General features: G+C 33.9%; 6 protein-coding genes, 1 long non-coding RNA gene and 2 pseudogenes across 7 annotated transcripts; 5 read left to right on the plus strand and 4 right to left on the minus strand.

The window, feature by feature from the left end:
• Window positions 1-10145: 10145 nt before the first annotated feature.
• Window positions 10146-12244, minus strand: LOC132060418 (uncharacterized). The gene is made up of 2 exons (XM_059453464.1): window positions 12017-12244; window positions 10146-10891 (listed from the first exon to the last, which is right to left on the minus strand). The coding sequence occupies exons 1-2, from the start codon at window positions 12164-12166 to the stop codon at window positions 10247-10249; spliced, it is 795 nt and encodes a 264-aa protein (XP_059309447.1). The 5' UTR covers window positions 12167-12244; the 3' UTR covers window positions 10146-10246.
• A 1070-nt stretch (window positions 12245-13314) lies between these two features.
• Window positions 13315-13761, minus strand: LOC132061034 (DNA-directed RNA polymerase subunit 10-like protein). The gene has a single exon (XM_059453917.1). It carries the CDS (start codon window positions 13570-13572, stop codon window positions 13357-13359), a length of 216 nt encoding a protein of 71 aa, XP_059309900.1. The 5' UTR covers window positions 13573-13761; the 3' UTR covers window positions 13315-13356.
• A 2299-nt stretch (window positions 13762-16060) lies between these two features.
• LOC132060420 (putative late blight resistance protein homolog R1A-10) lies at window positions 16061-19652 on the plus strand (annotated as a pseudogene).
• A 694-nt stretch (window positions 19653-20346) lies between these two features.
• Window positions 20347-23252, plus strand: LOC132061035 (glucan endo-1,3-beta-glucosidase 8-like). Its single transcript, XM_059453918.1, has 2 exons — window positions 20347-20794; window positions 21609-23252. The coding sequence occupies exons 1-2, from the start codon at window positions 20451-20453 to the stop codon at window positions 22795-22797; spliced, it is 1533 nt and encodes a 510-aa protein (XP_059309901.1). The 5' UTR covers window positions 20347-20450; the 3' UTR covers window positions 22798-23252.
• A 4147-nt stretch (window positions 23253-27399) lies between these two features.
• On the minus strand, window positions 27400-35412 carry LOC132061650 (acylsugar acyltransferase 3-like; annotated as a pseudogene).
• An 11344-nt stretch (window positions 35413-46756) lies between these two features.
• On the plus strand, window positions 46757-52359 carry LOC132061037 (uncharacterized). Its single transcript, XR_009416086.1, has 2 exons — window positions 46757-47173; window positions 52043-52359. It is a non-coding gene; the product is annotated as an uncharacterized LOC132061037 (long non-coding RNA).
• Window positions 52360-57114: 4755 nt separating this feature from the next.
• On the plus strand, window positions 57115-60415 carry LOC132060421 (protein S-acyltransferase 8-like). Its single transcript, XM_059453465.1, has 5 exons — window positions 57115-57375; window positions 58359-58544; window positions 58772-59059; window positions 59316-59546; window positions 59683-60415. Exons 1-5 carry the CDS (start codon window positions 57331-57333, stop codon window positions 60091-60093), a joined length of 1161 nt encoding a protein of 386 aa, XP_059309448.1. The 5' UTR covers window positions 57115-57330; the 3' UTR covers window positions 60094-60415.
• A 1046-nt stretch (window positions 60416-61461) lies between these two features.
• Window positions 61462-67498, plus strand: LOC132060422 (26S proteasome non-ATPase regulatory subunit 12 homolog A-like). The gene is made up of 11 exons (XM_059453466.1): window positions 61462-61630; window positions 62173-62367; window positions 63377-63484; window positions 63591-63695; window positions 63842-63898; window positions 63975-64171; window positions 64611-64710; window positions 64979-65091; window positions 66029-66182; window positions 66266-66343; window positions 66982-67498. Exons 1-11 carry the CDS (start codon window positions 61628-61630, stop codon window positions 67198-67200), a joined length of 1329 nt encoding a protein of 442 aa, XP_059309449.1. The 5' UTR covers window positions 61462-61627; the 3' UTR covers window positions 67201-67498.
• A 1527-nt stretch (window positions 67499-69025) lies between these two features.
• Window positions 69026-71884, minus strand: LOC132060423 (ethylene-responsive transcription factor ERF114-like). The gene is made up of 2 exons (XM_059453467.1): window positions 71365-71884; window positions 69026-70105 (listed from the first exon to the last, which is right to left on the minus strand). Exons 1-2 carry the CDS (start codon window positions 71681-71683, stop codon window positions 69282-69284), a joined length of 1143 nt encoding a protein of 380 aa, XP_059309450.1. The 5' UTR covers window positions 71684-71884; the 3' UTR covers window positions 69026-69281.
• Between the last annotated feature and the right edge of the window lie 205 nt (window positions 71885-72089).

Consider the following 72089-nt stretch of genomic DNA (forward strand, 5'->3'; position numbering starts at 1 on the left):
TAATGCCAAAGTTAGATGATGAATCTTGCACTTGGTATACATGAAGGAAACCGAGACAGTAATAATTTTCTTTGAGAGTGGAATTGTCCTAGTTCAACAGGAAGACAAATACAACTCAAAAAATACAAGAAAAGAAAGTGACAAAAATCGGGTTCTACTTTCTTAGAACTCCACTCCTATTTATTATAAATCTACTCTTGTGTTTCTTACGAAATATTAGTGATATAAATGTTAGGGTAGATGATTCATGTTGTGATGATCTTTAAATGTGTAACATATGTGATATGCTTATGGTGATTTGCAATTTCATTATTTCTTAACGTGAATTTGTTGCATAAAAGATCATGTGGAGTTTAACTATAAGTTATGGAATGATGTGATATATTTAAATTGTAAGGATACTTGATCGGTGTTCTTGACAGTGTAAATAGATGGTATTTACATTTAAATTTTATCTTAAGATTGGTGAACCTTTATGATAATTTTAATGTTTCTTGTGAAGTATGTCTGACTATGTGAATTTGTCTAGATGTTGTCTCTTCCAAAAGAAAAGGTTTGAGTATATATAGATGAGAATAACCATCTGATCTGATGGGTAGCTTAAGATGCCCCAAAGTATGCCTTCAAGAGACTATAGAATAATGAGAAAATACAGAGGCTGATGACTATCTGTTACAAACCATATTCTCTGCATTCTGTAACTGTCATTTAAGGCTATTCATCAATGGATAGTGGCCATTTAAGTACAAGCATTCAAATGCTATTAATGGCTAGTTAAAGGTGGTTTGTTACAAATGTTAATAAAGGGTCTATTATAATATTACAATAATGGCTATTAACCATGGCTGTTAAAGGCAGAGGCAGATCTAGCTTGCTAGGTGGGGGTTCCATTGAACCCCCAACTTTCGACGCGGAACATAAATTTATGTGTAAAAATTTATTAAAACTGTAATAAATAGTAGACATGAACCCATAACTTTTAAAATACAACGGGTTTACACTAAGAATCTTAAGGTTGAACCCATAGAGTTTAAATCCTGAATCCGCCTCTGGTTAAAGGATAAAGAATGTGTTAGTAAACAATGAGTTTGTTGTTAATACATCTGACACCTATGTTTATTCTAGGATAGAAGGATCATATTGTGTGATTATATGTCTATATGTGGATGGCATGTCAATATCTGGCCCTAAATGTGAATGTTGTTAATGAAACAATGAACCTTTTATCTTCTCAATTTGAAATGAAAGACTTATGAGAAGTAGATGTGATAATAGAGATTAAAAAAAACTGCTAATGAGTTCTCGTTATGTCAGTCTCATTATATTGAGAAAATGTAGAAAAAAGTTTGATGTAGCTCATGTGAGGACGCCCTATGATTCTAGCATGTACTTGAGAAAAAAAAAAGTTCTAGTGTTTCTCGAATTGAATATATTAACGTAATTTGAAGTGTAATATTTCTCATGAGTTATACTCGGTTTGATAAAGCTTACATTGTTAGCAGATTGAACAGGCATATTCATAACCTTATTGGAATGATCTTCATCATTTGTTAACGTACTTGAGAGGTACTATTGGTCGGTGTTTGCATTTAAATAAATAATTTTCTGTTGTTTTAGAAGGATGTTGTGATGCAAACTGGGTAACTGACAACAATGAGGCTAAGAAGCTGAGTAGCTGAGAAATTTATTGGCAGATGTATCATTGTGGGGGAACAAGCTATAACAGACTCTTTAAATTGTTACTCACAGGCGGCAATGGTGTTATTTTCTTGGAAGATGTAAGGTCCAAAAGAATGTTGACGAATCCTTTAACTAAGAGTTTGGTAAGGAAAATAATACTTAAAACGTCGAGGGGGATGGGGCTAAAGCCTATGGATTGAGGTAATATGGTGGATACCCATTTGTGGTCAAACAAAGCCACATAGGCCATCAATATGCACTATATATCCTATCCCTATGGCGTGTGGTAGTGCTTTGTGAGGTTGAGCTAAATCTAAAATATTCCATAGCCCATTGTGGTAGTGCTTTTGAGACGCACTTGATGGATTTACTTGAGTTGTACTTTTAATGTTTCCATAACCCGGTGTGGTGGTGCTTTGAGAAGCATTGAATGGATTCACCGCTTGATATGAGAAAGGTTGAGCTTAAAATGCTCTTAACGATTCCATAGCCATATGGTAATCCATAATGAAGATAGACTTGATGGAATCACCTACGTGAGTGTAAAGGTTTGGCCGTCTTTTATGGAAAACTTGGGCTGTTTTTTCTAGAGCATTCATGAGACCCAAGGTTTGGTGCATGGCCATAAAAGCACTTTGTTAGTATCGCGGAGGTTGCACAAAATTAAGGATATCGTATGTATTATGAGGGTATGTCCATTCAGTTCAAGAATACTTCACTTTGTGGATATTAGTTGTTGCCTCATTTCACTATGTGTTAATTCAAATCGAAAGATATGACACTTAAGTACATGTTCCTTTCTTTCGCCTAGAAAATTGTTCCTATTTTTCACCTTTTCATTAGAGGGGGATTGTGGAGTTAATGCAAGGTCTTTAAATTGTTGGAGTAATGTAACTTCTTTGAATGAATGAATTCTATTCATTCATGACAAACTCTTGATCTTTCAATGCGTTTTTTTTTTTTTTTTTTGAATGAATGAATGAATAAACTCATTCATGATAACTTATGTTGTTAAACATCAATAACGAACGTATCGATTTTTGTAATAATGTATTGTCCGTAAATGCTACACAATAGAATTTCCCTATAAATTGATGACCTTTGAGAACATATCAATACACCAACAAAGAACACCAAAAATATCTTATTCCTCACTTCTTCTCAAGTTAGTTTCTGGGCAATTATTTTGGGCAACCTCCAACTTCCAGCCACGAGGGCACGTGTTTGGAAGAGCTGTGGAACCTTGGGGAGAGACCGACTGTGAACGATATGCACCGGAGTCGGGCCGAAAATCGCTTTCAAGGCAGTGGCTTGCCACGACACAGCGATTCAAACTGATAAGTTGATTCTATCATTTTGTTCAAATTTTCTGATTGATATTGTTAATATTTCCAACAACCAACTCATGGAAATTATACCTCCTAGTAAAAAGATATGTTGAAATGTAGTGTACGAATCGGACAAATCTTGAGATATGGAGTAATAGTGACAATATATTATATCTCACGGCGAAAGTTGAAAGTAGCGAAATGCATCAATAATTGGTGATTTTAAGTGGAGAAGATTTGGCATGAGATATCAAGATTTTATGATTATAATAGTTCCAATAAGGCCAATGCAAGGGGCATTAATACACGCTGAGTCAAAAGTTTCACTAAGGAGATTAAAAAAATATAAAAAAGTAAATATATGAAAAAGTTAATTAAGGGGATTCAACATCTTATATATATATATATATATATATATACACGCTTAAAAGGTAATTTTAACCTTATATACACATGTGATCTCTCTATTATAGAAATGAGAGTTTTGAGGGACTAACATGGACGAACAAGGGCATATCAGTAATTGCAGAGCCAATGTTATGGCATTTCCTATAAGTTGTATGCTTTCCTGACCGATTTTACCTCATCATCATTTTGGCCACGTGATTATCATAGACAAAACTATTTGGTTATTATTTTATTTTATTTTATTTTATTTCTATTATATATAAGTGTGAAAGAGGGACCAATACAATATTGACTGTTTGTACCAAAAGCTTTATAAATTATACACGCAATGAATGTTTATACCAAAAGCTATATAATTTGTACACTTTAACAAACAACTTTTTATCCCACGTGAACATATGTCATAGTAGTACTTAATATTTATTCTCTTCTCATGTATAAATGTATGCACTTCAATTTTAATTCTCTGATACATTTATTTTCTCCGTGCACTTTTACATGTTCACTTTTAACTTTTCACGTTCTTGCTAAATATTTGTTCTCTTCTCATGTATAGACATATGCAGTTCAATTTTAATTCTCTAATACAAATTTATTTTCTCTGTGCACTTTTACTTTTTCACTTCATATTGCTTGGCCACATTAATTACTATACTTGACTTTTCACATTCTTTAAGAATTAATAAATGAAATACTCCCTTCGTCCCATATTACTTGACCACATTACTAAAAATATATGTCTATTTTTCTATTCTATATTTCTTATATTAGTATACATAAACGCCCAAAGTGGACGAACACAGCAACAATAAGTTATACAAAAAGCAACTGAAATTGTACTCTAAGTAGCGACTAACATGTGTACATTTCAGAAATTGAATATTAATTCCATCTCTTGTGTGTTTACTTTTTAAGTCCCTACGGGTCCGCAGTGTCTTAATTATCCTTTTATTTTCTTTCATTTGATATATACTCCCTCTGTCTTAATTTAAGTGTATACGTTTGACTAGACACGGAGTTTAAGAAATAAAGATAGACTTTCAAATCTTGTGGTTCTAAACTAAAAAAGTGTACAATATAATAAAATATCTTCGAATCTTGTAATTATAAACTTGACATGTAGGACATATGAATTGTCAACGTACTAAATATAAAAATAGGCGGACATAACTAAAATAAGATTTTTTTTTTATTTAGTTCTTTAACAATTAATAAATGAAGTACTCCTTTCATCTTACTTGGCCACATTACTAAAAACATATGTCTAATTTTCTATTCTACATTTCTTATATTATTATATATAAACGCCCAAGGTGGACGAACACAACAACAATAAATTACACAAAAAACAACTGAAATTGTACTCTAAGCAGGGACTAACATATGTACATTTCAGAAGTTGAATATTAATTCTACCTCTTGTGTGTTTACTTTTTAAGTCCCCACGGTTCCGTAGCGTCTTAATTGTCCTTTCATTTTCCTTCATTTGACATATACTCCCTCTATCTTAATTTAAGTATATACGTTTGACTAGACACGGAGTTTAAGAAATAAAGATAGACTTTCAAATGTTGTGGTTCTAAATTAAAAATGTGTATAATATAATAAAATATCCTTTGAATCTTGTGATTGTAAACTTGACATGTAGGATATTTGAATTGTCAACTTACTAAATATAAAAATAGGCGGACATAACTAAAAAAAGACAAATTTTTTTAACAACAAAAGCCCAAGGTGGACGAACACAACAACAATAAGTTGTACAAAAAGCAACTGAAATTGTATTCTAAGCCGGGACTAACATGTGTACATTTTAGTAGTTTAACATTAATACTACCTTTTGTGTGTTTATTTTTTAAGTCCCCACATGTCCGCAATGTCTCAATTGTCATTTCCTTTCCTTTATTTGGCATATACTCTCTCTGTCTCAATTTAAGGGTCTACGTTTGAATAGACCCGGAGTTTAAGAAATAAAGATTGAATTTTGAATCTCGTGGTTCTAAATTAAAAATGTGTATAATATAATAAAATATCCTTTGAATCTTGTGATTATAAACTTAACATGTAGGATATTTGAATTGTCAACTTACTAAATATAAAAAGAGGCGGACATAATCAAAATAAGACAAATTTTAACAACAATTGAGAAATTAAGGGGAAAAATAAGAGAAAAGAAAAAAAATATGGAGACTCACTAAGGAAAATCACAGTATCTTTGCAAAATATACAAACCATAAAGATTAACTGAATCGAATAACCAAATTAATCACGTTGGGTCCCGTGCATCGCACACGTATAGTTTGCTTATTTTTTGACAAATGGGAGTTCGGATGAACCCCTTCCGGCACCCTAGCTCCACCCGTGGCCATTAAGTGAACACTAGCCTATTAATTAGTTATGTATTTTTTTTTTCCAATTTTTACAATGGTTATGTATCTTGGTTTCTCTAATTGGTTTGTTATGAAACTTCCTTGTGATCGATCGTGCTAATATATATATAGAGGCAAAAATAATGCATTTTCATGCGAATGATGTTTGTACAATATACTTCAATTCCAAATAAGTTTAAGTCGATTATATATATATGAGGCTTGTAAAAAGGGCTATTTTCTTAATTCCTAATGAGCTATTTTGCGTTAATAATGGTCAGTAAAGGATGCTTCCCAGATATCATGGCGTACACTGATGATAAATCAAGGCTGGATTAGTAGATAATTCGTGAAATTTTTTCCTACTGATTTTTTACATGCTTCCCAGATATCATGGCGTACACTGATGATAAATCAAGGCTGGATTAGTAGATAATTCGTGAAATTTTTTCCTACTGATTTTTTACTTAGGAAATCCTTTAATATCCTTAAGAAACGTAACTACTAATTGTATAAAAAAAAAGGGCAGCCCAGGCATACGCTAAGCTCAAAGCTATCTTGTGGTCGGAAGAAGCTAGGACCACAAGGGTCTATTGTCGCACCTTACCTTACATTTCTACAAGAGGTTGTTTCGAGAAATCGGACCCGTGACCTCGATCACATGGCGGCAATTTTACCGATTCGCCGATAACTACTAATTGTATATATGATCCAAATTAAACAAGTTTCCAAATCCTACTAACTTTGAGAAACATTGAATGTCATACATCAATATTAAACCCTAATCAAAGAAGGATAAGAAATTAAATCATCTACCTTCTAGGTGTGTTATTATTCATGGCGGACGAAAAATACGGATACAGTACTGATATGTTATACACATGAAGCATGTAACAGTTCAACAAACTCTTTTCCTTATTTTAGGTGTGTTATTATTCATGGCGGACGAAAAATACGGACTGCTGATTGTAGAAGTAAAATCGGCTCAATTTGATGACAAAAATATCAATGGGAGATGGTACGTGAAAGTTTCCACACATAATCACAACGAGCTCAAAACAACTACGATATGATTAACATGCGCGCTACCATGCAATGGACACAACAAAAGTTTGTTTTCGTTGTTCCATTCAATGAAAGCTCTACTCTTCGTTTCGAAATTTTTAAGGCAAATAATAAGTTTTTACCAACCTATTACTCCTTAATAGATGTTGCCGAATTCCAAGTGGATTGCAATCTATTTGAAAGATCTTATTTGTATCGTTCCAATTTTATTAAAGGATATGATGAAGAGGGTAAGGTTTGGACAAATCCTAAGATATGGAGTAATAGGGATAATAATATCTCAAAGGGGAAGTTGGATGTAGAGATGGTGTTGAGGAAAAATGCATCAATAGTTGGTGACGATTTTAATTGGAGAAGATTTGGCATGAGATATCAAGATTTTATGATGGAAGAAATTAGTTCCAACAAGGCCAGTGCATGGGGGCCATTCATGTGCTTTACTCCTACAGATTAGTAGATTAATTTAACTCTAGCCTATTAATTATGTACAAATTTGCTTCTTTTTTTTTTTTCCCAATGTTTACAATTGGATATGTCTTAATTAGTTGGTTCCTCTAATTGGTGTAATTTAATTAGTTGGTTCCTCTAATTGGTGTAATTCTGATGAAACTTCCCTGTGATCCATGTTGCTTATATAGAGGTATGCATAATGCGAATAATATTTATACAATACGCTTCAATCCTAAATAAGTTGGGGCCATGAACTTTCACTGACCAAGCATTACCCTTTTAAATTCATCTAAGGCAAGAGGACATCGAGATATCTGATGAGAAAAAAGATTCAAATGCTCAAATTTAATATATATGTATAACAAGTACTAATATTTGATCCAACATATACAATATGAATTTTCAGAAAAGGATGTTCAGTTGACCACTCTTGCCGGCTATCACTAAATCATCCCTCTTGAGCTAAGACAATATAGAAAAGTTTGTTGGATTAGCAATTTTGCTGCAACTGCATCATCCATATCCTGAGCCAAGATAATACTGTAGTTTAATGATGGATGCAAGGGGAATAGTTGTCACGCCCCGAACCATGGCCTGGGCGAAACACGGCACTCGGTGCCTTACTGCATGTGACCGAGCGAACCACATGGCTTCTTTGAATCATCATGAGGCATAACATGAGCGGAATATAACGTGAATGCATGATGAGCCTTTATAAAACATGAGATGTCATAATAATTTAATGAAACACTTGTTTAAGTCATGAATGCGGGAATAACATGAATAAGCCAAAATGGCTATACAACTCCGAATGTCTGACATAACATAAGCGACTTGTCTAGTCTATGAAACCTCTATCATGAGTCACATTGGAAAACATACTTACGGGACAAGGCCCCCGGTATACCTTAGATGCATAACTAATAATAAAATAAAGAGTTGACTAAACCCCGAATGAGATGGGGCTCGCGATAAGGCGATACGGCTAACGTCCCTGCGAGCGATGCGGCGTCACTGTAAATACGTACACACGCATCGTGAAATGCGAGCCCCAGGCGATAAAAAGGGACGCCTTGACACATTGAATGTCTTGGTATGTAAAGCAACTGAAAGAAATAACATGGGACATGGAATAACATGATAAGAACTGAAACTGAAAACCTGGACATGAACATGAGCATGAGTATAAGCATGGATACATATATAGATATAACATACGTAAAACATGATAAGTAGGGAGAGCATTTCATAACCGACCATGTGATATCACCACGTGGGTACGTGGAGTCTGGTACCTCGCCGGACCAGCAGAGCCCTCATACCTTGCCAGAGTATAAGGTAGTAAATCACCACGTGGGTACGTGGAGTCTGGTACCTCGCCGGACCGGCGAGCCCCCATACCTTGCCGGGGTATGAGGTGGTATCGTGCACGATGGATCCATTCGGTGTAAAATTAAGGTATCGTCTTATCCCACGCGGAGCGATCCTTGTCCTACGGTGGCTACGTAGTTTCGGGCTATACGAGCCTTCTCGGTAATTTGTGCAACTCCCAAAAACATTAACATAATATAGTTGGCTAAGAAGCCCATGATTTTCGTGAATTAACTTGTACTTGTCTTGTAATCATGATTTCACGAAATAACTTGTAAACATGGTTTCATGAAATAACTTGTAAATATGGTTTCATAAAATAACTTGTATTTAGCATGTATGTATCTTGAGTCATGGTATGGACATAGTTATAAAGTACAATTGCATGAAAACTTGTAGACATATAGGATATTCATGAAATAAGCATTTTTATTCAAAAACATGCATGCAAGAACCCATGGAATACAAGATATGGGTTTTCATAGATTATGGACGGATTCTCAATAATCATAAAGAGATATTAAGAACACAATGATGGAATTATAACAATTCATACATAATATAATCATGGACATGGATCTAGGGTTATCATGAGCATGGTATTGAAACCCTAGTTTTGTATTGAAATCATAATTTTATGGATTTTGAGGCGTGGGGAAGAACAATGATGTTCCCACACGTAGATAGTAACTCTACATACCTTAGTCGCTCCAAAAACTTGAATTAAAGACTTGAGCTTTGAAGAGGATTTCCAAAATCTTGAATTCTTGAACCTTGAGATGGGTTTTCTTGAAAACCCTAGTTTTAGGAATGATGATTTCCTTGTTTAGATTACAAGGATATGTATTAGAATTGACTTGGAATAATTAGAGTAGGCTTACCTTGGTGTTCTTGATGATGGGAGAGGGTAGGAGGTCATTCTAGGGCTTGAAGGAAATGAAAAATAATGATTAGAACTGATATGGACGAATATATACTGTTCTGAAAAAATAAATTTTTCGGCCCGTTAAATTGACGCCGTATTTCAAAATACGGGCCGTATTTTGAAATCTTTTGGCCGTATTTTGAAATATGGACAGCACTGCCTCTGTTCAGTAAAATGGCCATAACTTCTTGCACGGATGTCCGTTTGACCCCCGTAAGATACCGTTGGAAAGGTATTTCAATGCTCTACAACTTTCATCAAGGAAGTTTTCTCAAATTCCAAACACGTTTTGAAATACGGGCCGTAAAGTGAAATACGGTCCGTATTTAACCATATGACCTCAAAATGTCAAATTCGAATGTTCGAAATTCTTGGTTTCGGTTTACGGGCACTTGTTCATGGGCGTAAATTGGAATACGACCACTGTTCATGGGCGTAAACCACCATATCACGACTGAACGGAAAAATATCAATTCCCACGTTCTTTATCTGATTTTTCGAGTCTAGGATCATGGTTAAAGCTTAGGTCAAAGATACGGGGTGTTACAATAGTAGTACTTATTAAAATGCCTTATTAAAAGATAACAACCAGCAGACAATTCAAAATGGATGATCAAATTGTAGATATAACTGAAGTACTGATTTCATTTTCAATTCAAATTTCCAACTTTGCCAATCCTCAAGTAAATTGGGAAAATCACAGTTTTCTGGCTTTCACCATCTTCATTCCAAGCACTTGTGAATTTGTCAACAACATCATCAGTCAATAGCTCAACACCCTTTTCTTTTGCAATTTGATAAGCTGACCATGACCCCAGGTATGTGAAGTAAGAATCCAAGTCCATCACTTTCTCAATCTTGAACTCAAATGGTCCATTATGATCACAACCATCTACAGCCTCAAATGGGAAATCAATAGTTTTGTACTTTTCATCCACCAATTTTCTTGGCGATTCCCAATAAGGTCCAGCATCAATAGTGTAAAATTTATCAAAAATTGCATCCACTGAGCTGTTTACTTCTGGCACTGTGTAACACCATGCTGCTATTACTCCATTTGCTTTCTTGAGTATCCATTTGACTTGTTGATAAAAAGTTGGGAGATCAAACCAATGCATTGCTTGTGCAATTGTCACCAAATCTACACTTGACTCTGCTCCTATTTTTGTTTTGATTTCGGATATTGACATCATGGAAGAGGTACATATGTATCGAACATTCGGAACCTTTGCTGCAAATTCAAGCTGCTTTGGACTTGTGTCTGTGGCTACTACATTCTTGTAGAGCTTAGCTAACTGAGGACAACAATAGTTTGGGAGCAATTTAGGACAAAAAACAGTTTATGAGAAAAAAGAAAAGTATGGTGGAACACTAGGGGATGAATGTTATTGAACTCATTCTTAAGTAATCCCTCTGTTCTAATTTATGTAGCGGAGTTTGACTCGTCACGAAAATTAAAGAAGAAAGAAAGACTTGATGGAACTTTTGGTGTTAAGCCGGCCATACCATTTCTGCCGCTATAATGCCATGAAGTGTGCGTAAAATGAAAAATATAAAGTTAAAAGTATTTCCCAACATAGAAAGGTGACGTTCTATTTTAGAACTAACTGATGAGGAAATAATGCCACATAAAAAGGAATAGACGGAGTAAATATTATGACGTTTAACCATTTCCGAACAGAACAGAATTTAGATTAGCAAATGAGAAAAAGTTGAACCAAGTGTGCAATTCTTGGTAATGTATTTGCATCTCTTAACATAGCAGAGGATATCAGAACAGGGGAAATCAGTTGCCATGGATACTGAGATTAACAAGTTCTCTTCTTATTGTAGTATATTCTGAGCCTATAACTCTAGATATGTAAAAGAGCTGCTAGTGCAAGATTAAAAATGCAAGATTTCTTGTTGTCCCTTATGGACTAATTGATTGGAAAAAGAGAAAACTTTGTGCCATTCTCTAGAAAAATAGGTCTCTAATCTTTGCTATGCTGCTATATATCATATGATTCTAGACAAAAGTCTACTTTTTTTGGTCAATTCTCTTACATAAGTAGAGGTGAAGCTACAACCATCGAAGGTGGTCTGTTTAAAACCCTTTGCCTGAAAATTATATTGCATATATATATATAGTAGCGGAACCAGGATTTTCACTAAGGGGGGGTCGAAATATAAAGAAGTAAACACATAAACAAGTCAAAGGAATTCAACATGTAGCATAATGCATATATACATTGACGAATTTCTTTTTACTTATCTCTACCGTGTAATTTTTCAATGGAAATAAACGCTCCGCCATTATATATATATATAGATAGATGGGTCAAATACTAGTTTTCATACATATAATTAAATCTTGAACAGACTGCGCCACACGAAGAAGTCAAGGGGATCAAGTCGCGAGAGGAGAAAGAGAGACTTACAGATTTAGCAGCCTGGCCGCTACCAGTGCCAACATCCCAAACAAGATCATGACAAGGTGTTTTTGAAGCTATGAAATTGAACAATTCCTCAGGATAACTTGGCCTACCCTCTGAATACTGTTGTGCTTGCTTAATGAAAAATTCTGCCATTCTTTTTTAGTCTTCTCTTATTTCACTATCTGATATGATTGAAAACTTGAAATCATTGTTCCCTTTATATATGCTCACGGGGCAAGTAGAAGAAGACGTTATTGGTGCAGTAGTAAGTGTAGTTTTCATGGTGTTTGCGTATTGCTTTTTGCCTTTGATTTTATTGGTGGAGTACTATGTGTTTGACCGAAACACGTGGAGATTAACTAGTTAGATGGAATTTTCCCATAGTTAATGTATCCCTTAAAATATTTAAAAATACTTTGCAATTGATTATTTGGTATTCATAGTTCATTTTAACTAATTCAATTTAATTTCGAAAAACTATTCATACCAAAAAAATCCAATCTCATGTTTGATAAGCCTATTAAAGGAGAAAAACGCTCCATACCAAAAATATTGATATGATTTCTTATTTAATAAGCCTCTTAAAAGAGAGAAAAAGGCTTCATACCAAAAAGATCTGACTTTGCATTTGATAAGCCTATCAAGGGAGAAAAACAAGTTTTCCATTCCCGCAATAAAAATTTAACAAAGAAGACAAATGAATAAATGTCTTGGGACACAAGGTAAATAGAATAAGGGAGGTAGTAATATAGTAGAATAAAGGTCCATTGACTGTAGACTGAACCAATAATTTGTGTAATGCGTCATGAATGAAATATTTGTTAATGGTGGGCCAAAAGACACTGCATAAAAAAATTCGCTTGTTTTTTTGTGTCTGTGCTTGATTTATATGCGGTAAACTCCTAAAAGTAATAAACTTTTTAGAAGTTCAATCAATTAGAGAAGAATTTATAATTTATATTCTTCGTTAATTAAATAATTCCATAAAAATTGTAGGTTCTTAATTTAATATCTGCGTAATCTTGTTTTTTCCCGTAGTCCTAAGATTACATCCATTGCTGATTTCATGATTGGTCGATCTCCTTTCAGTTGAGTGACAAAGGGTGAACATTAAAAGACATTGTATAATCCCATATTTTCGACTTCAATTAACTTTATAGATTGGCTCTCCCCTGCTCCCTACGCCCTACAATAACCACCGAGTCCTACCAGACCAAAGACGGTAAAAAAAATCTATTTTATCTACAAGAGTAAATTCGTAACTAAAGAATTAATTTATAAAATTGCGTACGGTCTTCTAATAAAAATTAGTTTTGCATCATCAGCTTTATTGAGTCGCCCCATCAATTGTCGTCGGATTTCTCCAATGTGTTATAGTTGAGAAGTTTCTCGATGAGGTCAACATGTGTCATCAACATTCTTCGACAGCAATATCGAACCAAACCCAATTCATCAAGTGCTTGTTTTTCTTCGTAGCCTGCTATGAGAAGTGCAAGATATTCGTCCCATTTATTTCCGATTACCTTCCCACAAGTGAAGCAACGAACTGGGATGATCATCTTGCTAGTTATGGATATACTATAAAACAGACAATATATATCAGCTAATGATATAAGCAATCAGATCTTTAGGTATGATTGTTTTGACTGAAATAATTGATATTTTGTTATGTATAATGTTGCGTACCTTGATTTCAATAATTTGAAGGAATTGTTGAAAATATTAGGGGTTCCCTCGATATGTTCCAATCCCCAATATATTTGTCATAATGAGGAGCCAAGTTATTATGTATATATAGGACTACAAAAGGGCAAATAACTAACCAAAACCTTGACATAATAGGAAAACACAATTCAAACCAAAATACAATAGGTCTGCCGCTTAAGGTTACAATAAAGAATTGCTTCACTTTTCCACCTCGTATATATTTTTGGTAACTATGCATTTTATTAAGGGAAAAGGGTCAAATATACCCCTCTACTTTAGTTTAATGGTTAAATGTACCCTCTGTTAGTCAAAGTAGATAAATATACCCCTTTCGTTAAGAAAGGAAACAAATATACCCCTCAGTTGACAAAATCTCCAATTCGACCATTAATTACCCAATTTAACTTTAAAAAACCCCATGCCCGACCCGCCCCGACCTGCAAATTAAATTATTTCCACTCAAATATACCCACCACCGCTACAACCGACCCAACACAACCACCACCACCACTTCCACCACCACCGCCACCATTGTTTAGCACTCCCCCTTCCCCCTTACCCCCAAAACAGTTCCGGCAACAATCCGAGAAATGTAAACCAGAGTTGTACCTAACCTTTTTCCTTTTGTTTGAGAGTTGAATTAAAATACATTCAATAGAGATATTCTCCTTTAAAATCTAAAAAGAATGTATAGAAAACCAGTCACGGTAAAGAAGAATGAATCTATCAACCCCAAATTGGCGAAATCGAATTGCATGAAATTCTTCTGTAATATTCTCCTTTCTCTTTCTTTTACCTTTTTCTGTTTTTTCTTTAATCTTTTTATTTCTTTTTTTATTTTGTACTTTGTTTCCAGGAAAAACGTCAGGACTTCTTTTCATTTTTTCTTTAACTTTTCAATAACTAAGGTCTAAGGTGGATAAAAAAAGAGAATTAAGGAAAAATAGCGGTAGAGAAACTTACCATTGTTGCCGGAACTGTTTAGGGGGTAAGGGGGAAGGGGGAGTGCTAAACAGTGGTGGCGGTGGTGGTGGTTGTTCCGTTGGGTCGGTTGTAGTGGTGGTGGGTATATTTGGGTGGAAAGAATTTAATTTGTCGGGTCGGGGGGGGGGGGGGGGGGGGGGGGCATGGGTTTTTTTTAAGTTAAATCGGGTAATTAATGATGGAATTGAATTTTGTCAACGGAGGAAGATATTTGTTTACTTTCTTAACTAAGGTGATATTTATCTACTTTGACTAACTAAGTAGGTATATTTATCTACTTTGACTAACGAAGGGTATATTTAACCATTAAACTAAAGTAGATGGGTATATTTGACCCTTTTCCCTTTTATCAATTATTATTAAGTAGAAACATTACAAAACTGAGCAAGTGGGCAAAAATAAAAGAAAAAGGTTAAAGCAAAGAGAAGGAGGAATATTGTCACTTATATATTGCTCACCCAATTTTCCAGTAGCCGCAATATATCATCTACATTAATTGTCAACTGTAAATATGCTTGTTTACTCCAATGATAGCAAATAAAATAGTTTAAAAAATCTTTAATCAAATGAAAATAGATGGAATATTAGTATCCTACTCTTCAACATAACCTGAAAGATCTGATTCCACGCACCCAACTGGCAATGACATAGGTTTTTTTTTTTTTTTCCCATGTAAGTCAAACAATTTTGATAAACACCAACACGGTCTTAGAAATTAATTAAAGGGTGTTCTACGACCAGTTGTGGAATTAAAAATTTACACACATAATGCAGTCCACGTTACAGCTTGTTTGGATGGTTGTTACCTATTGTATTGTACTGTGTTGTTAATTTAAATACAATGTTTGTTTCAATTGTTACTTAAATTTTCATGTATCATATCGTTAAATCCATCGTTACATAACGACGAAAATTCTCATTTTATGTAACGACCGATTTGGTGTTATTGCGTCGTTACCCTATCTTTTTTTCACACTTTTATTATCTAATAATTTTATTTTATCATTTAACCTACCTTTTTATGGTAGCTCTATCCCGTACCCTACTTTTTTTTTTTTTTTTTTGTGTAGATTTTCCCTTCAAGTCACTAATGTGTGAGATTATGTAACGATGGGAAACGATACAATCTATCCAAACATGTGTTATTCAAAATAATACAATACGATACAATGCAACACATTAAAATACAGTACGATACATTATAAACAATATATAACAACCATTCCAAAAAGTGTTAGTTAATCTGTTAAACAAAAAGAGTATTTGGCCTATTTAATATATTGAATTAATCCTCTCCATACATTCAAAATATCTTTTGTTCCTTCCTCTCTACAAAACATATCCAGCAAAAGATACTAGAAGTCACAACAATTAGACCGATGGGGGTCGTCAGTGGTTGAGTCAATTCCAGGTATTGATGGAGTACTTGTATAGTTGTATTGGTATTTGTTCTCTACTCTATACTCTTAATAAAATAATACTCCAGTATTTAATATATTAATTAATCCTCTCCACACATTCAAAATATCTTTTGTTCCTTCCTCTCTACAGAACATATCCAGCAATATTCCAATTCTTAATATCTCTTTCTTGTTCATCTTCAGACCTTTCATTATTCACATTTTTGAATACGTGATGGCAGCTTATAGTGCTGTAATTTCTCTTCTTCGTACTCTTGAGCAGCGAAACACAGAACTCATTCATCGTCACGCTGCTGAAGCGCTCGAATCTATTCATGCTACTGCTGAATATTTTCATAATGTTCTTGAAGAAACTAGCAGTAAGACCATGTTTGACCCTGAAAAGATCAGATCTTTGGAGAAAAAGATAAGAGTTGCTGCCAATGATGCAGAAGATGTTGTTGAGCTGAAGATTGGTTAAACAATGAAAGGCGCAAGTTGGAAGTTTAGAAGAGCACGTAAATTTTTACACAAGAAACTGCTAACAGTTGTTGAAAACATCGATATAACAAAGAAAGAAGTAATGGAGATTGTTTCTGATATAAGAACAAGTACTCATGATGCTGATGATGATCAAATTGTTAAATTATCTCGGGAAACGTTGATTGGCACTTCTTCTAGAAGTAATCCAATGCTGCCAAATTTGGAAGATGTAATCGTGCAGGGACGTGATGATGACTTGGAGATCATAGTGGAAAGATTGAGAGGACCACAGTCGGATCTAGACATTGTCACAATCTCAGGCATGGGTGGCATTGGCAAAACAACACTCGCCAGAAAAGCTTATGATCTTCTCCCAATCAGGTATCATTTTGACATTCTTGCTTGGCTTACAATATCTCAAGATTTTCAAAGTAGGGATGTGTTGTTAGAAGCTTTACGTTGCATTTCAAAGCAAACAAATATTGTGAGCGAAGAAGATTACAATAAGAAGGATGTCAGTGAGTTAGCTGACCTGGTGCAGAAAAAACTAAAGGGCCGAAGATACCTTGTTGTTGTTGATGATATTTGGAGTACGGATGTTTGGGATTGCATAAGAGGAATATTTCCCGAGTACAACAATAGGAGATGAATCTTAATGACTACTAGGTAAACTGAGGTAGCGATGTATGCAAATCCTAGTAGCCCTCATGAGATGAACCTCTTGGATTTAGATAACAGTTGGAAGTTACTTCGTGATAAGGTGTTTGGACTAGAACACGATCATCCTCCTGAGTTAGAAGAAATTGGGAAGGAAATAGTAGAAAAATGTCAAGGACTACCCTTAACAATCTCAGTGATTGCGGGACATCTCTCTAAAGTGGCCAGGACATTAGGAAGTTGGAAGGATGCTGCCGGAACCTTAGGTGAAATCGTTTCAAGTCATCCAGATAAATGCTTAGCAGTGCTCGGTTTGAGTTACCACTACTTGCCTAATCACCTCAAACCTTGTTTTCTTTCTGTGGGTAGTTTCCCAGAGGATTTTCTGATTGAGACTCGGACATTAATCCAATTATGGATCACGGAAGGTTTTGTGAGGGCGTCTGGATATGGAAAAACCTTGGAGGAAATGGCAGTAGATTATTTGGAGGATCTTATTAGCAGAAACTTGATAATGGTTAGAAAAAGGAGGTTCAATGGTGAGGTAAAAGCATGTGCAATGCATGATCTACTGCGTGAGTTCTGTTTGAAAGAAGCTGAAATGCCAAAGTTTGTGCACGTTCAGAGAGCTGACCCAGCACAAAAGCATAATGTCCGTCGCTTCAGTTTCCAATACAGTTTCCCGGACATCGAAATCAGTTTCCAAGGTTTAAGATGGTATCCAAATGATGATCGGTGCAAGTTTTTTCCCCCAATAGCCAGATCCATGTACTTATTTTCTGGATTATACTTACCTTTTTCAATCCGTGTTAAGCTTCTCGGAATATTGCCTATCTACCGTTATCCTATAATACATGAATTTTTCTCCCGTTTCAACCTCCTCAGGGTATTGGCCATCTTCTATAAAAAAAATAGCTTTCGAACCATTTCCACCCATTATTACAAAATTATTTCATTTAAGATATCTCCAATTTCAATTTCGCGGCCGTATTCCCGAGTCAATCTCAGAGCTTCAGAATTTGCAAACTCTAATATTTGGGAAGCTTTCACAAATAACTTTACCAGGGAATATATGGACGATGAAGAACTTGAGGCATATAGATCTGGGGGGACACGGTTATCTACCCAGTCCTAGAAGAGAAAGTAAGCATCTTGTGACAGAGAAATTGCCAAATCTAGGGGAAATTTCTGCTCTCTGTTCCAGCAGTTATACAAATGAAGTCCTTTCAGGCATTCCCAATCTAAAGAGATTGATCGTTCATGTAAATCTTGTACGAGCAGACCATTTGCACAATGGCCTCTTGGATATGTCTAGCCTGACAAAACTCGAATCATTGAAGTGTTTAGAAAAGGAATGTTATTGGCCAAACTCTCTCAAGAGTTTTGTTTTCCCGACATCACTTAAGAGGTTGACTTTGCCTGGCTTGTTTCAGTTTCCTTGGGAAGACATCAACTCTTGTCATGGAGATTGAGTGATGACGACAAGTTCCAAAGCCTGAAGTTGCTGTTGTTAAGCGATATATATCTTGTGCGTTGGAAAGCTAGCAGTGAAAGCCTCCCGAATCTAAAACGCCTTGTTCTAAAGAAATGTGGATTCCTGGAAGAAATTCCAAGGGATTTTGGGGAAATTTGTACTTTGGAGTCAATTGAGTTACATAATTGTAGCAGAGCTGAGTATTCTACAAGAGAGATTGAACAAGAACAAGAGGACATTGGAAATAATTCCCTTAAGTTCTACATCCATGCAGTCACAGTAAGTTTTACATCTCTTTAAAAAAGTTCGTCTTCGATTCTTCACATTATTTATTACCTCATCTTTGTTACTCCCTCCATTTCAATTCGTTTGTCTGATTTTGTCTTAACACGGAGTTTCTTAAAGTGAAAAAAGATTTTTTAATCTTGTGGTCTTAAATTAAAGATATGTAGAATGTATCAAAATGCCCTTTAATCTTGTGGTCTTAAACATGTCATATGAAAAGTTGGAACTAAAGAGTTGCCAAAAAAGAAAAGATACATTTTTTTTTTTTGTAAACGGACTAAAAAGGAAAGTATGACAAACAAATTGAAACAGAGCGAGTAATACATTTACCCTCCTTGTAATTAATATGATGAATGACTTCTTTTTTTATCTTGCATATATGCAGGGTATTGAAGCTTATTTTGAGGGACAATCAAGCGCTATCTATTCCAAATGCAGAACCTTTTCATTTAGATTTTGAAAATTAAAATCTTTCTTTTATGTTCTTATCTGTTGTTAAATTTTTGTTTTAGAAATAACCATGTTTAATGTATGTCTCGCCCATTTGTAATTAAGTATTTTGTAAACCATAACTATTGATGAACTGTAATTAATATTTATTCTGTTTTATGTGTGTTGTTCGAAATGAATAAGGTTTCTAGTATAAGAATTGACAGTTTCACACTTGAATCTGTTTTCCTCTGTTCAATATTCTTACATGGTCACCCATTTCAGAAAAGAAAAGTGAAAAGAACAACTGTAGCTGACCTTTCGGCTTTTAGAGAAAAAAAAAAATTATATGTAGGCTTTTAGAGAACAAATGTAATAGGATTTTATTTGTACTGGTTTAATTAAACAACATGAACCTCTAATTGGAGGTCACGCGTCATATCTGGTATTGTAAAATCAGGGTTAATGAAAATGACATTGATGAACCATTTTGGTAACGGCGATGACATAAATGAGCCAAACTATTGACGAGTGACATAAATGAGTCATTTCCGATAGTTCGATGACATATTTGAGCCTTCCGTTTCTTTTATTTACTAGATTTTTTATACCTAATTTCTTAAGTATTGTAATGTGCTTCTCTATGGGTATATGATAATCATGTGTGTAGGGTAATAATGGGCGATTTGACAGCAAAAGCAATAAAAAACAACACAGAATTGGCTGCAGTTTAACAATAAGAAAATATACCAATTAAGGAATCTACCATCTTAAAATCCTATGCAAATCCGAATCCCTCGCCTTTTTTCTCTCAAATTCTCATCCACCTCTCATTTCATTCTCTTAACATGCAACAACAATTCACAATTCCCAAATCGTAAATTCTAAATATGTAAAACTTCAAATGCATTTATCATTTATAAATCAGGACAAAAACCCCCATTACTCAAAACCATTACACCAGGAGAGGAAAAAAAAAACAAGAATTAAGAACAATTTTTTTGCTCCAAGAATCATCATGAATAGAAACAAAATCTTATTATTTTTTTGGTATAGTTTGGGAACATTATTCTCGTTCAATTATGTTTGTGTTGATAGCTTTGTTGGCCTTAACTGGGGTAGAATGGCTACACAAAAATTGGTACCATCAATGGTGGTAGATTTGCTTTTACAAAATGGGATACCTGAATTGAAATTATTTAGCCCTAGTCAATACGTTCTTCCGGCCTTCGCTAACAGCAGTATTGGTGTCTCAGTTGCGTTCCAAGAAAACCAACTACGATGGATGAATAACTCCAAGGATATTCACGATTGGATCGAAAAATACGTCAAAAGACATGTTGATCATGGAGTTGATATCAGGTACTTCATTTTTCTAATGTTGATCCTTTCTTATGTTCAATTTTTCTTTTCATGGAAAATGATACATAAGTGAAGTTCGTTCGTTTACGAAAATAAAACAGTTACCTCCGTTTCAATTTATGATACTCTTGACATTCTGTCATTTTTTATACAACTTCAAGATCCTAGAAACATTAAACTATTCAACTCCCAGACTTTGATTTGATGTTTTCTTTGTCAAATTAACTTTTCAACAATTACCTTAAAAGAAATTCATCATCACTAATGTAACATAATAGTCAGATCAATATCTCTAACTTAATTCCCCATATATAAAATGAAAGGCAGCAGTATTGGATCTAGAGCACCAAAATCAACGAGTTCACGAGAACCCATTAGCTTTTGTCAAAATCCTAATCCAATTACTATTATAAATTAACTTGAGGTCTTTGTATAAACGCATAAACTTCAAAACATAGATTTGCCTATAAGTTTGCAAGACTGCCTATAAATTTGAAAAGAGTGCCAATACATTGACATGAATGTCTATAACTTTTGCAATAAATTGATGAAGTAACTCGCTCTTCTGTATGGATAGAAGACCTTGAATCATTTCATATTTAATTTGTAAAAAAAAAAAAAAAAATCAGTACATTCGAAAATGGCACAAGGTTCTGCATCAATAATCTTCTTGGTTCTCCATATGTATATTTTTGGGAAGTTACACAGTTGGCCGTCAGCCATACGTTCAGCCTCTAGCCAATATACATAATATGTAGACATATATTATGCATCTCCCGGCTATTATTTATGAACTTTTTCTATATTTTTTCAGGTATCTTTACGTAGGAAATGAACCATTCAGCAGAAAATACAAGCAACGAACCTTTGGTGATGTCCTATACTTTTTGGGAGAAGCTCGAAAATCCCTCGATCGTCACAATCTCACCCATATCAAAACTACAACAGCACACTTCACTGACATATTAACAAATGTGACAAAACCATCAGAAGGTGATTTCAGAGAAGATATAAAGGAATTAATGATTAATCTCTTAAAATTCCTCAAAGAAACAAAGGCCCCTTTGGTTATCAACATCTTCCCAATTTACTTAGTCGGCTCTAAGCAAATGCCGATAGATTTTGCATTTTTTGACGAACGCTCTAATTACACTATCAAAGACGGTCCACATATTTACAAAAATATTTTCACTCTCACATATGATACCTTGGTTTCAGCACTAAGAAAAGCAGGGTATCCGGATATGCAAATTATCATAGGACAAATTGGCTGGCCAACGGACGGTTACCCAAATGCAAATCCAAAAAATGCAGAAAGATTTCATCGTGGCCTACTTCGATATCTTAAAAGAAACGAAGGTACCCCTTTACATCCAAACAAGACAATGGACGTATACATCACAGGGTTATCCGATGAGAACAAGATTATAACAGAATGGGGCGAATATCAACGCCATTGGGGTATTTATAGACACGACGGATCACCTAAATACAAGATCGATTTCTCCATGCAAGATCGCAACAGTGAACCAACTACGGCTAAAGGGACAGTGAAAATGCCAAATAGATGGTGTATGTATAACGAGAATATCTTTAATGGTAGCAAGGAGAAAGTGATGGAACACGTTAATTACGCGTGCAGCAAATCTGATTGCACCTTATTGTCACCCGGAGCTACATGCGATAACCTTAACTTCACTTGGAACGCGTCGTTCGCGTTCAATATGTATTTCCAGATGAATGGTCAAAAGATCAACTATTGTGATTTCAATGGCTATGGTTATATTACCACAAATGATCCTTCTACAGCAACTTGTAGATTCCCCATTGAGATATTATCCGTCGAGCTTATTGATAATGGTGTGATACACCAATTGGTGGCTAGTTCTGGAGAGATATCCAAAGTAGTTTCAAACCCTACCATTTTACCAATTGGGTTGGCTTTGTCTGCATTAGTATGTATGATTTTATTGCTTTGCGTACTTATGTGGTTGCCCGGATAGGGGTTCGGCCGAACCTAGTAGTTTTTGCTCAAACAGTGTATTTGTGTTAAGAAATTCATTAAATATGTGCAAATATAATAGTATTAGATTTAGTTTATTATCACTTGAAGTCATCATTCTACAATTCAGAACCCATAAAGTTGAAATTCTAGTTCCGCCTCTGCCTTCTTTTGAAAAGGTTTTCTTCCAAATGATTGAAAGAAGTTTCTTTTTGAATGATCTTGGTAAAAAAAAAATGTGCAGAGTGAATGTGTTCATCTTAATTACCTTATTGTATGTTTACAAGCCTTGGAGTGTCACTGATTTAATTTTGGGATTTAATTCACAAAAAACAGTGTCACTGACTTAATTTGGGATTTAAATCACAAAAAAACAAAGATTCTTTCTTCATCTTCTTGTTATTATTAAATTAAAGATTAAAAAAGCAAAATTTTCAACCCTATTTCTCAAACTAAAGTTCCAAATAGACTATTCCAGCTGAGCAATTACACATTTCAGAGTTTGCAGCATATAGATAATGTGAACATGCATGCTTTAAGTCGAGTAAACATTAGCGGAAAAGAAACTCAAATCAATTAGGGCTTTAAAGACATATAACTTTGAAATTAAGCACACGAAACACGGAGGCCTGTAAAATTAGTAATGCCAATACCTTAAAGAAGTTATATTGCTTTTGTTTTTTATTAAGTAAACGTAAATACCTCAGAGGAGTTATGTCAAATCAAAAAAAGTTAAAAGGCCTTAATTTCTCTTCAAATTTATAAGCTTGTTGATCGTGTACCTGAAAGCAAATTCTAAATTCTAAAGGTTATTTATCGATAGGAATTATTACTTTTGATGGTTGTGTACCTGTAAGCATTTGTCATCCAAGTGTAGAAGGCAGCAGGGACATTGATAAATATAACTAGTTCATTCATCTGTTATGTATGCTGCAAGCTTGATGAGCTTGTGCTCTAAGAATTTTTTTCAAAATACTAGTCATCCCTGCTAAGATATATGCTAAGCTTGTTATATTTAGTCTAATACAAAATGCAAAAACAGTTTGCAAAGCAAACTAATAGCTTATTTGGCCAAGCTTTCAAAATCTGCTCATTTTGAAAAGTATCTTTGGTCAGAATTGCTTTTCGACAAAGTACTTTTATAGAGTAGCCGTTTGTGTTTGGCTAGTTAATTTGACAAGCACTTTTGTCAATATTAAAGCAGTAATTTGTTGTTGATTAAGGTTTCAAAAGTGCTTCTAGGGAAAGTTACTTTTTTTTAGGTTCTGAAAAATAGCTTATGCTACCACTCAAAACTCACAAGCATTTATTTTTTTCCTAAAAGCTAGGTTAAACACCTTACCTAAAATAAGTCACTTTTTTCTGGAAGATAAAGATTTTTGGCTTTCCAAAAGCTGGCCAAACAGCCTGTAAGATAGAAATATGAAAACAAAATTAAATCTGTTGTATATCAATAAATTTGAATATTAAGCCCATGCAACATGGAGGCTTCCGTAAAAGTAGTGTCAATACATCAAAAGAGTTAATCTCAAATCAAAAACAGGGAAAGGCCTTAATTTCATTTCAAAGTAAGACTCAATGGCTTACGATTTACTTGAAGATAAGACATGCGGGCCAAGTTAGCATTTGATCATAGATTTTGGATTAGATTTTAAAAATTTATTTTCAATTATCTGTTTTGAACAGATTTTGAAAATTTATCTTCAAAATATTTTCAAGTTCCAAACACTGGCTCAAAATAGTTTTTGGGAGAAATTTCGATTCTACTCACAAAACTTCAAAAACATTTCAAGTAAAATGTATGTCCAAACACAACTTCAAATTCCACAAATCACAATTTCAAAAACTTGAAGTTTCAAGTTTCAAATTTCAACTTCAAAATCTACCAAACAGGAGCTACGTATGCACGAAACAATCGCTACCTTTAGCTTCAACCAGCATAATCTCACCTGTAGGAAGGCTGCCAAAAGGGGTCAAGTTCTTCCACTGTGGGATCAATTCAGTAGGTAATTCGAATGTGTGCTTAGTCCAACTGTACTTTTTCCAATTTCGGCTCAATATGTTAAATTGGCTGTCATTCTTATATGCAAAGTGATGGAATACAGGCATAAACAGCGGAAGTAAATAACCAGAATCGAACTTGCATGTAATATAGACAACACATTAGCAAGATCTTAATCAAACATAAAATTGATACTTATCTCTTAAAGCGTGAATGCGACCACGTATAGCCTTCAGCAAAAGCTATCCACGCATTCGTCCTTCAGTTCCACAGTCTTCTACTGTGTAACCCGAATAATATCAGAATTTGCGAAATTTATGTAAGCGAATTTCCATGAAAAAGGTGTAGAAACTTATAATGGCCGTCATATCTTTATGAAATAAGAGTCATTTTATAACTACAGGTTTTAGGGTTTACACCCTTTTTCCAAACCTGCTATGTCTTACTTTTCCATCAAGAAATAGAATTCCATTTAATTCTTTATTATTCGGGCACAGCAAGGACCACATAATTTAATTACGAGACTTCCTATTATGAAATTAATTCGAAATGTCTAAATTAATTCTACCATAATAAATTACGAATTATTCCACTAAAAATTTGTAATTGCACTCCTCAGTTCAATTTCGAAATCTTTCATTAAATCTTATTTAACTCCTCATGTTAAGATTACAGATCCCAATCAATTCAATTAAATTACTGACAATTTAATTCATTAACTAATTAAATCCTTTGTACTTCCGCTTAATTTATTTCATGTGACGGATACAAAATCCAGTGGCAGGGTTTTCATATGAAATCTTATAAACATCCATAAAAGGGTATCATCAATCTCAAAGTCGAGACATGAATTCTATGAACTAATTATTATTTCTCAGATGTCTTTTGCCATTATCCAATTGACCAGGAATATATAGACCCGCAATTGAGTCGTACCTTTTAATAAATCAAAATAATGAACAAATCACATTGATCATAATAATCATATCAAGATTAAGAGTATAAGTACATTTAATGAGCTAGAGAGATTGTTTATATATTCAGTACAAAAACACTTTGGTTCGTTCAATACATACAAAATGTACTTGCACAAGAAGTCGGAACTATACCATTCTCATAATGAAGATAATTATATTTAATCTTGTGCTACAATCATACCGATAGCTTTGTCCAATTTCCATCTTAGATTGTGAATATAACTTTATACTTTTAAGAGCCGATTCTTTAATCTTTCGTGTATAAGCTAAACTCTATATACTAAATCATCTACTATATAAGTAAAGGACACACATACTAGTACATGATCTATTTAACTCTTTATTAAAATTGAATAAATAATTATTCTATAATGAATACTATATCCGAACACATGGTTAATAGTATATATCCCAACACAAAGACCAGCTATATATCCCCTTAATTGCATGGCAGGACCATATAAAACACTTGAATTTAGCTTAGGGAGAGTTGTTGTTGTAAAATAGTGTTTAAAATAGTGTTTATTGAGATCAAAACATATCAACACTTTATCTTGACACTCTGCCACGACACTGCTAGAAACAGAGGTTCCCACCGACCTTCAGTGGGAAATTTGTGTAATAAAACATGATTTTCCCACCTCATTTTCACCGAATCAGATCACTGGGACAATGCATGCTGGGAAACAGGTTCTCATTAAACATTGGAAAACTTGTTATTTTTGTCGCGTGAAAACACTATTACCTAGATTTTTCCCACCGACATTCAGTGGGAAATTTCAGTGGGAAAATAGTGATTTTTTAGTAGTGAGAATACTGGCACATGTCTTCTCCTAGCGTAATAATCTCGAACTCACAACCTGTAATCTACTTTGAGAAGCTTATAAATAGGGGCGGAGCTAAAGCTTATCTACGGGTTCGACAGAATCATTATTTTCGGCTCAAATTCTTTATTTGTGTTTTAAAATCTACCTAAAATGTATAAATAATAAGCTGCGTTTATAGAATTTTGAACCTATAAACTCAAAATCCTTGAGGCGCAACTATTATATATATCCTTTTGGTATCTACAGTTTTTTACATTGCATTTTAAAGATTTAATAGAACTTTCATGCTGTTTAAAGTTTTTTTTTTAAAAAAAAATCGCACTATTTCTGTCAAATTTAACGAATACAAATAGTTAAAAAATTTGATGGAGAATAAAAGTTTTGAACTTTTAACAAACTTAAAGGACCAAAATTATTCAATACATACTTAAATGATAAATTTGAACCTACCTTCAAACATAAGGGGGACATTCTTGTCACTTTCTCGTATCTAAATTATCAAAACCAATGGTAGACAAATTTAGAAGTATATTAACATTCAGACATTTTAATCTTAAAATTAACAAACGGGTCCCTGAAAAGAGAAACAAGAACAGTTGTTTTTTTAAAGAGAAACAACAACAATTGTTAGAATAAATGGAACATGAGCAAGTTTTAAAGTAGGAAGGATATTTCTTATTATTATGTAAATTGAGACCAATGCAACAAAAAGATTGATTGCATCAAAATGTTAAAAGCAAAGAGGATATTTTTATTATGTAAACTGAGATCAATGGAAGAAAAGATAGATTAGCAAACTTAACTGCTAGAAGGGACGTGAGTACAACATACAGTAAAAAAAAAAAAAAATTAAATATAAAAAAATTAACTGTTTCGAGTAGCAAATTGTAGGAGCTCTTCATCTTTCTCAAGTGCTAACATGTCTTGTTCCTTCATCCAGGTTAACACTTCCACTCCATCCCTATTTTTATTGTCCATCAAGACCAACATGTTTTTAACTGGTCCACTACTTCCCAAAATTACTTTTTCAGGCTTTCCCCATCCAAAGTCTACATCATAAAAGGGGATGTTTTTGAGGTTGCTAAATCTATAGAGATCATGACTTGAATTTTTTAAAAACATATCATTTGCTTCTTCATATAGTTCAAGCGTTATAGGTAGAAATTCATTTGTTTTAGCATGTTTATATTTTCGTCGAAATTCTTCTTTCGCCTTTTGTAATTTACTAACCACTTGTGGTAGATCCATTTCATTTTCTTCTGATGTTAATATAGAAAAGAGAGAACCTATGTTTCCCATAGTGTTTTTTGGCAATGGAGGGGCGTAAACTCGCAGCCTGGTGTAGTACGGACGGACGAATCGAACCAGACGTCACCTTTTTTGTAGTCATGGCCAGGAGCGAATTTGTGAGTAAATTTTGGGTCATGTAAACACATGGTCACTCGACTAATCTCGATATATTATGCGTATAGTTAGGATATACTATTAACCATGCGGTTTGATTATAGTATTATTTTTTATTTCTTTTGGAACAATTGTTTATTTATTTATTCAATTCAATAAAGTCTTAATTTAAATAGATCATTTGTTCATATGTATGCCCTTTACTTATATAGTAGACGATTTAGTGTATGGAGATTTAGCTCATGCGCGGAAGATTAAATTGTCGGTTCTTATAAGTTATAAAGTTAATGTTCACAATCAAAGATGAAACTGGGCAAAGTATCTTGATGATTGTAGCATAAGATTAAAATATAATCTATCTTGATTATGGGAATGGTTATGTTCCAACTTCTTATGCTAGTACATTTTTGTGTGTATTGGACTGACCAAGTAGAGATAAGTGTTTTTGTGCTGAATATATAAAACTACCTCTCTAGCTCGTTAAATGTTCTTATACTCTTAATCTTGATATGATTGTTATGATTAATGTGCTTCGTTCATTATTTTGATTTATTAAAAGGTACGACTCAACTGCGAGTTAATGTATTCCTGGTAAATTGGATAATGGCAAAGTGCATTTGTGAAATAACAATTAGTTGATAGAATCCGTGTCTCGACCTTAAGATTGATGATACCCCTTTATGAATGCTTATAAATTTTCATATGAAAACCCTGTAGGTGGATTTTGTATCCGTCACATGAAATAAGTTAAGCGGAAGTATAAAGGATTAAATTAGTTGATGAATTAAATTGTCAGTAATTTAATTTATTTGATTGGTGTCTGTAATCTTAACATGGAGAGTTAAATAAGTTTTTAATGAATGATTTCGAAATCAAACAGAGGAATGCAATTATAGTTTTCTAGTGGAATAAATTGTAATTTATTGTGGTAGGATTAATTCATTCATATTCCGAACTAATACCACAATAGGAAGCCTCGTTATTAAATCTGTGGTCCCTACTGTGCCTGAATATTCTAGAACAAGGAAAATAAAAGGAAAAATAATATCCTTGGTGGGTTAGGAAAGGGCTACACATTTTTTTGCTAGGGTTTACCCTAAAAACGTGTGTATATAAAGAAAGCCATTCAACCCTAAGTGATGATTGTTCTTTAGCCGAATACTTGCCACTCAAGTATTACGTTCATAGAAGTTCAGGATACACAGTAGAAGATCGTAGACCTGGAGAGCACGGACGCTATTGAAGACTTGTGCAACAGCTTCAAAAGGTTAGTATTACAATCTCGTATTTGATTATGTTTTTCTAGTTTACATGTAAGAATATGATCTTGGATGTTTGCTTCCGCTGCGCATATATGCCTATTTTCTATCATATAATTCTAAAAATATATCTAATATTAACTAAGTGAACACATGATCATAATAGGTTGAGTGGAGCACTGGTCAAAGGTTATCTTTGTATTCTAAAGGTCATGGGTTCAATCCTCAGCTTATGCAGTTTTTTTAATTTTTGCCATTATTTTCTAAAGCAGTGGTGAGGATTCGCCTCTGATCATGGCCGTTGGTAAATGAATGCTGACACAACTTCTGTGTTAGTGGGATTTTGTACTTGTGATTGATCTATAACCCTAGCTTTTAGTGCAGCTAATTTACACTACAAGAAAAATGGCCTTTAGGGAAGGGAAATCTAGTCCCTAAAAGTTCAAATCGTCCCAAAAGGTCAATTACGACGGGAAAATTCTGGTCGCCACCCGTCGTAATAGCCTCCGCCGCTAAAGGCCAATAGCGATCGGTTTAAAAATCTGTCGTTAAAAGTTTTTGGGACGGTGTTTATATCTCGTCGTTATTGCATTTTAGAGACTACATATCTCGTCCCTAATGGATGATTAATATCATGGAAAATAAATATTTTTTGGTCGTGAAACCTTTTTAGCGACCAACCGTTACTGGTCCTAGATTATCTTTAGAGACGAGCATTTAAGTCTTTATTTGAAATTATTGTACTAATTTTAACAAGCATATTTCTGGTATTTTATTCATCACGAGTGGTCCCTAAAGCTCGATATCCAAAAAAGTTATTTTTATCAATAAATATCAAATGGATATTGAAAAAAGTACATATAAAAAGCTTATATATAGAGAGAGAGAGGAAAAGAGCTAGTTATTAATTACAATAAAATGGTTAACATCGCATGATGTTAGTTTCAATATTTGCTTGACACCTTAACAAAAAGACATTGCTAACACCCCGAGCTAGACTATTATATTGAGTTGTACATAATATTTCTAGCAAAATAATGCATCTTGACTTGTAACTTTGATCTTCAAAACCTGTAAGTACAAAATTTGAAAAGAATGAATAACTCTTAGTAAGATAATTAATATATGTAAATGTTACACTAGTAGTGGTTATACCGCTTACCCCAAAGCAATCTAAATTCATTAGGTGTTATCCAGCAAAATCATCGAGCCTGCAAGAGTATAAAAAAAATTTAATTAGAAAAACTTCGGACGCATTAACCAAAACGCAACTAAAATAGTAATCGTGTCAAGCATAATGGAAGTGTTTGAACTTAAGGAGTCATTTCCCATTTAAAGAGAAACATGCTACTGCTAGAATATGTTCCCAACTAAATTTTTTACATAAACTATTGATGTTAAGTCTCTTGTACAACAAGACACTCTTCTTGCAGCAGCAATATATGTTTCTTTTAAACTTCCAGTAAACTCTCTTATACAACAAGGAGAATACCAAATCAAGAATTTGCAGAGAATAGGCTGCAGTTGGAAACCAAAGAATTCAGATATATATTCAACAAGTTCAGCATGGAATTTATGCAGGAAACTAGGAAATTGGAAACATGACTGTACTATTGGCTTGGTGCGTGATTGCTTTAATTTTGAATATACAACTACTACCGTTGATTCTATTTATCTAGAAAATGATGTGGTGTAGGTGTGCTCCATATTTGAAGCTGGTTCTCTTCCCATTAATCCTACAGTTAGAGCAAGTGATATGGGAATTTATGGTTTTTCATCAAAAAGAGAAACACAGGCTGAAAGGGTGCAGACTAGCAGCTGGGCTTTATGGGGCATACTTTTAGTTATGTTTTATGGGACACACTTTTAGCTAAGGCATTACTAAAAGTTTCCCTTAAAAAGTTAAAAAAAAATATATATGCTTGAGGGAAAGTCCGCCCTCCGACGACTTTTAGTTATGTTGAACTAAAAGTCTCTTTAGTTAGTGTTAAGTAAAAGTCGCACGACGACTTTTAGTTGTGTTTAAGTAAAAGTCTGCCGGAGGGGGCAGACTTTTAGTTGTGTTTAAGTAAAAGTCTGCCGAAGGGGGCAGACTTTGCTAATCCTTATGCAGCGTTGGTAGAGGATGGGGATGATGTGGTGGTGTTAAATGATGAGAATATAGGTGCAGTAGTCTTTCATGAAGATCCTAAGGTGATTACGGATGTTAGGATTGAGAATAAGGGAGGAACTTGCATGGATTTACGGCTTGCCATTTACACAAGATAAAATTTCGATGGAAATAATGTGGATAATGGTGATTGATGCGACGATGAAGAGAGAATTTTGCAAGTTAATGCGGCTTGATCTTGCTATTTACAAAGATAATGATAATTTAGCGATGGAAAAAAGACAGTGATCGTAATGTGGATAAGATTGAAAATGAGAACTATTGATGCGCAAAAATCAAAAAGAGAAACACAGGCTGAAAGGGTGCAGACTAGCAATTAGGCTTTATGTACTTTTAGTTATGTTTTATGGGACACACTTTTAGCTAAGATTACTAAAAGAAAAGAAAAAAATATATATAGCGGGAAAGTTCCGCAAGTTATGTTCAACTAAAAGTACCAGGGGGGCGTACTTTAATAAAAGTACGCCGGAGGGTACTTTGGGTTACTTTTAGAAATTATAAAAGTCTGGAGGGGGCGGACTTTTTAGAAAGAAAAAGTCTGAGAATTTTGTTCCTTACGCATCTTGGTAGGGATGGGGATGATGTGGTGGTGTTAAATGATGAGATATATAGGTGGATGGATTACGGATGTTAGGATTGAGAATAAGTGAGGAAACTTGCGTGAATGATAATTTACACAAGATAAAATTTCGGGAAATTCTTTGATGCGAGCAGTCCGGGGAAAAAGAGGGAATTTTGCAAGTTAATGCGGGTGGGGAATACGAAATTTGCGGGTTGAAGAATCGGAGAATGTTAATGCACCACCGGTGGTGGAGGACGATGGAGAAGATTGAAAAATTTAGCCAAAAAGGGAGAACACTTAGTGCACTCGAGAAGATTGAAAAACGAAAAAATCAAAAAAGAGAAACACAAAGCCGAAAGGGTGCGGACTAGCAAATGGCTTTATGGGGCATACTTTTAGTTATGTTTTATGGGACACACTTTTAGCTAAGGCATTACTAAAAGTTTCCCTTAAAAAGTTAAAAAAAATATATATATATGCTTCAAGGGAAAGTCTGCCCCCTCCGGCAGACTTTTAGTTATGTTCAACTAAAAGTCTGCCGGAGGGGGCAGACTTTTAGTTGTGTTAAGTAAAAGTCTGCCGGAGGGGGCAGACTTTTAGTTGTGTTTAAGTAAAAGTCCGCTGAGGGGGCGACTTTTAGTTGTGTTTAAGTAAAAGTCCCGCCGGGCGCGGACTTTGCTAATCCTTATGCAGCGTTGGTAGAGGATGGGGATGATGTGGTGGTGTTAAATGATGAGAATATAGGTGCAGTAGTCTTTATGAAGATCCTAAGGTGATTACGGATGTTAGGATTGAGAATAAGGGAGGAAACTTGCATGCAGTAACTGGTGATTTACAGCAGCAGTTGCCATTTACACAAGATAAAATTTCGATGGAAATAATGTGATAATGGGAAAAATGTTATTGATGCAGACATACGGTCGGCGGAGTTTTCCCGATGAAGAGGGAATTTTGCAAGTTAATGCGGTGGGGGAATACGAAATTTGCGGGTTGAAGAATCGAGAGAATGTTGATGTCGCAAAGGGTGCCGGTGGTGGAGGACGATCTTGGGAAGCGCTTGAATGATAATTTAGCCGGTTCTTTCTCTCCGAAAAAAGACAGTGTTAAGCATAATCGGTTAGTGCACCAAATTTAGAAGATTGAAAAACCGCTGGAGAACACTACGGCCAAGTGCGGAAAAATCAAAAAGAGGCATCGGCGATAGAGGGAAATATGCGGTGTTGCTGATCACCATGTCGATGGTAATCATATGGAGGTTGTGGAAAGTACTGTTGCTTTGCAACTTGTTGCAGATGCAATTCATGTAACTGAAAATTCTTCAATAACATATAAAATGCAAGAAAGGAAAAAAAAACTTTTTTAACTTTGGTGTTCTACCGATTAGAGCTATTAGTAGCATAGTTGACTTCCTACCCTTGAATTCCTTCAAATAGTTGTGATTATTCAACTGTTCCAAAGTTATAAATTGTACCTTTCACTTTAAGAACTAATGGTTTTGTAATTTATGTTAGAGCTAACTTATTTGAGATCTTCACTTTTACGGATACTCATTATGGAGGTAGACATTTATAAAAGTTTGTCCATAAAAGTTAAATTCACATATATTTGGTTAGACCTTGCTTCAAAACATGGGTTCCATAACTTTTTCAAATTTTTCCTATTGAGAGTGGAAGAGTTAAACACAAAAAAGAGTATTGCAATCTTCTCGCATGCTATTATTTTCCAGAGTGCTAAATACAAATGACAATAGAGACTAGATGGGCTATGAGGTATAAATGTATTTAGCCGAAAGTAACAAGAGTAGTCCCTATTTGCCTTGGCAAATCTCAACATGGCCTTTCTAATCCTAAACACATACCCACAACACATACAACACAAATTACCGGAAACTAAACAAAAAGACATTCATACAACCAAAATAAGACCACAAATCCAACTCAACTTATACTAAAATGAAATAAAAATTGAGTTTTTAAAGAGAAATAGAAGGTTTTTCAGATCATAAATACAAACCCAAAAGAATAAGCTCAAAAGTTCAACTTGGTGCATATACAAAACATTGAAACAGAATCAAAAGAGTGAGTTCTTAGATAGAAATAGAAGGTTTTTCAGATCATAAACACAGATCCAAAAGAATAAGCTAAAAAATTTGACTTGGTGCATATACAGAACATTGAAACGTAATCACAAGATTGAGTTCTTAAATAGAAATAAAAGGTCTTTCATATCATAAACACATACCCAAAAGAATAAGCTCAAAAATCCAACTTGGTGCATATACAAAACACTAAAATAGAATCAAAAGATTTGAGTTTTTATCTTTTTGATTCTAAACGTGTAAATAACGAAGAGATATCAAAAATTATAGAAAAAAACAAAGATTGAGAAGCAAAGAATAGTACCTTGAGAGGTTTTTGATGAATAAGAGAAGAATCTGAGGAATTAAGAAATCTATTGGTAGATCTATGGCTGAGCAGATGATGGATACGATGTGTAGAGACTATGGTACGAGAATTGTGACCACCGTGTTTTGAGAAGACAGAGAGTTTAATTTAACTTTTAGAATGTTTTATTTCAAAGTGTATACTACGTTTTCTCTTACTTTTGGCGCCTTATTTTTCTTGAAAAAACTTAAGTTTTTATTTTAGTACACTGTTTTTTAGCGCCAGCTTTTTTGGAAAATAGTAGCCTTTTAATATTTTAATATTATATTTGGTGGCATCTTCCTACTCAAAGCTCATCAATTATAATTTGGGACCGGTTATTAAATTCTTTTGGGACTAGATTTAGTACCTTCGCAATAAAATATAGAATTAAGGACCGAAATAAAATCTCGTCCCAATAAATGTACTTTTAGAGACGAAATTATTAACTCGTCCCTAAATATTGGTCGCAGATAAACCTTTTTCTTGTAGTGAATTAGATGACGAGAAAGTAAAACTTTTGGACAAACTTTCTTCTCTTTCTGGGACAATGGTAAAATTAGATATGTTTGATAAGTCGTCTTTTATAGGTGGAAAATAAGATGCTCCATTAACTGAGATGACGAGAAAGTAAAACTTTTGGACAAACTTTCTTCTCTTTCTGGGGCAATGTTAAAATTAGATGTGTTTGATAAGTCGTCTTTTATAGGTGGAAAATAAGATGCTCCATTAACTGAGACACTACAATCAGCTTCCCTGCCATGGGATAATAATGGGTCAAAACTTTTGAAAGGGACTTCTCAAGATTTATTACTTGGTTTATTTGACCATGTGTTGCTCAATTTAGGGTAAAAAAAGGCAAAACGGACACAAATACCACCAGTCATTTGATCAAGGTAAGAGAGTTTGTGACAACAAAGTGAAATTGGAGTAGGAGAATATGGTTTGATTATTTTTTTACAAACTGGGGATACAATGCGTGATAAACTCATCTTAGATAGGAGTGATAGCACTATGTTTCAAGTACAAAAGTTAAAATAATGTTGTGTGGTTTGTAGACATGGTGAGGAAAATGGAACTTTATATAATAGGTAATTAATACAATCAAGCCTCTCTATAATTGTCATTCGTTATAACAAAGATTTCACTGTGACGGCCAGATTTTCCCTCGAACCTATCACGACCCAAATCCATGGACCGTGACGAGTGCCCGATCACTACTGACCAAGCACCCCTACACTCGTACTTGCCATATGCTGAGTAACCTGGTGGCCCATTTCTAACTCATATCTGGGCGATAGCATCTGCTGCAAAACTTATGCAATAAACTCTGTCTCGAAAAACTCATAATTCATACACGTGGGCACATATATGTAGGTATACGTGCAATGCATGACAACACAGTCCAACAAGGCCACTACATGCGCTGTACGGAAAATAGGAGATCACAAAGCTACATGATATTCCCACTATATACAACTGTCTACAGACCTCTATGGAGTCTAGCTATAGAAATACAGGACAAGGCCCTGTCATACCCACATCTGTACACGCCATACCCACATCTGTACATACCATAAATGGCATGCAGCTCCAGATAAAGTGGAGCGCACTGACTGCGGCTGAGGAGATTCTACTGGTCTGGCTCATCCGAATGACTACCTGAACCTGCGGGCATGAACGCAGCGTCCACAGGAAGGGACGCGCATTTAATAGATACTGAGTATGTAAGGCATAAATAACAACATAACAAAAAATATGGAACATAATATGAGATAAAGATAACCTATCATCTGGGAACGTACAATATGTAATGCTTGAATCTTAGAGATCATATGTAAGTAAGCACATACATATATATGTATATATATAATATAACTGTTAGTGTTGCGGAACGTGTATCCCAATCCATAAATGTTAGTGCTGTGGAACGTCAAGCCCGATCCATAAGTGTAGTGTTCCGGAACGTGCAGCCCGATCCATATATATTAGTGTCGAGGAACGTACGGCCCGATCCATAAATATAGTATGTTAGTGCCAAGGAACGTACAGCCCGATCCATAAGTATAATATGTTAGTGCCGAGGAGTACGGCCCGATCCATAAATATCGCATGTTAGTGCCGAGGAACGTACGGCCCGATCCATAAACATCACATGTTAGTGCCGAGGAACGTACGGCCCGATCCATAAATATAATGTTCATATACATAATGTAAATAGTATGCATGAAAGATCATATGAAAGCTGCAACTTTATCGGAGTGAAGTAATTTCGGTAACCTCCGATTCATATTATGGAACAACCATTATCGCTATATCTCACCTCGAAGGAACAATTCATAAGGTGAGATCAACAACAATAAATAAAATCGCGAAAATTATGAAATAGCTCAACATTTTCATATCATCGTTGAAATCATAATTTGAGACTTTTAAACATAAAATCATCATCATTATAATCCTCATAAAAACATTCTCATCTTTAACATCATATGAAGCTTTAAGAGTCATAAACTTCTAGCTCTTGGAAACAAGGTGGTTATGGAAACATGTATGGGATCATAACATAAGAATCATGCCTTTGAAAGAAAGGGACGAGCCTTAACATACCTGTTCAGCCTCCAATTATCTACACTTATTCGTCCGAGCTCGCAAGTCTACATTTAAGAGGATTCACACTATCGTTAGACTCATTGTTGTATACTTGTACTAAGTTTTCAAATCAAACTATTTTATATCCTGCCGAAAATCGGACAAAAGATCTCTCCTATTTATATGCCTAGCCCGAAATCTCAATTCAAAGAACCAACAACAACAATAACAATACCAACATCAATAACATCATTTCCAACACCAATATGTACCATAAAACAGCCCACACGTTATTTTTCAACTTCCATAACTAACCAACTTACTACACAATTATTTAACGACTTTGCCTCCGAGAATAAACCAAAGATTAACGTAAATAGAAAGAGATTCGTATCTTATTCCTATTAAAACAAAGAATATCTCGGATATCCACTTGAATCCATGCTAAAATCCACCGCAAAACAATTCTAGAATCACAACCATGCGTTATCCGAGCTTGATTAACGCTTTTATGGTGTTGAGCTCCCAATCTGATTTTTGATGAAAAAAAATGGGGTTTTGCCCCTTTTACAAGGTCCAAATTCGGGTCGGGGTCACTGTAGCAGGTCGGTATTGTAGTAGTTACTGTAGCACACGTTTCTGCTCTCCATCAGCCGAACGTGTAACGTCCATAATTCTCTACTCCGATGTCCTATCGACGAGCGGTTTGTTGCGTTGGAAACTAGACTCGACGAACTTCATTTAGGCTTTTGAAACACCTTAAAACACTTCATATGCTAAGAGATATTCTTCCCTCAAATTGGGCCAAAAATTTTACACAAAACTTTACTCATCCTTTCTCCAAAGTCGTACTACTCCATTTCTTTCACTCATTTCCTTATAAAACCTTCCGTTATACCTTATGTACATCCTTCACTCATTAAATATACTTAATAATGCTTGCTCCTTATATTCCAAAATGGTTTTACTTAACCATAACTCAACGTACTTATGTTTCAAATTTGATATATGCTTCTTCGAAGATACGGGGTGTAACAGAACCAATTTTTCATGTTATATTTTACTTCTCTATAAAATCACTCTACCTATAACAACAGTGTCATTTATTATAGTGGTACACTCTTTGTGAAATTACATCTCTATAACAACCATACTCAAATATTATGTAATAATATTTTGCAAGAAATATATTATGTATAAAAATAGAATATTAAAATAGTCATGGTAATCATCAAGGAAAAGCTCTTGAATTATTTTTTACGGAAAGTTTGGACAAAATCTTCATCAATTCAAGCGTTATATTATTATTAAGAGACTGAAATTTACTAACCAACCTACAATTGTAAGATTCTCACGTCAAACTTGAAATATTTAAATTTTTCAACTAACTTTAAATGCATATGTTCCTTAGATTTTAATTCTTATCAATACAGTACAACTAGTTATGAATTTATTAGCCACTTCAATTTTTAATTGATGAAATATGAAAATCAATTAAGATTTCAAAATAACAAGTATTTTGTTTTCGTTTATAACATAAAAAGTACAGAACAATAAATCTTTGCGCACTTTTGTTTATTATAGCTAAATGAGATCCAAAACATCAAATATCAATATACATATATAACAGCACCTCACTATACCAGCCGTAAATTTTCGGACAAATACTGCCGAGGTTCGACTGTATTCGATGTAAAACTATGTAGTGCTATGGATTCAATATGATAAATGCGATAGACATCTTTTTGACGTAGTTGCAATCTTTGACTAACATAATAAAGAGTCTAGATATCTTCTATGATAACCTTACATTTAGAGTGTGTTTGGTATGAAGGACAATTTTCGCACGAAAAATATTTTTCTAGAAAATAAGTGGTTTTCTGATTTATTTTATTGTGTTCCGTAAGTAAACAGAAAATACAATTCCAAAAATGTTTTATATAATTTAGGCCAATTCTTTAGGGGTCAGGGTCGGTAGTGACCAGTGGATGGGTTGGGGCGGTTTGTGGTGGGGTGAGATGAGGTCTTAACTATGGGGAGGAGATAATCGGCATGAGATGTTATTTATATATGAAAATTGTTTTCTTTACTTTCACTAAGGAACTCATTCTCCTTATTCTTAATCAACTCATTTTCTTTAAAAAAAAAAAAAAGGTTTTTCTCCATATACCAAACCTATATCCTTAATTTATGAACACTAGAGAATTGAAGTTCCATAGTACGAAAGGTGGCACTAGAGAGTAATTGGTCAATAATTTGATTGTGAATTTTGTGGATGTTGGTTCCAAAGAAATAATAGTTCTCCGCAAAAAGCTTCATATTTAGCTATTTAAAATAAAACATGAGAAGAACTAGAGACTCTTCGCCTGTCTTTAGTATGACACGGAAAATATTTTTTAGAAGAACACTTTTGGTGAGGAAGTTATTTTTTAATGGTTGATTAACAGTAGAAAATGTTTTCCTCGGGAGAAAATAACTTCCCTGGCTTATGAGCGGAAGTCATTTTTTGTAAGAAAATATTAGCGCTTAACATTATATTACTTGCTTCAACTAACACTTAGACATTATTATTAATCTGCAGTATTCAAAATGTTATGAGGACACTCTCTAACTTGTTAATATCATTATTAATAAATATATTATTTTTAGAAAATATTTTTCACTCATCAACCAAACACCGGATAACTTTTTCCAGAATTTTTTTTTTAAAGAAAATAATAATGGAAAATGATTGTTGTACTAAATACACTTACCTGTCTTTCTTAAAAGGAAAAATGGTTATTTTGCTGTTTATAATTTTTTTTTAATTTTATGATCCTTTTACAAGAGATCTCCATTTTTACACATAAGAGATGGAAAAAACACATAAGAGATCTGAAAAAGTTTTTTTCTTCTATTCAAATTGTAAGAGGCCAAGAGATGTTATTTAACCACAACAGAAAGTCATCGAGCGTATAGTCTAATCGAATGAAAAACTCAACTTTCACTATACACACTTTCTTCATCCTTGTCTATAATAATTTAATTTTAACGGCTAAAAAACATGTAGATGAGCAATTTCTCTATAGGCATAGGCAGCATGCCAAGCTGCTTAAACATTAATTAGATTGTAATAATCATAAATTCCATAAAGCAGCATGTAGCCAAGCCTAATTAATTAATGATCGCTGGAAAAAGAGTAACTGTTCTAATTAACTCAACATATTTATTTCACTAGGCAATTTAAATTGCGAGATACAATAATTTTTTCGTATGAGTTCCATAGTTATGGAGGAGAGCAAATAATTTTAAAAATGGTAGGATATAACGATTTTGTTTGAGATTTTCAAATGTGCAAGAGTAAAGAAAAAAAGGAAACTTTACTTTAGTCTCATTGCACAAGTGACATCTGTGTGATAGAGTTGGATTGGGCTCCTCTCTATTTTCCTTCTCTCCATTTTTCTCAAGTTCTATCTTGGATTAGAGACACTACATTTAATTAGAATTAATGGCTAAGATTTAATTGACTAAAACAAGGCCCTAACCATGATTACATAATTAATAACTTATTCATAAATATATTAGAATATTTTTCTCTCTCTTCCTATTTACTTTTCCGTAAAATATCTTTTCTAATTTACCCAATTATTTTTTGCCACTTAATTTTTTCCCCCTAATAGACCCATTATTCAATTGGTGATATTTTCTATTTTTTCAATTATGATGCTTACTAATTCACATAATATAGACCCCATTATTCAATTGGTAATTGTATATTTCTGAAAGAGTTATCTATATAATGAAAAATATCACCATTAAAGAGTTATCATGATTGAAAAAAAGATGGAATATTAAATAGGAAGAGAGAGAAATTATTTTAATATATTTATGGATAAGTTATTAATTATATAAACTATGGTTAAGGCCTTATTTTAATCAATTAAATCTTAGTCATTAATTCTAACCCATGCCATGTGTCTCTAATTTAAGATAGAACTAGTATACGTACCCGCGCGATGCGCGGATTGTTTCAGAGAAAAAAAGAGAGAAGAGAAATAATAGAAACATATGTGTATGAACCACGTGTGACACATATTGTAGATCTTATATTTTTCTTTTTTTGGTCAGTCTTATTACAAACTAACAATTTCCTATGGTATATGTAATAGCTACTACTTCATTCCAAAAATGGAGGAACCTCTGGAAAAGTGATATTATCCATTGTCTTGCTTTCGAAGGGAGTTCTAGCAGCAAATAATATCCCTATTTTTATTACATTTTGAAGGCTAATAAACGTGATGATAAATCAGTAAAGATAGTAACCGAAGTAATATCTCTCAAGTCAAATGTAAAAGTTTAAAAGATAACTACTAAGAAGAAAATATCATAATCCCAACTTATCCTTATATTTTGGCTCATCATCCTTAGCCGTGTCAATAACTGATCTTTAGTGGCTATAATTTTGTATATTGTTTAACTTTAAAATTTTAGAATTTTCTTTTCCAAAAAAATATATAAGCTCGTCGTAAAGAAGTTTAGAACGGATTCATGATTTATATACAACAAAACCTTATTAAATTAAAGTTTACAAAATAGATTTTTTACATTTAAAACCAAGAGAATAAACAATTTAAAATTTAAAAAAAAAAAAAAAGGAACACTGACTGAGAAAATTTCTTACCTAATATTTGCACACTGCCATTTTGGAAAAATGGACATAAGGGCATGATACATCATATGCCCATTAATATGCTTACATTCTTGTATGCATTACTGGATATATTAGCACAGAATGCAGATTAAAGATGATATTTTTCTCGATTCAAAATTTAAATTTATCATTCATCTTTGCCCAAACCAATCTTTAAGGAAAATCTTTTAGTACAAAATTTTAATTTTATTAAGAACTCTAACATAAACCAAACAACAATCCAAAAGAAAATCATTAACTTTACTGTGTAATTAAAATGCACTTTAAAAAAATAAAAATAAATAAATAAACAACGGCAATAACTTTCATGTATTAAGATTTCAGTTGATCATTTTTTTTATAGGATGAGTTTTAATTTGGGACTTTTTCATCTCAAATTTTGATAATCTTATTCTTCTATAACATGTCATATGTCTCTATATACATTCTTATTGTCAAGTATTAATTTATTAGAAATTTCTCCTTAATTCATAACTTAACCAAAGTAAATTAGTATGATTTAGTGTAAACATCAAGTGTGGATAAACTTTTACCGTCAAAGACTACTCTAAGAGCTACACTAAGTTAGACATAATGCAGAAATTTCTTTAATCACCGCAAAAATTAATTGCTAGCTGTTGCTGTTTTTTTTTTTTTTTTTTTGACATCATATTTTTAGTTTTACTTTTAAACAACTAATTTTTTGTTAAAATGAAATAAATATATCATACAATATCCAATGATTTTTATTTGTTCCCCATTTTTCTTTATTATATTTTTCATAGCTTAATACTATTATATTGTCAAAGTGACTTTATTTTAGCTTGCCATTTGACTTAATATTTTTTTTCCACTGCAATCTCCTAATATTGACTTTTTATTAACTTGCAAATAGACTTATGGCTTATTTTGGCCAAGCTTTGGGGATAGAAAAGCCTTTTGGAAAATTGAAATGGTCAAGTGCAAATTATTTTAAAATGATTCTCAAATAATTTGGTTAAACACAAAAATGATAAAACTTTAAAATACCTTTTTAAATAAAATAAATTTATGCTTGTAGGGAGAATCTACAAGTATAGCTTTTCTCTAGTAACAAAAGAATTACTATTTAAAAGTACTTTTTTCTTTTGATCAAACACCTCCAGTTTTTTATTAAAAAAGGAAATTTTTTGCTTAAGTGGAGAAACGTAAAGCCACTTGCTAACACTATAAGTTTGAAAGAAAATAATGAAAGAAATTTAAGCATTTAAAATTTTAGAAACACATATGCTTCAATTTACCCTTTTTTTTTTAAGCTGATTAAATTTGGTTGCATGTACCAAAACAATGGGTATAATTTCTTGGAAATGTTAATCCATATATCTCCTTATATATATATAAAAAAGGAAAAGAGATACATGTAATTATAATAACCTTATAAATATTCCAAAGAAAGAAAAATCAAAGCAAACAGAATAACATAATACAAAATAAGCTTCTATTTGCGCAGTGTTCCTAAGATAGTGAATAATGCCAAATGAAATGTATACATTCATTATACATTGTCATTCCTTGCACGAATGATTTGGTAAAACTCCTTTATATATTTCGGTTCTCCATTGTACTTGTTTATTTTTCAAATATTCATTTTGCATTGTGAAATATTTGTATACATCATATATGGAAAGTTCTGATTCTCTAGTTATATCTGCGACAAAAAGAAATTTGAGTAATATTAATTGTAAACAAAAATAAAATAATAATAATAATAATAATAAAGTTAAATCAAGCATGAAAACGCACCTTGACAATTTGGTAAAACTCCTTTCTATATTTCGGTTTTCCATTATACTTGTTTATTTTTCAAATATTCATTTTGCATTTGTGAGATATTTGTATATATCATATCTATGGAATCTTCAGAATCCTTAGTTACATCTGTAACAAAAGATAAATGAGTAATGTTAATTGTAAAATAAAATAAAATAATAACAACAATAAAGTTTAAAATAGTCAGGTTACGAAGATCACCTATTTCATTTCGCATTTGTGAGATATATGTATATATCATATATATGGAATCTTCAAAATCCTTACTTAAATCTGTAAAAGATAAATGTAATGTTAAGTATAAATAAAAAATGAAATAATAATAATAATAAAGTTTAGTCAAGCATAAAAATATACCTTGACAATTATTTAGAGAAATTTGAGGTGCATAGCCTATAATTTCTTTATCTACTGCAGAAAATCTATACAACAAAAAAAATTATATATTAGATATAAGCATAGGAAAACTACAATCACATACTCATAAAGATTATTCAAGTAAAACTCGTACATATAAAGTGATAAATATCTACATAAAAACACATATCCATCGCTCGTTGAATTAATAGAAACGCATAATGCAAGTATCTCTTGACTAAGTTAGCTGTTGAAAAGTGTATATCATGAAAATGCTAAACTTAAACTGATAATATCAAGCCAGGGATAGTAATATCAACGGATTCATTTAAGCACAACACTCCTAAAAAAACATCACAATTTTGACTCTTTATGAAATTAAAAGGAGTAAAAGTCTAGGATCTTCATAGATGGGATATGAACTGTTCAAGATATTCCTTTAAATCTAAAACTTAAACCAACGACAAACGCTTCGACTTGACCTTGTAGGAAATCGAAAGAAAGAGTTCTTGGATATTTAGAACGGTGGTTTAAGGTGGGTGGCTATGGTTTCACCCCTTTTTCTATGCACTATATATCTACTTTTATGCTTTGCCCTGATCCCTCCGAAATATTGTGTGCGCATATGTTATATATAATGTGTTTGTTTGTGCATGTGTCAAGAATGAGAGATGAGGACGTGGGGGGTAAATGGTAATGGGAAGTGAGAACGTGAGAGCAAGAGGGGTTTGGCGAGTTGGTTTGCAGATTCCTTTTTTGGTTAGTTTTTCTCTACTTTTTTTTAAAATTTATTTATTATCTTTATTCTTTTTTACATAAAACAAAAACATGAAGATAAAAATGTTAGTTCATTATTTCTAGACTAATATATGAAAATGTATTCTTTCTTTTTGAGAAATGTAAACAAAATTTACATCCTAAAATGTGACTCATGAAAAATTCAATTCAAAATAATCTTTCTATGTACCTATTTGGAGTTTATTATATTTTGAAAGTAGTTGTGTCTTGAATCTTTACTTTAAGTATGAAGAATAATCAAAAGGATGATTAGAAAGTTTATCACGTACCGCCTAGATATTGATTTTATTTTAAAAAATTTAAAAGTTAAAATCGTGCATCTGCGTGTTTGTGAGATAGAGGAGAAATGGAGGCAAGGACGTGGAAGCAGCTTCTTCTTCTTCTTCTTCTTCTTCTTCTTCTTCTTCTTCTTCTTCTTCTTCTTCATTTTTTATTTTTTTTATTTTTTTATTTTTAACTATATTTCGTTCAAATTTTAATATAGGAACTACCCTTTTAACCATTCATAACAAATGTATAAATATTAATGCTAAAAGTTAGGAGGAAAATGTGGAAGTTACTTGGCTATTCTCTTGTGTTTCTTTTTTCAAAATTTTTAGTAGATTAAAATATAAAAAATTTGATAACTTTCAAAAAAAAAAAAAGTCCTAAACATGCCTTGAATTGTGGCTGCACTATTTTAGGACTCCATTGTGCACTATTATGAAGATATTATTTTGTATATTTTAATTGTAAATCAGTAGATTTATATTTAAATTAAAAATTAACTAATTAACTAACTTTTGTCCTAAAACTAACACATAGCATTTTCCTACGCTGCCACTTGTCACAATTCTATTGCAAACTATCCTCTTTTTAATAATATATAGATTGGGGAAAATGGAGAGAAGGGAAATGGAGAGAAGCTCAATCCTGATAGAGTTATAGACTAAATATGTCACGAAAAAAAAAAAGGAATTGCAGACTAATATATAATATTTATACTAAATTGTACTTAGCATTCTTTTTTAAAATAACGGATGACTACTGGTCAGGGGCGAACGCAGAGTATCGGTGTCAGGTTCGTTTGAACCAGTATGTTGACCCGAATCATAGATTTATGTGTAAAAGTTTGCGAAAATTGCAACAATTAGTTATGAACTCGTAACTTTAAAAATAAATTGGGTTCATAAATGCTAAGAACTTAAAGATTGAACTCATAAATTTTAAATCTTCAATTTGTCTCTACTACCGACCTCTTTCCGTTCTTCGGCTCCTAGTGATGAGTTTCGCGTGATCTAGATCCGGCCTGCGCCCAGTTAGGAAAATTAACCACAATTTGAGCTCGGGATACCCACCCTACCCTACCAGTCTACCACCTATAAGCCTCTTCACACCAACTTTAAGTCCCCACCCATTTCCCTTAATCAATTTACATAGGAACATGCTTAGTCACAGTACATCAACATGTAAAAAAGCTCTTTCCAGCTCAAAAAGAGTGATATAATGAAATGAAACAAAAAGAAAAGGGATAAATTTAAATATAAAGTAAGGGATAAATTTAAATATAAAGTAGAATAAATGGTGGTTTCCTCAATTGGCTCAACCACCACTTGAAATGCTTTATATCCTCTTATGGCCAACAAACCTAAATTTCTGAAGTGGACACTTTCGCATTATATTCCAAAAACAACCAAATACCCACATAATCGCATGACCCAACCATTATAAAATATAGATCTGCGGTATACACTAATATTATAAAATGTATGCACTATCGGTATATTTTAACCGATTATGGTAAGATAATTAAGTTTCTAATGTTATTAAATTAAATTATTAATGAAATTCGTCGAGAACTATGAGTTTAGGTTCAAATCTTAGTAACGGTAAAAACAGTTAGGTGATCTCTTCCTGTCTATCCTATCTTTGGTGGACAGAGTTACCTGATACATGTGTTGGTGTAAGATAGCAGATATCCCGTGAAAATAGTTAAGACGCATGCATGATGATACGAACACCACGATTATTAAAGAAAAAACATTATAGACAGGTGCGTGTTATTGTATCATCTTAAATTGATGGTATATAAAACTTGTGCACTATCAGTGTGTATAGAAATACATATTTAATTATGTTATGCTATCTATTAGTATTATATAGGATCTCGAGAAACAAAATCTTGTATTTTAAGATCCAAATTATTCTCCTGGCCCATAATGCATAAACCGTAATCGCACTAAGATAGTACACTAACATTTTTGCACCAAGGGGTCCATTTTTTCTATATACAAATGCTTCTTTATTTCCTTAATTCCACCATATAATAAAAAGGTCCCTTCTTCATCTTCTTTGTGAGCTTCTTGATTTCTTGATCATGGAGAAGAGTAAATCACTCCCTTATCACTCTACTTCTTATGCCGAATCAAGATTTGATTTCGAGGAGAGGACTTATAATAAGTCTTACAGCTTCAATGGCGGGTCGGGCGAAAATCGAGAAGTTAAGAGGAGGAAAAGGGTGGCTGGTTATAACATGTACTCCATGGAAGGTAAGTTGAAAACATCTTTGAGTAACAGCTTCAAGTGGCTAAAGAGCAAATTCACAGATAACTATTATGATTAGCTTTGTCAGGAGCGAAGCTAGCATGAGAAGCATGGGTTCGGCAAAATTCAGTATCTTTGATCCAACTGTATATTTGTTGAGAAATTTACTGACTATGTACATACAATAAATTTTGAAACCTATAAAACTTCAAATTCAGAAACCATAAATTAACTTCAAATCTTGGATCTACCTCTGATTATGTTGTGATATTGTATAAAGAGCAAAATTATCTTTGCTACAAGTCCCTTGTAGAATGGTGAGATAAAATGACCATGATAATGGTTTGATCATTAGAAAGATCATGAGGGGATTGTTGTACGTATTCTTGTTCAAAGTTTGGTTAAGTTTGAATTTGTCGAACTTTCCCACCCATTACATTTGGTCCAGCTGTGTATGCATGATTTTCGTACGCAATGTCAATATTTAAAGCACTAATGAACGTCGAAAAACATGTAGGTATTAGAAGAGCGTATAAAATGAGATTTCTAGTGAACCTTGATTCCAGGAGATCAAATTATATTATTATGAGGATTTGTAACGACCCATTTGGTCGTTTAGCACTTTTAGGCCTAATATCCCTAAAACACCCTTTTCGTGGTCTAATCTTTATTGCATGGTACGCGATAACGGGTGATTCGGTTATTTAATTGACAATTAATGTTAGACCCCGTATTTTTTTTACGTCGAGTTATTCGCGAAAGAATCAACGCGAGATAGAAACTTCGGATTTTAATTTCTAAACTAGAACTAATCGGGTACAAATTTTACTAGGTACAAGAATGTTGTTGGAAATTAGGAACTACTTAATTGTGGTGTTAAGTTAAAATTAGTGACAATAATGAGCAAACAAGAGCATCAACATCCAAGGTAAAAAGGATGACTCAAAGTCATCTAAAACAAGGTTATTATGGAAGACATACAAATATGCAATTAAATGTTGATTCATCCACTACATTTTCAACATATTGTGGACAATTAAATTTGGAAGAAACATACATGTTACATTCGGCCATAGGGCTGAAAATTTTGAGGAGAAAAAGTTGAAGCATACAATTGAATATTTGAGCATCCACTACTTTATGAAAGTATACATTGTTTTAGGAGGACATAACATGGTGGAGGGGATCATTTCACATTAAATATTGCTCATCCATCTTGGCATGATTACAATAGACAAAGGGTGGTGCATGAATCATTCAACACACATACAATTGTCTTGTAAACAATTGAAAAGAAAGAAGAAAGGAGAAACAAGAAGGTGAGGTTGGCCGAAAGTTGTAGAAAACAAATTAGAAAATTTAAAGTGTAAAGTTAATGGAATGAATCATGCCATAAGTGGAGCATGTGAGCAACTTGTAGGTATCAAAGTTGAACCAAATAATGACCAAGAAATCAGCCATCACAATTCATTTCAACTACACAACACAAAGAAAGAAAACCTAAGCCTAGAGAGAGAGAGCATTCGGCCAAGGGGCTGATTTTTGAGCCCCTTGAGTCTTGATCAAAAATTATTTTCCAAGGTGTTTCAACCCTTTAGAAGGTCCCTAAAACGTGAAGATAGTCTTTGGAGCAACAAGAACCATTTCCATCTCAAGTCACCAATTCTAGCCAAGTAGAGAAGTCAAGTGGTCAAGGTAAGATCTAACTTTCTTTTCATGTATTAAGGGTGATGTAGATGTGTGAATATAAGTTGTATGCATGAAATAAGGTGTGTTGATGTTGGAACATGATAGTAGTTATGGGGTTATATGTGTTGATGTTGAAGTATGGTTGTAACTTGACGAACATGAATCGCATGCATAAAATCATGAAAGTTGGTGTTGGAATGTTAGTTGGCCGTAGGGACTGTTTTGGTGGAATTAATGGACTGATTTTCTTTAATAAATATGATTGTTACTATCATAGATCTCATGGTAAAAAAGAATGAAAAGAATTGGAAGGTTAAAGGTGAAGTTATGTTAGTATGAAAATGGTTGAATCTATGATTTTATGTGAGTGATGTTGAAGCATGGTGTAGCCGTGTGTGGACTGTTTTATGAAGAAGTTAGTGAACTGTTTTACTTGATATTTTGATTGTTATTATCATGAATTTTATGATGGAAATGAAGGTGTTTAATGGATGGAGTTGAAACTAAAGTCATTTGTGAGTTGTTATAAGGATTATAAAAATGACGATATAGCGTAGTTGCGTATGAATTGATGTTGTACTTGTCGTGTGGATAGCTGGTCATAACTTACTGAAATTGTATGAAAAGAAGACATGAAATGATGTATAAAAATCGCATGTGGTTGGCTTAGTATGTTCGTAAACGTTTAAGAATTCCGAACATCGTTATGTTGTCGGTTAGAGGCTTTTTTGGACATGTTGTGGTAGTGGACTGTTTTGGACTTGTGTTTTCATTAAGTTGGAAAGAATAATTATAAGTTAAGAGTATACATCATATTGTATGTTGGATGGAATGTTATAAGTTGTTACATGCAAACGTTAAGGCTACAAACTATTAGAAGTAACTTGAGAATGTCGTAGCCGTATGTGAATCGTTATTGCATGTTATGAATGTGGGTTGTTTAGAATATTGTGTGGGCTGTCCGGATTGGTATTGAACACATAATTATTGATGTTGTATTGGTAGTATGTGGTTGGTTTAGATACAAGAGAAAACATCGCCTAAACATCTAGAAAGGAGTTACTAACGTTAGAATACGTTTGAATCTCCCCGTAGCTTAACCATAGTTGTTGGCGTCTTAATATAGGTTGAAGTATTATTGGGCAGCGTACCCATATTGTGTGACGAATAAGCACTAAAGACCTTGTCCGTTCGGAAGCACTTCAGAAGGAAAAAGCTTTGGCGTGAAAGTTCGTGACACCTGTTCGGCATTGAGGTAGGTTACGGTTTACTTTATGTCTAGACTCTAGGTTAGCGAAACGTATGTAAATAGTAGTGATTGACGGGGAAAGCATGATAGGCCTTCGGGCATGGTGTGGAGGTAAATTCCATCTAGGTTGGTATTGCCGGCCGTTATGTGGGCTTGTCGCCATTATTGTGATCTTGTTATGTGGGCTCGTCGCCATTATTACGATATTGTTATGTGAGTTTGTCATTGTATTGTGATTTCATGTATTTGATATAATTCTCTCTCTCTTGTTATCCCACTGGTCATATGGAAGAGGAAGGTTATTACGAGAATTGAATATTGAATTGCAATTCCTAGTATGAATCTATGGAACCTATGATTGCGGTGATTATTGAGGTTGATTCCATGCGAGGCATCCCATATTCTATGTGCTATGTGATGTAACTATCACCTAGTTGTATCTTTATCACATACTAGCTCCCTCGCCTTATGAAAGGGAAGGGAAATATTGATGATTAGTAGTGGGCAATAATATGACTTGTACTTGTTTATTGCGTATTGGTGATATAGTTGAGACCGATATCATGCATGACATGCTTTCATATTACTCTTATGTTGTTATAATGGTGAGGAGAGTGATTGAGAGACTCGAGGAGTTTTCTTGGGAGATTGAGAGGAGAGAGACTCCGAGGTTTCTTGGGAGATTGAGAGTGACGGAGAGACTCCGAGGTTTCGCCGAGATTGAGAGTGACGAGAGAGACTCCGAGGTTTCTGCCGGAGATTGAGAGTGATTGATAGCCTCCGAGGTTTCTGTAGGAGAGCACGAGTGGTACATGGACTTCGCGGGTCCCCCGTGGGTCATGACTATGAGGCATTGCCATAGCATGTGTGTACGGGGTGGAGTGTGAGAGGTGACTCTCGCATTGCATAACATTTACATAGCACGACATTGCATTGCGCCAGCACTCCATTTGAATGGTCATTCATGTCATTGCATGGCACATTCTCGATTGATTCTTGATTTGTGAATGGATTGAGTTGTTGTTTGTGAGTATTTATTTTAAAGGTGGATGGAATCGAGGTTTATAGAATTCTCCCTAGGCTTATAATCCGAGATATTGAGATCCCTTGTGACTATCGTTAATGCAAGACTTTCATGTGCTAGATGTGTGATCGTGTTTGATTACTTATACGCCACTTGTTAGTTGCTTCTTGTTTATATGCGTGAACTAACCATTGTCGGCCTATGATACCTACGAGCCTTGTGTTGTGCTCCATATCTCTTGCTACACTCCTTACCGGGTGTGTAGTTATTGTGTGATGTTCGGAGTCTCACGACCGTTTCGAGGCATTCGTCAAAGACGTTTGGGTGAGCTAATTGCAAACGAGAGTCTCTCCATAGATTCTGTTGTTCTCTATCCTTAAACGAAGTCGTATCCAGCTTTGAGTCGTTATCTATTCAAATTGTAAACTTCTTAAAGCTCTTGTATGAGTCTAGACAGATTTTGGAAATTTCTTATAATAAAAGTATTTATTCCGCATGTTGTATCAAATTAAGGTAGTTATACGAAGGGTTCGCCTTAGGGAGGGTTAGTGTGGGTGCCCGCATGATCCATGATTTGGGTCGTGACAGGATTATGTGAGTCTTGTTCTGAAAAGGAATGAAATTCAAGCAGTATGTACGCATACCGGAGATGTACTCGATAATTGATTATATTTCTCCAATGTAACAACTATTTCCATGGTAATATTCCTAGTACCATTGGAAAACTTTGTACTGTTCAATTTCTAAATTTGTCACACAATTACCTAAGTGGCCAAATTCCATCCCCACTAGTGAACCTATCCATGCTCAAATCGTTATATCTCTCATCAAAACAACTCGTCGAGATCAGTGTACTGGCAGCTAACACACTAATATCTCTTTGTATACTCAATCTTTCTTGCAATTTTCTAGTAGGATCGATTCCTCGAAGCACGCAGTTCGATACATTTGGAAACGATTCGTATCTAGGCAACACAACGTTGTGGATTTCCTTTGACGTTGGACTGCAATGACAATAGAACTCCACAAGAAGAGGAGCAGTCAGCATTTTTTTGCTGAATTTTGTTGGCAAATTGCTCGTGTAGGATTCATTTGTGGAATTCAATTTGGATTTCTTGCTTTATCTTATAGAAGATCAAACCTTGTATGAAATACTCCCTATGTGGCTAATCATGTATTGTACTTCCTTTTTTTCCTTTCTTGAAAACTGATAGCACCTATTTTGCACAAACATTCAATCCCTTGGAACAAAAAAGTCATTTAAAAGCAAGGGACATATAATATATATATATATGACATCTTCCAAAAGCAAAATAATGCGATAGAGGTACTCAAATCGCTTGGAATTAGGATTTTCATTAATTAAACCAAGGAGTGGCAAACGAGCGGGTCAGGTCGGATATGGACGGATCGAAAACGGGTTAAATAAAAACGGATAAAATATATGGGTTAACGCATAGATAATATAGATTTTAGGAATAGTCAAATGAGAACACAATCTAAAAGCCAAAATAAGTTTAGACACCCAAATAAAATAGAATAAAAAATAAAGAAATAAAAAATCATAAGTGTACCCTTTAGGATTCCTACGCTCTTAAATACTTTAACGGGAGTTTGGTTGGTGGATACCAATGAGTTATTCATATTCTATGATGGATAGTATGGGTTGTTTCATATGTGACCCATTCTTGAAATGATCGAATATCCAACCCATTTATATTAAGTTGGGTCAGGCGGATAACAGTAAATTTTAACCATTTTGCCACCCTAATATTTACACCAAATAGTTACTAGATGCAAGTAGGTCGAGAATAAGAGGTCTCAGGTTTAAAGCTTCACCAGAGGCAAAAGTAGCACTAGGTAATTTTTCGACATCTGTTCAAGCTTTGGGGGATCAATTATTTGTGCAGGTAAATACCACATGAAATTAATCGAGATGCAAACAAACTAGCCTGAACACCACGATTGTTAGGAAAAAGACCAATAAAGAGATCTTCCTAGCTTTAATTATTGACGGCTTCTCTTTGTTATGCTTTGCGGTAAAACGCGTCCAATACGATTTATGTATTTTTGATAATTCCTTAAAAGAACGACATACAATTGGAATTGATTGGGCCAAAAGTGCATGTTTTGAAGAAGAAAAAAATCTAATAATTGGTACTGCTGTCCTATTCTTTTACCTATTCTAAATGTATCACTATAGTCCTAACATATTCATGCAGATGGGAGTTGGACATTGAACTTTACGGATTACACAATAAGAATTGAACCATATTTTAAAACCTTAATTGAATTTTTAATTTATTGAGATTATTTCAAAGTCACGTGGAGCAAATTTGAAATTGCAAGCAAAGGTAGATTCTTTTCCAACTGTTTTGTCACAAGAAATCACTCTTGTGGATTAAATTAATGATTGTTTCTATCAAGAAGGATTTCATAATCTAATTAATTTTTCTACCTATTCACTACTTCCTAAATATTCCTTTAAGTAATCCCAAAACATCCTTTATCTGTTTTACTATATAGGCTTGCTCAATTCTCAATGTCTCCGTCCCTTTTTTATACATCGTTGGTGCTCGAGTTAAATTGCGTGTATTTTAATTATTTTATCTAATATATGCTTCTTCTTTTTCTAATCAAAATAGGTATTGAATAATTTTGCTTACTAAAAGTTTTGATAAAAAATTCATCTAATATTTTTATATTGGGATTTAAATTCTAATTATCTATGGGTTTCATTCCATTCCATCCATACTAGTTTTCTCTCTATCTATTAGAAAAAGCTCATCAAGATAGATTGAATCGATAACTTATACTTAATTAACTAACATCAAGATATACTGAATTGACAACTTATATTTTAATTAACTAAGGCACACGGGCATAGAGAGCACAAAATAGTGAGGTAAGCGAGTTCTGTCGGGATGAATGTAGGAAATGGATGTAGTTTTTGTTATAAAGTCCCTTTGTGATTAGTCTAATGCAAAAATAGGATAAGAATTCACTTCGAATGAAGAATTCAGAATATTGTTTTCTGATATACATAAAAATCCGATCAAAGCGCCTTTTACTTCTAATAGAGTATAAACTAGATCAAAGTCATTCTCAACGAGATAAAAAATGATCTTATTTTTGTTATTCTAATTTTAGTTACTTTTGGTTTATTTTATTTTGTTAATTTTATCCCCATCGTCATTCGAAGGGGCCCAAACTATTCTAGTTTCCGATTAGATATACGGCTAAGTGACTCATAAATATGTACGTATACTTTTTGGAAATAAATTCAAATTTAAAAATCAACATAAAAGGAAAATCAAAATGGAACATTTTGTACACGTAATAAATATTTAATTAATTTCCACAAAAGAAGATATAACTTGATAAAATAAAATAAGATAATTAGGGATAAATTGTCAAAGACGATACAATATATATTGTACGTCACTTTTACTTTTTCTCATTCGGTCAAATTAATACTATGACGTGAATTGTGCCACTGATATTGTTGACTACTTTCCGATTGCCAAAAAGCAAAAATGTGATTATACAATATTTTTTTCCAACACTGATATGCATTGATCCAACTCAAGCCAGTTGTACAAAGCAAGAAGAAGCCTCGTTAACAATCCAATATGAGAAGTTTTCGGACCAAGAGACTTCATGAAATAGTGATAAAGCTAACAAAGCTAATCTATGGCTACATGTATTGGCACGTCTATTAATATATCTAAAAGCTACATCATCGAGATAACGGCTGAGATGTCAAATATCCTCACAAACAGTAATTACATCCTAAGAGGGGATTATTCTCCTATTAAGTATTTGAGTCATAGTTGACGAATCTAATAATATTGTTATATTTTTCCATCCTTGCTCCACGTACCGCAGTATGAATTGAAATCGCCAACGCTTCAGCTATCATGATTTTTCCAACAAAATAAATCGGACTACCGTAGGCTTGAAGCACATTTCCATTAGCCTTCAAGGCTATCACTACAATACTCGTTTTTTGAGTATTTTGAACCATACCTCAAGTTCGTCGTTCCAAAATAGAGTCAGTTCATACCAGAGCCCCACTGGATCAACAATATAAGAATTCTGCTTTCCAATTTTTCGTTGGAGCCACTGAAGCTTTTGTTGTTGATTTTTAGTCTCACATAAAAGAGCACAGTCGAGGGCTGGGGCGGTCCTTGACAGTTTGTACCTTATTTTTGCACAATTAATTAGAGCCCTTTTAGGATATGAATCCCCCCCCCCCCCCCCACACCTTCCCCTTTTTCCGACAAATATTTGCAAAACATTATTTCGCTATACATTGAAATGACTTTTTGATAAGTCGCAGAAGATGAGTTTTTCAAGTTTAAAAAAGTGATTTGATTAGTTATTCAACTTTCTTTCGAGTGAAATACATGTCCAAATATCATTTTTAAACTTCAACTTTAAATATTACTCAATTTTTTCTCCAAATATCACTCGTAGCCTGTTTAGCCAAGCTTTTTTTTTTTTTTTTCCTCACAAGTACTTATTTTTTTAATAAGTACTAATTTTTAAAAAGTGAGGTGTTTGGTCACGTTTTTGGGAGAAAATAAGCGCTTTTGGGGAGTAGTAGAAGCTAAAAAAATAACTTCTACCCAAAAACACTTTTGAGAAAAATACACTTATAATTAAACACTTTTAAAAGTTTGATCAAACACTAATTGTTGCTCAAAAGTGCTTTTTAAATTAGTTGATCAAATACAAATTATTTTTCGCCAAAAATACTTAGTTAAAAATTACTTTTCAAAATAAGCTGATTTTAGAAACTTGATCAAATAACATATCAATTTAGGTCCGAATGACTATTACATTTACTTAGGCCGTATCAATTCACTGTGGCCTTATCATTTCACTGTTAGTGAATACTTCCCCTACTCCTCACAGAAAGAGTGGCTAAACGATCAAATCAGAAAAGCATATGCAAGTAGTTTTACTGACTTGTATCTCGTCGACGTAATTCTTAAATTTTTTAAATATTTAAATTTATTTATAAAATAAAGCTCTTTTATCATGGAATACGAAACAAATGATATTATTTATTAATAAATATTTTTAATTATAAAATAAATCTAATACATTATGCATTTTATATTCTGCTCCATTCGTCCATTTTTACTTGTCACGCTTCGTTTATCGAGAGTCAAACTACATAAACTTTGACCACTATTTTAAGATATATTTTTCTTTTATCATATTAATATGAGAAGAAATGCAACTTATAGTATTTTTCGTATAATTTCTGAACATTTATATTTTAGATTTAAAATCAAATTTGATTTAGCTCTCGACAAGTGAAACGTGATAAGAAAAAAGGGACGAAGGGAGTAATAGAAATATGTAATTGTTCTTTTATAATGAATTAGGTAATTAGTATTCCCTCCATCTCATAATAAGTGTCATCTTAGCTAAAAAAATTTATCCTATAATAAGTGTCACCTTAGAAAACCAAGACATAAGTTGACTAGTTTTTTTCAATTTTATTCTTAGACAATAAAGTACATCTAAATAATGGTTAGAAAAGCCATATAATAATTTGATATTGTTGGATTCTCAATATCAAAAGGTTTACTTCTTGTGCATATTCTAATCAAAAGGTAAACGAAGAAATAAGATCTCTTGGCCTCTTACAATTTGAATAAAAGAAAATGTCTTTTCCAAATATCTTATGTGTTTTTTTCAAATTTCTTATGTGAAAAAAAATGAAGATCTCTTGTAAAAAGCCATAAAATTAAAAATAATTTGTAAAGGGCATTATTATATAGGAGTAATTGGATAAATTTTATATTATATTATTAATTTTTTAATATGTGTATTTTTAGATAAAGTGATTTTTATTATGAGACGGCAGGAATAGTACTTATATTCGCCCATTAAGATAAACAAAAGAAATGAGAAGGGCCGACACTAGAAAAGAAAAAGAAGAAAAGAAAAAAGAGAGAAAGGTAAAGGCATAAACTATGATTAAATCCACCGCATTTGAACCATAGACCGCCATTTTGACACGAATTTGTATGCACAAAAGTTGGAAAAAAAAGAAGAAAAATAACATAAAAATAAAATGAAAGCAAAAGCAAAAGAATTACAACTTCTGTTCATGTTTTTTCACCCTTGTTCTATTCTTCTTGCAGTTTTAGCAAAGTGACAAATCAAGAAATCATTATTTCATGGCCAAACCTAAGAGGGTATACCAGTCTTGGAAGGGCAACAATGTAAGCAACCTACTTTCTAGTTCATATATTATGTTACACATTAAGCAACCGTGTGTGTACTGTATTTTTTTTAAAGTATGCATAGTTCTTTTTGAGCTCAAGGATTATGCAAATTTGGAGATAGTTTTCTTTGAGTTTTAGTAAGCTAATAGCTCTTTTATAGTTTTCTTTGAGATTTTGTAAGCTAATAGCTCTTTTTAGGGATATGGGTATATGATGTATATATATTGTGTTTAAAAGTCGTTTTCTGTGTACTTTAGAGGAATTTGATCTGGGGTTTTGTTGCTTTACTTGCTTTGCTTCAACAAGAAAAGAAGATTTGGCGTGTTGGGGTTGCTAGATTGAGTTGTATTATTTGAATGTTACTTTTGAGCTTAAGGATTATGCAGATTTGGAGACAGTATTCTTTGATTTTCAGAAAGCTAATGATCTTTTTAAGGATATGAGTATTTGGTGTGTATATATATGTGTTATAACTAGTTTTTTGTGTACTTTAGAGGAATTTGATCTGGATTTTATTGCTTTGCATTCTCCTTGTTGAAAGATTTGGTCTTGTTGTTCTGCTTTACTTCTGCTTTACTTGCCTGTCTTGGACAGGAGAAGAATATTGGGCCTCCTGGTTGCTGGATTAGTTCTAATGTGTTTGTCACTTGTTTAAGCATAAAGATCATAGTCTTCTTCATTTGGATTTTAATTGCATATTGTCTCTTGCTTGTTGATGGGATAATTTGTATATTAGTAGTGCTAGGCAGAGTTGTTTACTTTAGGTTTCGATAAACTGCACATGATTGCACAAGTAATAAGTGATAAGTAGAGTATTGTTTCCATAAAGACTAGGTATCAATTACCAAAATTAGGTTAAGCGTCGTCTTTATTTGAACTATTGAATTCGGTGTGGGTTTGAAGTAAAAGAAAAAAAACAAAAACAAAGTAATGTTTATTCGCACTTAACGTTCTTTTTGGTTAATGTTTGTTATCTGCAGATATTCTTGTTTGATGGGAGGCTGATATTCGGGCCAGATGCTAAGTCATTGATCATCACCTTTACGCTTATCCTTGTTCCTGTTGTTATATTTTGTGTATTTGTTGCAAACAATCTTGCTCACGAATTCACAACTGGAAGTACAGGATATGCAATTTTGGTCTTAGCAATTGTCTTCACAATCTATGTTAGTTCCCTCATCACTTCCATTTATTTGTCCTGTAATATTTTATCATATGTGGGGCGAAGTTCCAGTATTACTTATTTCCGTCTTACTTCTAGCAGAAATCTGTCCATAACTTTCTATTTATGCTTCTGCAAACATCCCCAGAGTGTCCAACTTTTCTGTTTATGTTTTTTCTTCTGTTGTTTTCTTTGTACTTCACAGTCTTGACATCGTGCTTGTTGCAATAGGTCTTGTTTCTTCTACTTGCAACATCAACTAAGGATCCTGGCATCGTTCCACGCAATTCTCATCCTCCAGAGGAAGTTAATGGTTATGATTCTTCAGCTTCCATTGAAGTTGGAAAACCTTTGCCTCGCACCAAAGAAATCCTTGTAAATGGTCTGCCAGTGAGAGTTAAATATTGTGAAACATGCATGTTGTATCGTCCGCCAAGATGCTCTCATTGCTCAGTATGTAATAACTGTGTGGAGCGGTTTGACCACCATTGCCCTTGGGTGGGTCAATGCATTGGAAAGGTAATGAACCTTTTCCTTCTACACCTTATTCTGTTCTCAACGTTCCTTTGTGTTTCCACTTTATATTCCTTTTCTTTGTATAACTATCTTTATGGTTTCTCGTTCTCATCATGAAGATGAAACCTGCCACCTTTGCTATTTTTTTAAGAAATTCACGTCAGCTTCAAGTTTTGCTGCTTTGCTGAATTTAGTTGATTTATAGTAGCTGCGCCTTTGCTGCCTCTTGAGACTCATTTCTTTCCTTTTTGGTGTACAGCGCAACTATCGTTGCTTCTTCCTATTTGTTTCATCAACTGCTCTCCTCTGTGTTTACGTCTTTTCCATGTCGGCATTATATCTTAAGCTTCTTGTGGATGATTGTGGAACCGTTTGGAAGGCTATCAAAGTATCACCAGCATCAGTGGCGCTGATGGCATATTGTTTTGTTGCGCTTTGGTTTGTTGGAGGTCTCACTGGCTTCCATTTGTATCTCATAAGTAGAAATCAGGTTAGTCTTTTACACCTCTTATGTCAATATATAATTTAATTCTCGTTTGCTTCAGTTTGCAAGTATAATAATTGCAGTACTGGTTAGTTTCTATATGCATAGTTTTCATTCGTTTTACTTATATTGAACTGCATAGACCACATATGAGAACTTTCGGCGTAGAGGACCAGGAGACAACAGGATCAATGTGTATGACCAGGGTTGCATGAACAGTTTTCTTGAAGTATTCTGCTCGAAGATAGAACCTTCGAAGAACAATTTCCGCGGATATGTACATGAAGAGGCATCAAAGCCTAGCAAAGGGGGCAACATTCAAGCAACAGAAGTTGACATCTCTGACGAGGATAGAAGAGTCAAAGTAGAAGATGATGTTATGATTGGAGATGATCTCATGAAGCTATCCCAACGACGTAACTCTCAAGACATTGGAGATGTTAGAGGTAGAGGAAGTGACAGGTCACCCATAAGTCGTTCTGAGCTCGACTTTGGATTTGGTTTGGAGTCGCAGTTTTCCTCCAGATCCGAGGCTCGCCATTCTGGCTGGTGAAGAAGAAGAGAAGGAAACTGATCCGATATTTCCATCTTACCAAAGCCATCTCTACTGCAATGATTTTGCAGTCAGTTCCGAGATTTGAAATGTAACACATTATGGTGGCTAGCCATGAAAATGCATCTCGACTGCTCTTTCTGGGTGCCATTCTTGCTCAACCTGTTTTCAGTGGAAGGGACCAGGCATACAACAACTTTGTCACAAAACATGGATGATCTGTAAACTTCTATAATATTTTTTGCTTGTTTTTATTTCTTGAAAGAACTATGGACATATGTCAAAAGAATTTTTAAATGTATACATCTAGTCATTCTTTCCCTGTTACGCTTCCTATATGGTAAGACACATCTTTTCTAACATCAATTTTCCATATTCAATCAATCCATATGGAGCGTGAAAAGGAACATTATTAAATTATTGTCCTCGATTTTTGTTGATTGCCTAAGATGTTTGACACATTTCAGTGCCATGTTGAAAAGCCTAAGTAGATAATAGATGAATATAATTATGTCTTTTTGCTCAAAGTAGGCAAATAATTGCATCTAAACCAGAATCAGCAAAAACAGTGCAAGCCTTTTAGTAAGGAAATGTGCTGCTAACTCAAATTACATGATGATTGAAGCCTTTAGCATTATTGTCATTCAAATATCAAGCGAGGCAATTAGATGATGAGTTTTTTCCAAAAAATTTATATAGGTAAAAAGTGACAAGTACGTATAAATGAGTGAAGTTGTGCACGAATTAATCTGCACAGAACAATTATATATGTAAAAAAGGTACATGTTAGTAGGCGTTTGGCCATGTTTTTCACTTTATTTGAAATTTTGAAGTTGAAGTTGTGTTTGGTTATTGTTTTTGCAAATAATATTTAGTTGTTTGAATGTACTGAAAGTGAAAACAGGTTTTTAGGTGTTTTTCAAATTCCAAATACAACGTCAAGTTGTATTTGGAATTTTTCACGGCCAAACGTTAATTTTCAAATAAAGTGAAAACATTTTCCAGAAAAAAGTGAAAAATTCTTATGGCCAAACGGGTCCTTAGTGTAATTTCACAAGTGGAGTTTAGGGTGAGGGTAGTATGTGCAGACCTTACCCTATCTCGAGAAGGTAAAGAAGTTGTTCACGATAGACCATCGGCTCAAAAACAGATGAAAAAGAAGGCAATAGCAACAAGCAAAAACAACAACAAGGTAATACTTAGAAAAATAAATTTACATGAAAATATCACTAATACTTAGAAAATAAATTTACATGAAAATATCACTAATACTTAGAAAAATAAAAAGAGTTCATAAAATTTAAATTATGAATCCGTCTCGTATTCAATACTAAGAAAATCTTTGCAACATTATGTCCTAACCCCTTGTACAAGAAAACTCGATTGAAATTGAAAAGAAAAAAGAAAGAAAGTAAACAAAGAAAAATAGAAAAGCAGCTAACATAGACTGAAAAAAGCAGTAAAAGAGAGGCCGTGTTCAACACTTTATACTCTCTCTCTCTCTCTTAGGGTTTCACAGCGATCTCAATCAAACATGGTAATAATCTACTACTATGCTCCACTTAAAAATCTCATTTTGTTTTACTAATTTCTTATCTGAATTTAATTTTTTGGAAATTTGAACTGTAAATTTAATTTTGTGATATTTCCAAATTCTATGTTTCGTTCACTAAATTCATATCTCATTTGAGCTTATTCAATGATTGTTTTTTGCTCAATTATGAACTGTAAATTTAATTTTGTGATATTTCCATATAGATTTATGTTACAAAATGATAATCTACTATTCTACAGTTCAAATTTGTTTTGTTTTACTATATTCAGATCTCGTTTCCGCATATTGAATTCATTTTTGGGAAAATTACGCCCTATCTCTATTTTGGAAAATATTTACACCATGTAGTCCATACTTTGGAGTTTGTTACCCGATTTAGCTCATATTTCTGTATTTATACACTATTATACTAGGTTGATACATTATGTATAATGCTTTTGGGCTACGTGGCGTAATATTTTTCAAAAAGCTGTATATTTTTGAAAATTTCTCTTGACTTTTTGCTCAATGTTGCTTGATTTCAGGAAAGTGATGGGAAATTGGAAGTGCAAATAGAGACACTGTTGAATGTGGAGAAGCAAATGAGACAAGCTGGAGATGTTGCGGGTACGAGGAAAGCCGCTACTGATATTATTCAGCTATGCTTCGATGCTCGTGCTTGGAATACACTTAATGAACAGATTGTTCTCTTGTCTAAGCGTCGTGGACAATTGAAACAGGTAATAAGAAATTCTTATTAGTATATGTGACCTTGTAAAGGAATATAGATGATTGTGTATAGTTATTCTGACTAGTTTGACATTTAGGCATGGCTAATTGATATATAAACACATATACTAGTTTGAGATTTAGTTTTAGATGTTCGAAAACTACACGAAAAATACTATAAGTTGCAATTTTTTTTCTCATATTAATATGACGAAAAAATACATCTTAAAATGTTGGTTAAAGTTCATGTAGTTTGATTCTCGAGAAGCGAAACGTGGCAAGTAAAAGTGAACGGAGGAAGTACATACTAGGTGTACATTTATACATGTCCTTTAAGACAATTATATAAATTTGCAGAACCATATATTTTTTGTGATCCTGATAAAAAATAATTCAAATATGGAGAGCCAATATGGGAGGCCATACTAAGGGAATAATACTTTAGTTATTTAGATTTCGCAATTTCCGTGGGGGCCAAACATTTGTATGGCTGATGTACTGGTTTGTGCTTTTGTGGTATCCAATGATTATGTCCCAAGAATAGTTGGTTTTTGCCTTAATGCAGACTTTAGCAAAACAGGTTTGCAACATGTTGATGCTTTCTAATGTTTGTTTACTTACCTATCAGAAATAATCTATAGAAGTCGTACGCATTTGGGGGAGAAAAGAGAGGATTTTCCTTTTATATAGTTCACTCATCATCTGCATGATTAGATGAGTAATGTGGTGATGCGTATATGTGTTAATGCTTAGGCATGCTTAGCTACTAGACATGTGCCTGTTTGCCTTGGAAAGTTTATTACTGGTACAGTTGAATATATGCTCCTGCCCATTGATTATGTGAAGTGCTTACAGGCATGTTCATTCGTTACATAACATATTGTATGTGGAACTATGCATTGCTATCAGAATCCTGTGAGACATGGTGTTTTTCCAGTGGTGATGGATGATCTTATGGGTTTGTCTGTCCAATAGTATTGTATAATAACACTGTTTAGCATCTTTTTGGGACTTGTGCAGGCTGTACAGGCTATGGTCCAACAAGCGATGCAGTATATTGACCAGACACCTGATCTTGAAACTAAGATAGAACTCATCAAGACACTTAATAATGTATCTGCAGGAAAGGTAAGTGTTCATTTGTCTGTTTTTCTTTTATATTTTAAATTAGAACACTCGGTTATCTTTTGTCCTTTTTTTTCCTCCCACTGAGGGACTTGAATCTTGCATGTAGATATATGTTGAAATTGAGAGAGCCCGTTTGATTAAGAAACTTGCAAAAATTAAAGAAGAACAAGGACACATAGACGAGGCTGCTAATTTGATGCAAGAAGTTGCGGTCAGTATTCCTTGACCTTCTCCTTGGTGACTGCTTGGTCTTTTTGCTTTAGTGATCAGTGTCAAGCTGAGCCTCAGTTTTTAATTAGAAGCTTGTTGGGATCACTTACTTGCAATGTTACCATTGATGGGTGTGTTGACGGACAGGTTGAAACTTTTGGAGCAATGGCAAAAACAGAGAAGATAGCTTTTATTCTTGAACAAGTATGTATCGCTGATCCTTTTCTTTCTAAAGCTGGAGCATGACTTTGGACTAGTTATGTAATGCTGAACTCTGCAGGTGCGTCTCTGTTTAGATAGTCCAGATTATGTTCGTGCACAAATACTCTCAAGAAAGATCAATCCCAAAGTGTTTGAAGCCGATCCTTCTAAAGAAAAGAAGAAACCAAGAGAAGGTGACAATGTAGTTGAAGAGCCTGCTCCAGATATTCCATCACTGTTAGAGTTGAAGCGAATCTACTATGAATTGATGATTAGGTGAGTTATGATTCTATGTGGAGTTTGGCTGAAGTTGTTTTCTCTTGATTTTGATGATAAACTAGACCATTCTTACCCCAAGCGCTCAGGGGCTCAGCATATTTATGCCAAGTCATAATTTGAACAGATTAGTAGTTGTGGTTGATGTCTCTCTTCTTCACTGATTTTTGATGATTTTTGTAGCATGGTCGTAATTTGAACAGACTTGTGTTTGAATAAATTCACTGACTTGCTTCCTAGTTGATTTTCAATGCATCCTGACCCTTGATGCACATTACTCATTTTACGATGGAATAAGATTAACATGTGCATTCCGGGTGAAACATTCTGATTTTCACTTACTAGAAAGATAGAGACTGCAGTTGTTGCATCTGGAACCTTTCTTTGCATTTGTATGTCTTAAACTGGCACAATCATTTCTTTTATTCCGGTGCTGCAGGTATTACTTTCATAACAATGATTACCTAGAGATATGTCGCTGTTACAAGGCCATATATGAGATCCCTTCTGTAAAGGAAGACCCAGCACAATGGATACCAGTAAGCCTTGTTCACTTATACTTTTGAGGTGTAGTTATGGTAATCTGTGCACCTCATATGCAAATTTTTTAAGTCATGATTGCGCCCATGAATTATCATTCTTAACTAGAGAAGTAATGTATAATATCAACACGCGATATCAAATTCCGATGAACATTGGTGACATAAGTAGAAGAAGGTAGTGAATATTAACATATTTACTTGACAGAGATCCACTTGATACTTGGTTGCCCCTAAATTATGCTGTATTTTCCCCCCTATTATGCAGGTGCTGAGGAAGATTTGCTGGTATTTGGTTTTGTCACCGCATGATCCTATGCAGTCGAGTCTTCATAACTCAACTTTGGAGGACAAGAATCTTTCAGAGATCCCTCATTTCAGGTTTTCTCTCGAAAACTCTACTTGCACTATTTTGTTTATGGAGCTGGGGATAAGCAATTATCTTTCATTTGCCCATAGGAGCTTGTGGGAAAGATGTTTCTCAAATTTTGCAAACCATCATCAGCACCCTTTCTGGAAACTATCCCCTGCTTTTGTATCAACGGACCATTTGGTAGTATTTTGTAATAAAATGGAGAAGAAACCCTGTGATTTAGCTTACATTTCTCTTTATGCAAGCTAGATATAAGTTTCTTTTGTCTCATAATTACCTTTATCAAAGAAAAATTGTGTTTCTCTCATATGACTTGAATCCATATTCAAGATTAGATGCAGATGTATCAACCTGAATGTTTGATAATTTCTAGTGTGTGTCTGTGGTAATAAGTTTGAGTAGTGAGACTGCCTTTTGATGGACTTAAAGAACATCACTCTTTAACTATGCTGCTTCTTCAGCAAAACATCATTTCTTTACAAGCATCAGAAGGAGATTATCATAATTCATCTTTCTAAATTAACTAATTTTTTTCTCAGAACTGTTGTTGTTAAGTAAAACCTCTACAAGAAGATATTGTGTATAGTACGGTAATAAGTTTAGTGGTGAGGCTGCTCTTGATGAACTTTTAGAACACATTCCTGACTACCATCAATAAAAGATCGTTGTAATTTAATTATTAATGCATCTGTCTTATTAAGTTTAGTTTCTGAAACTTTTGTGTCAAGTAGAAACTCTAAAGGGAAATAATAAATAATGGCTTGGGATTAATTAACCATATTCTCTCAATTTATAAACCTGGAAGTGAAATTGGCGGAAAATTATTCTGATTTTTATGGGACAGGTTCAATATGAAAATTTACAATTTTCTTAAATCCTTGTGCTCCAGTAGGCAAGCAGTTTGGGTGTAAGGTTTAGTAGTATCTACCTTTTCTTTTGTTCTAGGTTGCTTCTGAAACAATTAATTACCATGGAAGTCATTCAGTGGACATCATTATGGAATACCTTCAAGGATGAGTTTGAAAATGAGAAGAATATGCTTGGTGGTTCCTTGGGTGACGAGGCAGCTAAAGATCTTAGACTGAGAGTTACAGAGCATGTAATATCCTTTGCTGCACGCCTCCAATTCGCTCCTTTTATGGCTTCTATTGATTCATTTATCTAATTATTATTTCCTTGCAGAACATTCTTGTTGTCTCAAAATACTACTCGAGGATAACTCTGAAGAGATTAGCAGATTTATTGTGCCTAGAAATTCAGGTTGGATTCATGATTCCTGATTATGCATCACATCTGCAACAAGATAAATTTTCTTCAGATTGATTCTCTGCTGCAAAGTTTGTTGGGATTTAACCTTTTTCCAGTTTCCGCTATAGCACCATCAAAACTTAAATTAAGTGTAGACTGGGGCTGCAAGGGCTTGAATCGTGGGTTTAATTTAAATACCACCCCCCTGCCAAAAAAAAAAAAAAAGAAGCAAAAAGCAACATAACCTTGTGTTCTGGTACCACATGTCACTAACGCTGTTTGACGTGAATCAGTACGAGAGCTGCTACAAGCTCTCAAATTAGAGCCCATCTTGATTTTTAGTCTATAGCATGTAGATTTAAAATAGTACTCCAAAAGCTCTATTGGCTATTAACTTCCAGTTAGGTATTAGTTTGGGAACTGAAAACTATGATCTGGCTGCCTAAGTTTGACTATTTTATGGCTGAAGAATGCCCTTTTATCCAGTTCCATATGATCTTCCTGATTATATTGTTTATCCATCTAAGCCGCATCCTCGGTCATTGTTATTTAGAACATTGTTTACATGTTCTTCTGATCCGATTGAGATTGCTGTTTTACTTATTAACATGTTCTTCTGGTGATGCTCATCTTTTGTTCTCTCATCTCAGGATGCTGAAAAACATCTTTCCGAAATGGTTGTATCAAAAGCACTGGTCGCGAAGATTGATAGACCTGTGGGTATAGTCTGTTTTCAACCTGCAAAAGACAGCAACGACATTTTAAATTCATGGGCTTTTAATTTGGAGAAGTTGCTCGACCTTGTTGAGAAGAGTTGTCACCAAATCCACAAGGAGACAATGGTGCACAAAGCTGCAATAAGGGCTTGAAAGACTGGCAGAACTCTATGAGGTAGCTCATCAATTATGGTAATTGTCATCGGGGAGCAGTTATGTGACAAAATTGAAACCGTTTTGCAGTCTGGCCTGCCCACGCTTAAAGGGGAAAAAAAGCTCGTAATTTTGGACCCTCTACCTCTGCTATCTTCGTCTGCCTGCTTGCTTTCCTCAGCTTCCTGGCTTAGACTTTTTCTTTTTGTACTTTTTTTCTTCTTGTATTATCCAGATGCTTTAGTCATTGTGATCAACAACTAAACGTTGATGTTAAGAGATCATAGGTTTGTTGATACTTTACTCTCAATTGTTAATCAAATAGGATCAGAGGACCAAAAAGATTCGGCTTTTTTACAGGTTTGATATCAATCGTGTGATACCGGATTATAGAATTCTTGGTGGATGAAATAACTTTTATCAGCTTTTATACTGTCAAGATTAGACGACTTGATGGAGCCCGTAAGGGTGACTCAGTTGGTTGAGCATGGGGCTTCCATAATGGAGGTCTCGGGTTTGAAACCCCCTGCCTACAAAAGGTAGGGGATTTGTCTTTTGGGTTGAGAGGCATCGCACGGCGAGAACTGCACAGTGTGGGTTATCTCTTCATGTGGTTTTGCGGTTGTGCATCGCAGAAGCGGGATTCATTGTCTTGTGCGCACCCAAAGGGTAGCGGCTGCGGGTTTTCTTGTCATAAAAAAAGAAAAGAAAAAAAGATTAGACTTCTTGATGACCGGTACAAGGCAATGCATCTTTCTTGCTTTGAGAATTGTTTGTTACTTGTTTAACTTGAATGAACGCGGATGTGAGTTGTCTTTGATACCTTTTTAGCATTATATTATAAGAAAAGATATTGTGGAGTCGAAAAATTCCCATTTTGAACTATTTTCTAAAGCATTATTAAATGGGGTATCAAAAGCGAATAGAGATAGGTCCATTTTTATTATTCTGAAGTTACATGAAGAATATTTTGGACTGATGCAAATTGATTGGATGGATAGAGTATTTGATAAGAAAGAGCCATTTGGCTCCGTAGTCTTGCATCTTGCATTCAGTCTCCCTTTCCTTCTTAATAAGGTGAACAGCCGCATTAGCCGCATTATCCTTTTATGATAGTCGACATTACTCCCTAATTGGTCTACATCGATCAACATGCATATGACAAATTATAGCTTTCTTGGACTGAGGAACATTCACATGAGTTCGTTGAGGTGTTTTCATATATATGTGGTCCTTTTTTATATTCTATTGAGCATTTGGGTTGGTCTGCCCAGCTCACCCTTAGCTGGTCCTTTTTCGGTTTGTTCCATTTCAGCCACAGGAAAGATGCACTGAAGAGGCATTTTCAACGTGTGGAGAATCCAGTTGAGTTGGGAACTAATTGCCATCCTTAATGACATGATTTGTCTTAACCAATTGCTGATCACCCTCTTATTGAATTGTTGGTAATGAGCATAATCTTAGTAATCCCTCCGTTCACTTTTACTTGTCCAGTATTCTAAAAATAGATTTTCACTTTTATTTGTCACTTTTAGCATATCAAGAAAAAACAATTTCTTTTTTCCTGTTTTACTCATAGTTTTAATTACTCATTTCAAATCATTTTTCAAATTTACTAAAAATATGCACCAATTAATATGGGCATCATGGTAAATTAAGCACTTCATTTATTATTTTTTAAGGGGTGTCAAGAAAGTCCATAGTGGACAAGTAAAAAGTGAACGGAGGGAGTATCTTGCATGCATATATTAACTTGTTTACTCAAAAGCTTTAATTTGACTTGATTCTTAGATTCAATATCAGCCAAATACCAACATATAAAATAAGATAGACAAACATTATGTCATAATCATTGCTTATTTCATCATCATCAACATCATCTTGTTGTTCTTCTTGTTAAAACAAGAAATTTCCAAAAAATAACTCTCATTTTATAAGATCCTACTCAAGATTTATATCTCAACAACTAAGCCAAAAAGGTAAAGAGAACTTTGTCCACCTACATTGTTCACTATGTAGACCGGTTCTGGTTTCACAATCCATTCAAAAATCACATTGAAGTGATAAACATAAATCTCTAACTAGTCACGACTATTAGATTTTCTAGAAGAAGGGTGATGAGCTGAATCCGATGAAGTAGCCCGAAAATCACTTGCACTACTCTGACCGGTAGGTTGAGAACCCTGGATAAACATAAAGGGAATAAAAGGCGCTTGAGAAGAAGAAGAAGACGACGACAATGAAGAAGAAGAGTATTGTAATGTAGTAGAAAACATGGATTGGTTTAACAAACTTGAAGATGAATGCACCCTTTGATAATCATCATTCAAGAAATACTGAGGGTCTATGTCACTATTACTATTTGCTGATTGAGTGTGAACTATAGGATTATCATTAGGGAAAGAAGAACCAGTGTAAAGGGTATTCCCCAGGGAATACGTGGGAAGTGCGCTTGTCAGAAATTGTTTTTCCGTCGAAAATTCCAAATCGTTTTCCGCGGAATCCGTGGGAAATGTGCTCGTAGGGAACTGATTTTCCGTTGTAAATCTCATATTACCGACGGCATTCTGACGCGGAATTGATGTAGGCACGAGTCTAACATTTTCAGGGAAGTTGAGTTTAGCTTTGCTGCCTCTAAATTTTAGTGCAGCTTCATCATAAGCTCTAGCAGCATCTTCAGCAGTGTTGAAAGTTCCAAGCCAAACCCTGGCAGCTTTGTTTGGATCTCTAATTTCAGCTGCCCATTTTCCCCATGGCCTTTGTCTCACTCCTCTATATCTTCTTCTTGGTTGATTATGATCAATAATGGTATTATTATGATCATATGTAGGAGTAGTATATATGAATGTTGCTTCTGTTGTTGGTGTGTTGCTTGCAATAGTCCTAACATTTGAACTTTCCCCACCTATTAACACAATAATGCATTCCAAGAAAACAAAATTAGGAGTAGGAAATTATTGATGATAATCTCTCAGAGTTCATGCAAACTTAATGAATTAGAATCTTGCCGATGGTTAGAAGTCGAAAGAGTAAATACGATTTTCAATACTTTGCTTATGTACGACAACAAAGTAGCAAGCACATTCTAATTAGTTTAGGTTAATCAATAGATCCTTTCAGTCATTCACCGAATGATAAATATTAACTATAACAGATGGACACAGACGACATAAATAACGGAGAATCTAATATTTTAAAATGTATTGAGAACAGTGGAAATCCTTTATTAGCTTGATATCTTCTAATGCATGCCATGTTATGAGAGGCAAGAACCAAAATAAAGAACAAAGGAATTGCAGCAATTTACGTATAATAAGATGCAGACAAGCCAACATGCTTAGTTGCTTATTAAATCGTTTATGTATATCACACCTCTCTATTTGTCAGCATCTACACTTAATTAGCTTTTTAGCAACACTGATCTTCAAACTATGATATAAGAAGAAAAAGACTATTAGCCTTACTTCATGTCTTTTTATACATCAACAAACAAGAACAACAACTACAACAACAACGTACCCAGTGAAATCCCACAATGTGAGGTCTGGGGAGGGTAAAGTGTCACCTTGATCACTTACCCAACAATGTAGGAGGAAAGCTGTTTCCGAAAGACCCTCGACTCAAGAGAAAGCATGGCAAAAAAAAGGTCAGATAAGGACAAGTAATTCAAAGTAGTATGAAAATGAAATAGAGCAAGATCGAAGACCATGATAAACAATCTGAAAAAAAGAATAGATACATAAAATACTCGAAGTACAAGAAATAACATATAGTAGCAGGAAATCAAGGACAAGAAACTATAGGCAAAAACAAACAAGAAGAACAAATTAATTAGTACTATACTTCTATGTTATATACACAATGATAGTGTAAGGAATTTTCTACACCATTAATGTAACTTAACATGATTAATTACTCATCATTTGCTAAATATCTCCAATCGATGTTTTAAATATAAGTATTTGCAATCATAGGAGGAGCTAGAGGTGGAACTAAAAATCATATTTTATATAGAGTAGATAATAAACTCCGTTGATGAAAATTCTACCTTCACACACGGCTAGTAATTAACCTTTTAAATGATATGCTTATAAATATTTTTTAAAATAGAGCTTAAGCTCTAAATAATACTAATGAACATTCAAAAAATATGAATTTACATACCTGATGGTGAACTAATATCAGACAAGAAGTGTTGCTCTTCATGTCCCCTTTTCTCTCCAACACCTCCAGAAAATTCACACAAAGATGAACCAATATTATTATTATTCGAATTAGCTGCACCAATATCTCCTTGATGATCCATTAATACTCTATCTTCACCAGTAACGACACGTGTCAGTGCAGAAACCATCACAGACATTTCTTCTTCTCTGTTAATATTACCCGAAAACGTCGATCCCAACACATTAAAATTAGAGCTCTCATCATCTCTTTCCCCGTCTCTTTTGCTTCTAAAATTCGCCACCTTGAGTATACACATGTAACAACTTCACTAAATAAAGGGACTTGATAACAAAATCTAGTATATACTATATAGTATAAGACTAACTAAAAAGTCCTAACAATTATAATATAAAATGAGAAGTTTGAATTAAACTTCAAAATTCAAAGAGAAAGAAAAAAAAAATTGAGTTTCAAGAAAGTTGACAAGAGGTGGCAAACTAATATCTTTTTTTTTTTTTTTTAAGCTTTCTTGAACCGACCGCTATATATAGACATTTGAACAGCTCAAGTTGGGAGTTGAAAATATACTAAAATACAAAAGAAATAAAAAAAGTAAACTCAAAAATAAAATAGATGTATAAAGATATTAAACCAAAGCCACTAGAAGAGTCGGCTGGTCAGCTAGATAAAGATATTAAACCAAAGCCACTAGAAGAGTCGGT

Source organism: Lycium ferocissimum, chromosome 6, assembly GCF_029784015.1.
Source record: "Lycium ferocissimum isolate CSIRO_LF1 chromosome 6, AGI_CSIRO_Lferr_CH_V1, whole genome shotgun sequence".
In the NCBI taxonomy this organism is placed as follows: Eukaryota; Viridiplantae; Streptophyta; class Magnoliopsida; order Solanales; family Solanaceae; genus Lycium; species Lycium ferocissimum.

Bases quoted from the DNA above. Each gene is read 5' to 3' on its own strand.
- LOC132060423 (XM_059453467.1), bottom strand. From the start codon at position 71,683: ATGTGTATACTCAAGGTGGCGAATTTTAGAAGCAAAAGAGACGGGGAA. The intron at 70,106-71,364 runs GTATGTAAATTC...TTGTGTTAATAG, and splicing joins TGATATTAGTTCACCATCAG to GTGGGGAAAGTTCAAATGTT.
- LOC132061034 (XM_059453917.1), bottom strand. From the start codon at position 13,572: ATGATCATCCCAGTTCGTTGCTTCACTTGTGGGAAGGTAATCGGAAAT.
- LOC132061035 (XM_059453918.1), top strand. From the start codon at position 20,451: ATGAATAGAAACAAAATCTTATTATTTTTTTGGTATAGTTTGGGAACA. The intron at 20,795-21,608 runs GTACTTCATTTT...ATATTTTTTCAG, and splicing joins GATCATGGAGTTGATATCAG to GTATCTTTACGTAGGAAATG.
- LOC132060422 (XM_059453466.1), top strand. The intron at 63,485-63,590 runs GTAAGTGTTCAT...TCTTGCATGTAG, and splicing joins ATAATGTATCTGCAGGAAAG to ATATATGTTGAAATTGAGAG. The intron at 66,344-66,981 runs GTTGGATTCATG...CTCTCATCTCAG, and splicing joins TATTGTGCCTAGAAATTCAG to GATGCTGAAAAACATCTTTC.
- LOC132060421 (XM_059453465.1), top strand. From the start codon at position 57,331: ATGGCCAAACCTAAGAGGGTATACCAGTCTTGGAAGGGCAACAAT. The intron at 57,376-58,358 runs GTAAGCAACCTA...TGTTATCTGCAG, and splicing joins AGTCTTGGAAGGGCAACAAT to ATATTCTTGTTTGATGGGAG. The intron at 59,547-59,682 runs GTTAGTCTTTTA...TGAACTGCATAG, and splicing joins ATCTCATAAGTAGAAATCAG to ACCACATATGAGAACTTTCG.
- LOC132060418 (XM_059453464.1), bottom strand. From the start codon at position 12,166: ATGGCAGAATTTTTCATTAAGCAAGCACAACAGTATTCAGAGGGTAGG. The intron at 10,892-12,016 runs GTAAGTCTCTCT...TGTTGTCCTCAG, and splicing joins GCGGCCAGGCTGCTAAATCT to TTAGCTAAGCTCTACAAGAA.